Source organism: Giraffa tippelskirchi, chromosome Y (genome assembly GCF_054371585.1).
Source record: "Giraffa tippelskirchi isolate mGirTip1 chromosome Y, T2T-mGirTip1v1.2.pri, whole genome shotgun sequence".
NCBI classification, from domain to species: Eukaryota; Metazoa; Chordata; class Mammalia; order Artiodactyla; family Giraffidae; genus Giraffa; species Giraffa tippelskirchi.
The window spans coordinates 26,354,724-26,426,173 of record NC_137290.1 but is presented as its reverse complement, the minus strand read 5'-3'; the positions used below and the strand labels follow the sequence as shown (position 1 = coordinate 26,426,173).

The 71,450-nt window shown below is 47.3% G+C and overlaps 1 protein-coding gene and 1 long non-coding RNA gene across 2 annotated transcripts; both read left to right on the top strand.

Annotated features, from left to right (window-relative positions):
- The first annotated feature begins 16,101 nt into the window (after nt 1–16,101).
- LOC145537538 (zinc finger imprinted 2-like) lies at nt 16,102–30,191 on the top strand. Its single transcript, XM_081568240.1, has 5 exons — nt 16,102–16,288; nt 18,882–19,100; nt 23,412–23,538; nt 23,733–23,825; nt 25,241–30,191. Exons 3-5 carry the CDS (start codon nt 23,418–23,420, stop codon nt 26,308–26,310), a joined length of 1,284 nt encoding a protein of 427 aa, XP_081424366.1. The 5' UTR covers nt 16,102–16,288; nt 18,882–19,100; nt 23,412–23,417; the 3' UTR covers nt 26,311–30,191.
- Nucleotides 30,192–41,691: 11,500 nt separating this feature from the next.
- Nucleotides 41,692–60,311, top strand: LOC145537811 (uncharacterized). Its single transcript, XR_014076433.1, has 6 exons — nt 41,692–41,770; nt 45,826–45,962; nt 49,955–50,327; nt 52,288–52,473; nt 58,993–59,078; nt 59,323–60,311. It is a non-coding gene; the product is annotated as an uncharacterized LOC145537811 (long non-coding RNA).
- The last annotated feature ends 11,139 nt before the right edge of the window (nt 60,312–71,450 follow it).

Below are 71,450 nucleotides of genomic sequence, written 5' to 3'. Positions count from 1 at the left end.
TGGACAAACGTGAGAGAATGAATGCGGCTGGGTTGCGCCGTCACACAAGGCCCCCGTCCCCGCCCCCAACCCCCAAATACTAAGTCAAGTGGTTAACAGGGTCTCTGACACCCGCACAGGTGTCAGAATGTTCACCGCAATTCCGTTATTCGTGGGGAAGGTCCTGGGCCTCTTCCTCCAGGAAGACCCCCAGCCTGCCAGCATCACTGTCCCTCTTATGAGCTGTCCCTACTGGACCTCAGCGCATGGCCCCTCCCCCAGCGCCCCTCCCCCACTGTGGGGCCAGGCCTTCCTGGGAAAGGCACAGAGGCTCAAGCTTCAGAGACCCAGGGGTGGGGGTCCTGCAGGATCACAGACACACAGTGACTCCCTCCCGCGAGCTGACCCCCTGCTCGGGACTCACAGGGGGACACTCTCAACAACTCCCAGCCACACCCCTGGACCCAGAGCCCCACGTGTGCAAATGAAGACACACTTTGCACTTGTAGATCCTGAAACACACGCAAATGGGCAGTAACACATCGTGAGGTTCAGGAACACTCAGGCACATGCGCGCGCGCTTGCACACACACAGACGTGCAGATACACACAGCTTCAAACACTGGGCACTTCCAGGCACACACACTCAGGACACACATATTTGCACAATTCGATCTGAAAGGACACTCTAGGGGACACCCAGACCACCTCTGTCTGACACCCCAGGCTCCACCCCCAGTCTCACCTGGGGACCCATCCCCCAGAGGCCTCCCCTCTCAGACCACCCCCCCCGAGGTTCACTCCCCTTTAAACTCTCTCCAGATGGTGTATTTAAACCTCAGAATCACTCCTTTGGACTTACAGGCTTGGTGAACAGTGAAACCTACTAGGAAATCAAATCAGACAGATACGCAGAGAGAAACCCTGGCGTATCTCTCTCAGACACCCTCAGAGACACCCAGGCGTGCACACAGACACACACATACCCACACCCACACCGCAGTCACAGACATTCCTGGAAAATCAGAGACACCCCTTCAGCTCGCGAGCCTTTTGGAAACGCTAAGACCCGCTCACAGATCCACACACACAAACGTTCAGGTTCAGGATCGTGGAGCTTGAAAGAGCAGACAATCCGGGCAGATACACACACAGACACACGCATGTACGGACTTGCAGAAACACCTATTTTCAAACAGACACTTTGGACACGGGAACATAAAGACACAGACGCCTTGGCAGACACGTTTGCAAAGCCGGAATCGGCCTCCAGACACAGGATCGCCTAGGGCTGGACCCGGGGGCCGACGCTCGGTCTCCCCCAGAGGTCGCCCCCCCTCAGATGCGCGTCCCCGGCGCGCTCCAGGCACCCCCCGGCCGCAGGCACGGGCGCGGAGACACACGAGGCTCCATAACGCTCCGGCAAGCACGCTTCTCGCCAGCTTGCTCTGGTGCCCCCGAAAGGCTCCGGAGGGGTTCCACGCCCCTCCGCACTCCCCCAGGCCCCCGTCTAGGCTCCCCCGAGTCAGCCTCCTGAGCTGCCTCCGGTCGTTCCGGAAGGAGGCCCCGGCCCTGCCGCCTCCCCAGAGCGCCTCGTCCCCCACGGGAGCCGCGCGGCCCGCAGACCCGCGCTCCTACCTCCTGGCGTCTTCGGGCCGGGCGCCTGCTCCTCCTGCACCTGCCCAGGGAGGAGGCCCAGCCAGGCCCTCACCCACACGGCCCAGTCCTCCTCGCTGCCCTCCAGCCTGCTCTCTTCCCGGCGGCCCGAGGAGCCCTCGGACCACGAATCGCCCGCCTCGCGCCTCAGAAGGGTCTGAGGACTGCGGCCGCCCTCGGGGAGCCGCGGGCTCCTCGGGGGGCTCCTCGGCGCGCGCGCCCGCGCCCCGCCGCCGGAACGCACCCGCACCTCCGGGCGGGCCGCCTCCGCCCTCCCCGCGGCGACCCCGCAAGCGCCAGCCCGCGGCCCGCCGCCCGCCGCCAGCCGCCCTTCGCCCGCCGCCCCGCACTGCGCACTCGCCCGGATGGCGCAGACCCTTCGGAGCCCCGGCAGCGACTCGGCTCTGGGCTGCCCAGAGGCACAGAGTCGGGGCGGGCTGGCCCCGCGCCGCTTCCTGGCGTCCCGCGGGGGCGGTGTGGGCGGTGGGTTCCCTGAAAACCCGCCTGGGGACACCCTGGACAAAAGCACGGAAGGAGCGGCTCCAGACCACCGACCCCGCCCCGGCCCACAGGGACTCAGATCGGGTGGCTACAACAGTGCCCAAAACAGAGAGCAAGTGCTAGTGCTGGCTGTGGTTTTATTGACAGGGTTGGAGGGTTGGAAATGTTGCTCTCATACCTGCTGTGTGAGCCCAGCGTCCCTGGAATACTGTCTCCCTGGCGGGGGTTCCACCTGGGCCCCCCGCCCCCAGCGCCCCTTCCCCTCCCCGACCTCGACCCAGCCCGGGCCCAGGTCTTCCAGGAGGCAGGTGGGGTTGACAGGAAAGAACCAAGAACCGTGTTATACTGCCGAGCCGCGGAGACCCAAGGGCCTGGATGCCTGGGGGTCGGGGGGGTGGCACTGATGTCTGGGCCCTGGGGGCCCGCCCTGCGTCATCTTCAGATACACAGTGACCCCCAAGGCACGCCCACACACTCACTGCTGCTCACAGTGGCCTACTCTCAAACCCCCAAGATGTATTTCTCCTCCGTGGACCAGAATCTCCTCCCCTCTTTTTTTTTTTATGCAGATAATTAGAATGAGGAAGTTTTCTTGGGTATTGACCATGCAGTAGGCACCAACCCAGTGTCTTTACACATGTTGATCCCCTTAATACTCACGACCACGTGGCCAATTCTGTTATTCTGTCTCTTTCTGAGATAAGAGAACAGAGGCACAGAGTTCTTGTCGCTTGCTTCAGGTCACACAGATCATAAGGAGCCAAGCCAGGATTCAAATCCAAGGAGGCTGACTCCAGAGACTGTGCCAACAGGACTTAGCAGTTAAACAACAACAACAAGCCTCTGTATCAGACTCCTTTGGTGGCAAGCAACAGAAACCCTGACTGAGGGCCTTTGCACCGGCTGTTTCCTCCCCCTGCAGTGCCCTTCCCCCGGGGTTTTTCTGTTGTTGATTCAATCAGCATCTTTTCCAGTTCTTCCTTGTATGCAGGTATTGTTGACTTCACCGCTTATGAGATATTTATGACAGTTCTTTGGTGCTGGCTGACTTTAAGATTATCACCAGTTTCCAGCCCTCTGTTACTTAGGAAAGCACCCACTCATTTCTGAGAAGTCAAATGATCACCCGTGAGCTTCAGCACTTCAACAATTTAGAAGATTGTAGAGCGAGTTTTCTCTTTAAGATAATACATGCATTTCACAAGAATCCCAAGTCGTAACAAGGTGTATTCATTAAAACAAACAAACAAAAAGCCTCTCTCTCTCTACCTTCTACTTTTGAAGTTTTAATTTTGCAGATATTTATAATCTATTCATCTTGAGAAATTTCTTTCAAAAGTTTTGCCATCAAAAACCAGACTCCAGGGGTACAAGCACATATCCTTCAGACTGATTAGAGCAAAAGCAGGAGAGTTGGTGAGGCAGTGAAACCCCTGGAACTCTTGTGCATTGTTATGGAAGTGTGAATTGGTGCTGCTCTTTAGAAGAGAAAACTGGTGGCTGGCATAACTGCACATGTGCATGTCCAACCCCAACAACCCCGTTCTTGGGTATATTCCCAGTAGAAATGCATATTAAGCTAACAGAGGGTGTGTAGGAAGATGTTTCATGACACCTCTTACACTGTTGGTGGGAATATAAACTGGTGCCGTCACTCTAGAGAACAGTGTGGAGGTTCCTTACAAACTAAAAATAAAGCTATGGTATGAGCCAGCAATCCCACTCCCAGGCACGTATCTGAAGAAAACTCTCCTTGGAAAAGATCCATGCATCCCTATGTTCAGAGCAGCACTGTTTACAACAGCCAAGACATGCAAGAAACCACAGGGTCCATCAGCAGACGAACGGATGAAGAAGATGTGGTACATATACACAACGGAGTATCACTAAGCCATCAAAAAGAATGAAATGATGCCATTGCAGCAACATGGATAGACCTAGAGATTACCATACTGAGTGAAGTCAGGTAGAGAAAGACAAATACCTTATGATATAACTTATAGATGGAAACTCATACAAATGGACTTAGGAACCAGAAACAGACTCACAGACATAGGAAACACACGTAAAATTACCAAAAGGGAAAGGGGTTGGGGAAGGGATAAATTAGGCCTTTGGGATTAGCAGATACAAACTGCTATATACAAAAATACATAAGGTCCTGCTGCATAGTCCAGGGAGCTCTATCTAATATCCTGTAATGAAAACCAATCTGAAAAATCATACATATTTCTATCCGAATCACTTTGCTGTGCCCCCAAAACTAATACAACATCGTAAATCCACTATACTTCTATACAACAAAAACAAAAATGAATGCATATATATATATATATATATATATATGTGCTGTCGCTTTGGTCGTGTCTGCTCTTTGTGACCCTATGGACTGCAGCCTGCCAGTATATATAGGCTTCCCTCAGGTCTCAGACAACAAAGAATCTGCCTGCAAAACTATAGGTTAACTCACGTATATATCCGTTCCGTTGAGTCCAGTCACACAGTCGTGTCCAACTCTTCGCGACCCCACAGACTGTAGCATGCCAGGCCTCCCAGGCCACCACCAACTCCCAGAGTTGACACAAAGTCACGTCCATCCAGTTGATGATGCCATCCAACCATCTCATCCTCTGTCATCCTGTTCTCCTCCCACTTTCAATCTTTCCCAGCATCAGGGTCTTTTCAAATGAGTCAGTTATTCACATCATGTGGCCAAAGTATGGGAGCTTCAGCTTCAGCATCAGTGTTTCCAATCTATCATATATATATATAAACCTTACATATATACCTGCATATGTATAAAGAATGTTCCTAACTGGTCCATTCATAATAGTCCCAAAGTGCCAGCTACCCAAATGCCCACAGCATTTCTCAGCTTTAGTGCTGAGAATCCATTTGTTTAAGGTCTGATGAGAGTCCGTCCTTAAGGGTAAGGACCATCCTCAACACACAGGCCAGGCGGGGTGTGTTTCGGCAAGTGTGTGCCCATTCCAAAAGAGTGTCACTTGCCACCATCTTGGGGGTTTTGTGAGTAGGCCATTGTGAGCAGCAATGAGTGTGTGGGGGTTTGGGAGAGGGGTGACCACGTGCCTGGGGGTCACTGTGCATTTGGTGATTCTGCAGGGTGGGACCCCAGCCCCCGGCCCTTCCTACCCCCACCCCCGGGCATCCAGGCCCTTGTGTCTCCGCAGCTTGGCAGTATAACATGGTTTTCCCCTGTCAACCCCACGTCCGGCCTCCTGGAAGACCTGGGCCCGGGCGGGGACCAGGTAGGGGAGGGGAGGGGTGAGGGCGGGGGCCCAGGTGGAACCCCCCACCAGGGAGACAGTGATGCCAGGACGTTAGGCTCACAGAGTGGGTGTGAGGCCAGAATTTCCAGTCCTCCAACCCTGATAACAACAAACTTGTTTCAGGCAGTTTTAACCGCTCGATCTGAGCACCCGTGTGGACTGGGGGTGTGCGGGGGTCGTGAGCCGCTCCTTCCTCGCTTTTGTCCTGGTGGTCCCCAGGCACCTTTTAGGAAAAAGGTCCCTTTTCCTAGAAGGTGCCCTTTTCCTAAATAATTGAAGCAGATGTACAATGCATATAAGGGAGGCCAAAAAGATGCTATTTTAGTTAGTCCGAGTTTGCTCAAACTTATGTCCATTGAGTCGGTGATGCCATCCAACCATCTCACCCTCTGCTGTCCCCTTCTCCTCCCGCCCTCAACCTTTCCCAGCATCAGGGTCTTTTCCAGCGAGTCAGTTCTTCGCATCAGGTGACCAAAGTATTGGAGCGTCAGCTTCAGCATCATTCATCAGCTTCCAATGAATATTCCGGGTTTATTTCCTCTAGGATGGACTGGTTTTGTCTCCTTGTGTTCAGGGGCCTCTCAGGAGTCGTCGTCAGCACCATGTATGAAACCTCGGCAAATTGTTTAACCTCTGTGCCTCAGTTTTTCTATCTGTGAAAGGGGGAATGATAAAATGGGTCCTGCCTCTTGGGGTGGTGGGGAGAATTAAGTGTGTCATATGCAAAAGAACTCACTCAGGTAGGTATCTGGCTTTCAAGAACCACTATTTATCTTTTAAAGATTTTTTTAAATGTGGACCATTTTTTAAATTTTTTATTGGATTTGTTTTACAATATTGGTTCTCTTTTATGGTTTTTTTTTTCTTTTTTTCTTTTTTTTTTGGTAACAAGGCATATGGGATTTTATCTCCCCGACCAGGGACTGAACCTGCACCCCTGCATTGGAAGGAGCAGTCTTAAGAAACGGTATTTAAATCCTCATTATCATTCTGCTGATGTAGTATCAGGTTAACCCATGTATGAGCTGGAATGGCTTCCCTAGGTCTCAATATGTGAAAACTTCTTTATTTGCAAAAGCCACAAGGAAAATGTGAGGCCTGTGAGGGAACATCAGCCTGTGAGGCTGAGTTTCTGGATCCCTCCCCTGTCCTGGGGCTACCCATGTGGCCCAGTGGTAAAGCATCTGCCTGCCAGTGCAGGAGATACAGGTTTGATCGCTGGGTCGGGAAGAATCCTGGAGGAGGAAATGGCAACCCACTCCTGTATTCTCACCTGGAGAATCCCCTGGACAGGGGAGCCTGGCGGCTACGGTCCTCGAGGTCTCAAAAAGTCGGAGGCCGCTGAGCATGCCCACACACACACACAGGAAGGAAACTGAAATCAGCCATCCTCGGTAACATGGGCAGGACTGAATTAAAGATTAGTATGGCTAGGCTCCTAAAAAACAAACAAAAAGAAACAGACAGACAAAACCACACACGCATGATTTGTCTTCCCTGGAAGTCTGAAAATCTAATATCTGCAGAGGCTGGGCAAAGACATCCAGTGAAGTATTAGTGAATTAGTGAATCCAGCCGATTGATAGAAGAGGGAGTGATGGGGGCTCTGGAGAAACGGAATCTGTTGCAATGAGGCGGCCGCTCCAAGCTCCTGCCAGCTGGTGGTGGTGGGCCAAGCACTGCCAGATTCTCTGATACTTTTCAAGAGAACCCAAATTCCAGGCTGTTATTTTAAACTTCTTGACTCGGCAGTTAACTCAACTATCAAGGGCTTCTCAGGTGGCGGTGAAGAACCTGCCTGCCAACGCGGGAAGACAAAAGAGACTCGGGTCCATTCCCTGGGTTGGGAAGATCCTAACCAACCAGAGGGAAGAAGAAAGGGAAATGGCACTGTGCATGTCAAATACCCGCCTCCAAGGCTCAATCCTAGCCCAGCCACGTACCACCTGTGTGACGTTAGGCAAGTTGCTTAACCTCTCTGTGCTTTGGCTTCTTTATCTGCAACATGTAGGAATAACAATGTCCCCTCACCCACCATAGAATTGTCATCCTGCTGCTGCTGCTAAGTCGCTCAGTCGTGTCCAACTCACGGACCGCAGCCTACCAGGATCCCCCGTCCCTGGGATTCTCCAGGCAAGAACACTGGAGTGGGTTGCCGTTCCCTTCTCCAATGCCTGAAAGTGAAAAGTGAAAGTGAAGTCGCTCAGTCCTGCCCGACTCTTAGAGACCCTGTGGACTGCAGCCCGCCAGGCTCCTCCGCCCATGGGATTTTCCAGGCAAGAGTACTGGAGTGGGGTGCCATTGCCTTCTCTGAGAATCATCATGAGGATTAAGTAAAGTTAGTACAGGTGTAACTGTGAGAACCGTGCCTGGTACGTAAAACCCTGTGTCTCTACTGCTTTCTCCAAATGGGTGAGTCTGTGTTTCTCAGAACTGTGTGGAACGGCCTCTTCATGGATATAAATAACAATCCTGCTGCAAACACCACGACTGGGGACTTCCCTAGGGGTCCAGTGGTGAAGAATCCGCCTGCCAACGCCGGGGGCCCAGGTTCGATCCCTGGTCTGGGAAGATTCCACATGCTGCAGGGCAGCTGAGCCTGTGCGCCAGCCACGACTGCTGAGCCCGTGTGCTGTAACTACTGAAGCCTGTGGACCCTGGAGCCCGTGCTATGCAACAGAGAAGCCGCCGCCATGAGAACGCCACACATCGCAACCCCAGGATAGCCCCCGTTCGCTGCAGCTCGAGAAGGCCCTTGTGCAGCAACGAAGACCCAGTGCAGCCAAAAGCAAACACATAACTTAAGAAGCATCACAATCTGAAGCCGTGGAGGGGAGCAGACACCCTGGGTTTGAGCCATCGGCCAACGAGAGACATCAGCTCGGCTGCTGAGTGGCATGGGGGTAGGATGAGATTTTAGGAACTGCCTCTCCACGAGCACTGCCCGCAGTATTTCCATCCTGCCGTCTCACAGCTCTGGCTTACATGCCTCCACTCACGGGGATCTCAGCTAGAACAGTGGTTATTCAGACAAGGATGACCATGCTCCCCTAAAAGGGATCTGTGGCGCCATCTGGGGACATTTTTGGGTAGAGACAGGGGATGTTGGTCAACCTCCTGCAGTGCACAGGACCACCCCCACAGCAAAGAGGGATCTGGCTCCCATGCAACAGAATCACCAAGTTGGCCGCTTTGACCCCTCAGTCTTGAATCCCTGATACTGCATCAGCAGAGTGACAACGAGGATTTAAATATCGTTTCCTAAGGTTGGCCATAACCTTCCTTCCAAGGAGTAATCGTCTTTTAATTTCATGGCTGCAGTCACCATCAGCAGTGATTCTGGAGCCCAAAAAAGTAAAGTCTGACACTGTTTCCACTCTTTCCCCATCTATTTCCCATGGAGTGATGGGACCAGATGCCATGATCTTAGTTTTCTGAACGTTGAGCTTTAAGCCAACTTTTTCACTCTCCTCCTTCACCTTCATCAAGAGGCTCTTTAGTTCTTCTTTACTTTCTGCCATAAGGGTGGTGTCATCCGCATATCTGAGGTTATTGATATTTCTCCCGGAAATCTTGATTCCAGCTTGTGTTTCTTCCAGCCCAGCGTTTCTCATGATGTACTCTGCATAGAAGTTAAATAAGCAGGGTGACAATATACAGCCTTGACGTTCTCCTTTTCCTATTCGGAACCAGTCTGTTGTTCCATGTCCAGTTCTAACTGTTGCTTCCTGATCTGCATACAGGTTTCTCAAGAGACAGGTCAGATGGTCTGGTATTCCCATCTCTTTCAGAATTTTCCACAGTTTATTGTGATCCACACAGTCAAAGGCTTTGGCATAGTCCATAAAGCAGAAACAGATGTTTTTTGGTACTCTCTTGCTTTTTTGATGATCCAGCGGATGTTGGCAATTTGCTCTCTGGTTCCTCTGCCTTTTCTAACACCACCTTCAACATCTGGAAGTTCGCGGTTCACGTATTGCTGAAGCCTGGCTTGGATAATTTTGAGCATTACTTTACTAGCATGTGAGATGAGTGCTATTGCGTGGTAGGTTGATCATTCTTTGGCATTGCCTTTCTGTGGGATTGGAACGGAAACTGACCTTTTTCAGTCCTGTGGCCACTGCTGAGGTTTCCAGATTTGCTGGCATATCGAGTGCAGCACTTTTCACAGCATCATCTTTCAGGATTTGAAATAGCTCCACTGGAATTCCATCACCTCCACTAGCTTTGTTCGTCGTGATGCTTTCTAAGGCTCACTTGACTTCACATTCCAGGATGTCTGGCTCTAGGTGAGTGATCACACCATCACGATCATCTGGGCTGTGAAGATCTTTTTTGTAGAGTTCTTCTGTGTATTCTTGCCATCTCCTCTTAATACCTTCTGCTTCTGTTAGGTCCATGCCTTTTCTGTCTTTTTCGAGCCTATCGTTGCATGAAATGTTCCTTTGGTATCTCTAATTTTCTTGAAGAGATCTCTAGTCTTTCCAATCTGTTGTTTTCCTCTATTTCTTTGCACTGATCACTGAGGAAGGCTTTCTTATCTCTCTTTGCTATTCTTTGGAACTCTGCATTCAGATGGTAATATCTTTCCTTTTCTCCTTTGCTTTTCACTTCTCTTCTCTTCCCAGCTATCTGTTAGGCCTCCTCAGACAGCCATTTTGCTTTTTAGCATTTCTTTTGCATGGGGATGGTCTTGATCCCTGTCTCCTGTACAATGTCACAAACCCCTGTCCATAGTTCATCAGGCACTCTGTCTATCAGATCTAGTCCCTTAAATCTATTTGTCACTTCTACTGTATACTCATAAGGGATTCGATCTAGGTCATACCTGAATGGACTAGTGGTTTTCCCTACTTTCTTCAATTTAAGCCTGAATTTGGCAATAAGCAGTTCATGATGTGAGCCACAGTCTGCTCCCGGTCTTGTTTTTGCTGACTGTATAGAGCTTCTCCATCTTTGGCTGCAAAGAATATAATCAATCTGATTTCGGTGTTGACCATCTGGTGACGTCCACGTGTAGAGTCTTCTCCTGTGTTGTTGGAAGAGGGTGTTTGCTATGACCAGTGCGTTCTCTTGGCAAAACTCTATTAGCCTTTGTCCTTCTTCATTCTGTTTTCCAAGGCCAAATTTGCCTGTTACGCCAGGTGTTTCTTGACTTTCTACTTTTGCATTCCAGTCCCCTATAATGAAAAGGACATCGTTTTTGGGTGTTCGTTCTAGAAGGTCTTGTTGGTCTTCATAGAATTGTTCAACTTCACCTTCTTTGGCATTACTGGTCGGGGTATAGACTTGGATTACTTTGATATTGAGTGGTTTGTCTTGGATACGAACAGAGATCATTCTATAGTTTTTGAGACTGCATCCAAGTACTGCCTTTCGGACCCTTTTGTTGACCATGATGGCTATTCCATTTCTTCTAAGGGATTCTTGCCCACACTAGTAGCTATAATGGTCGTCTGAGTTAAATTCACCCGTTCCAGTCCATCTTAGTTCGCTGATTCCTAGAATGTCAACGTTCACTCTTGCCATCTCCTGTTTGACCACTTCCAATATGCCTTGATTCATGGACCTAACATTCCAGGTTCCTATGCAATATTGCTCTTTACAGCATGGGACTTTGCGTCTATCACCAGTCACATCCACAGCTGGGTATCGTTTCTGCTTTGGCTCCATCCTATCATTCATTCTGGAGTTATTTCTCCACTGATCTCCAGTACCATATTGGGCACCTACTGACCTGGGGAGTTCATCTTTCAGTGTCCTATCTTTTTGCCTTTTCATACTGTTCACGGGGTTCTCAAGGCAAGAATACTGAAGTGGTGTGCCATGCCTTTCTCCAGTGGACCACATTCTGTCTTATTGTAGACTGCAATTATTTTCATTGGTGCTGCTTGGCATACACAGCAGGATATCCGAAAAGCACACCTGAGTTCACCTGGAGTCTACTTTGGACCAGTGCTCGGTACCAAGCACGGGCCCTTTGAGCCCCTTTGCCATCACAGCACCCTCAGGTGACTCTGTGAGTTTTCCCTTATATCTGTTGTTCAGTCATTAATTCGTGTCTGACTCTTTGCAACCCCATAGACTGCAGCACGCCAGGCTTCCCTGTCCTTCACTATCTCCCAGAGTTTGCTCAAACTCATGTCTGTTCAGTCGATGATAACATTCAACCCCCTCATCCACTGTCACCTCCTTCTCCTCCTGCAATATCTGGATCTTCTTCTGTTAAGCGTTGGTCCACTGAAGAGAGTGATGGTCTTTTTTTCTAGGCAAAGGACCTAGATGGAAGTTCTAGGTAGGAAGGCCTGGAATTTTGGAGTGAACCAGGTTGGTGTTTTTTTGTTTGGTTTGGTTTTTTTAATGTGGCTTAAAAAACATGGATGGACCTAGACATTGTCATAACGAGTGAAGTAAATCAGACAGAGAAGGAGAAATTTCATATGGCATCCCTCATATGTGGAGCCTAAAATTAAATTATATAAATGAAGTTACAACACAGAAAGACTCTCACAGAACAAACTTATGGTTTGTTCTTATGGATAAACTTACAGATAACCAACAAAGTCCTACTGTATAGCACAGGAAACTTTGCTCAATGTTACGTGGCAGCCTGGATGGGAGGGGAATTTGGGGGAGAATGGATAAATATATACATACGGCTGAGTCCCTTCGCTGTTTACCTGAAACTGTCACAACATTGTTAACTGGCTATACCTCAGTACAAAAGAAAAAGTATTTTTTTTTTTAAGCTGTATAAAGGTATGATGACTGAGTAAAATATTTGCATGGGAGCAAGAACCACAGGGGTAATACCATGTTCAGGGGGATGATTTTCCTTTTTGTCTTAATAATATTTTCTTGCAGCAAATAAAAATCAAGATTCAAATGTGCATAAATTGCTTTTATATGATTACATATTGTGACATCTTAAATATGTATGAATATATAATCCCTTTATCTACTCTTGCTGCTCTGATTTTAACATAAGGAGTTAGAAAACCATTTAAGACAGTGTAATCTCCTACGTATGATCTCTTAAGAGGTGCTGCTAATAAATTGAACCGAAAGTTTTTAACTTTTTATTTTATATTGGAGTATAGCCAATTAACAACGCTGTGATAGTTTCAGGCGGACAGCGAAGGGACTCAGCCACAGATACACATGTATCCGTTCTCCCCCAAACTCCCCTCACATCCAGGCTGCCACTGAACACAGAGCAGAATTCCCTGTGCTTTACAGCAGGTCCTTGTTGGTTCTCCATTTTAAATACAGCCATGTGTACGTGTCTGTCCCACACTCCCTAACCATCCCTTCCCTGCATCCTTCCCCTCAGCAACCATAAGTTGAACATACAGCTCTTTCACACCTGACTTCGTGTCGTGCCCCTGGCAGGCACCCTGGACAAGACACCCACACATAAGAAAATATTCGTGAGTTACCTTCAGCCTAGAAAATAAGAACAATGGAGAAAAACAAGATCCAGAACAACATATGAATTTCCGAGAAGTTGACGTGCACTTAAGGTATGTGTGTGACTTAGAGGTGGGAGTCTCCTGACCTCTGGATATTTCATGTGGATTCTGAGAAAAAATGTCTGCTTCTTTAATTAGACGGAAATGTACACAACAGAGAGCTTTGCATCGAGTCTGACATTTAGTGCATGACTCCCTGGGACATTCCAAGCTGGGCTGTTGACCTACTCTCCCTCTGGACCCCAAGCTGTGTTAACTCCTCACTGACTTCTAATCCAGAATCAGCGATCCCTGTTGGGAACGCCCTTGTTGCTTCCCCCTTATCTCCATTCCTCCCTCAACCACTGTTATTTCTTACTTTTTAGGTTGCTGTGGTTGTTCGTCAGCAAGTCACGTCCACTTCTTTGCTACCCCACGGACTGCAGCATGCCAGGCTTCCCTCTCCTTTGCCATCTCCCAAACTTTGCTCAAACCCATGTCCATTGTGTCGGTGATGCCATCCAACCATCTCATCCTCTGCTGCCTCCTTCTTCTCTTGCCTTCAGTCTTTCCCAGCCTCAGGTCTTTCCCAAGGAGTCCACTCTTCGCATCAGGTGGCCAAAGTATTGGAGCTTCAGCTGCAATGTCAGTCCTCCCAATCAATATTCAGAGTTGATTTCCTTTAGGATTGATTGCTTTGATCGCCTTGCAGTCTAAGGGACTCTCAAGAGTCTTCTAATAAAATTGTAGCCAACATATATAAACCGCCTGTATAGATCTCAGACACCACTTTAATCATTTGACATGTGATGGGGTTCAGGATACCTCACCCCAAACTATGGCACCTGCCATATTGAAGGTGAAGCAGTTTGAGAAAACAGCAGAAGGAAGAGGTTCACTCTCACTTCCCCTTCCCCCTTCTTCCATGAAACAAGCCATAATCCCCTCATGGGAGAGGTACCCTCCCTATAGCAGGAGGAAAGGAGCATTCTTAGCTCCAAAGGGTGAGGCACACTTCCAAGAGGAAGCCTAACACACAGGCCTTGCTAAGTTTCTGCCAGCTTATTACACTCACCGCTTATTCCTTAACCGATCATATTCTTCCACAACTGTCCATACCTCATCAAACCTAATTTGAAATACCCAGGTCTGTTTCTTTAGGCCTTCATTTCCTTAGGAAGGCTCCTGTGTCACTTAAAACATATTAAAATAAGTTGTAAGCTTGTCTCCTGTTAATCTGTCTTTGTTGATTCATTTTCAGACCCACCCAGCGACCCTCAGCACGTGGAAGAAAAGATTTTCCACCTCTACATATTTTAATCCTTACATTTAGTAACTTGCTGTCCTTTTAGTCTAGAAGGGCAGACTGAGGCTCAGAGAGTTTGAATGACCTCCAAATTGCAGGTTTTCAGGTACGATACATAGAAAGGCACTTCTGGGGAATCCCCCACACCACCAGGGGTTTGTGAGCTGCACGTGTATACCTAAAATGTCATCACCAAATCTCAGGTCACAGGTTTTCTCTTAAGTTCTCTTCCTGGAGTTTTCTAGTTTTGGTTTTACATTTGGGTGTCTGATCCATTTTGAGTTAATTTTTGTCACAGGTATAAGGCCAGTGTCAAGAATATTAACCATTATGTCATCATCATCATAATCAACATCACAATGCCTAAAATACTTATTGCACCTTTCACTATACTTTCCCTACATATCTCGAGGCCCTGATAAATGTTCTTTAGTTAAACACAAATGGCTCCTCAACACAGGAAAACATATTCTACCTTGCTCCTGAAAGATTTCTCAACCCTAGTTTTGGAAAAACTGAAAAAGCATCCTATAACACTGAGAATGCAGGTTTGCTCACACAGGCCGGTGGGGGTCTGATATGCAAGCGTCTATGGAAGGCAGCTTAGAAATCTGTCAGAATGACACACACACATGTGCACTGTGGCTCAACAATTCCACTGCAGGGGATTTATCTTCCCGGAAGGTTTACACAGCAGCAGAACTGATGAAGCTCCTAGTTTTGCACAGAATACTGGTAGCAAAGGGCTGACAACAACTCAACCACCCAGTAGTCAGGAATGGGGTAAATAAATCAAGTCACAACAACAGTACAACAGAATTCAAACACCTGTTCAAAAACAGTAGGCAAATTCTCTTTGTACTGATATGAAAAGGTCTCTGAGACAGGAAAAAATGAAGGCATAGAACAATGGGTACAGTCTGCCACCTTTTGTATAAAAAAGGTAGGAAATGAGACTATGAGTATTTTTGCAAACTAAAAATATTTATACTCTATTTGTACAAACATATACTTACATATAATATGAATCTGTGTGTCATCATGATATACGTGTTATAGTTGGTCAGTCGTGTCTGACTCTTTGAGACCCCATGGACTCGACAGTCCATGAAATTCTCCAGGTACGAATACTGGAGTGGATAGCCGTTCCCGTCTCCAGGGGAGCTTTCCTACCCAGGGATCGAACCCAGGTCTGCCTGCATTGCGGGTTGGTTTTTTACCAGCTGAGCCACAAGGGAATCCCAAGAATGAGCCACAAGGGAATCCCAAGAACACTGGAGTGGGTAGCCTATCCCTCCTCAGCGGGACTTCCTGACCCAGGAATCGAACCAGCAGCGTCTCCGGCATTGCAGGCGGATTCTTTACCACCTGACCTTCCAGGGAAGCCTTACATCACTATCAAGGAAGTATGTATATTACTTAAGTACACATTTTAAGCTACAGTATATACCACATTGTGTCACATTATAGGTTGTGTTACACCGTCACACTTCTTATTTAGAAAATACATTTTATATTTTAAAATATTTATGTCTATTACAGATAAATATCTACCCAATTTATAGTATAGCTATTTACAATACGTATCAATGATGACGACATGTATGTGTGTATAACGCACATACGTATATACGCACATATCTCTATTTACATGTACATAAAGACACTGTGGAAGGACACTGAAAACATGTTCACGCTTTCATAATTATTCAATATAATTACTCATACATATTCAACTAATTACACCGGTCACCTGAGTGTTCCGCGGTTTTATAGCATGAGAATTCGGTCGGTGGCACACACAAAGTGAGAAGGCTTTTCACTGCATACTGTTTATTTTGAAACCGTTTTAAACCACGTGCTAACTACTGCCAACACTCGTAAAGCATCTAAAGGAAGTAGTCCTCCGGCCCCTCCCAGCCCTCTCTTAGGCCCCGTGGTCCTCGCGGGCCCGCCCAGCGGAGCCGGCCAGAAGCGGCCTGCGTTTTCTGCACCGGCCGTCCCACAGGGCGCATGCGCAGACCGCTGGTAGCGCCTGCCTGGCGGGTTTGCGCTGCAAGTCCGAGGTGCAGAGGTTCGGTCAGGCGAGGGTGTCCGTCTGCGAGGTGAGCGCGGCGGCCAGGGCCCGGACGCGAGGGAGGGGCCCTGGGGGTGAGGGCCCGGCTCGCGGGCAGGGAGGCGCGGGCGTCCCCTCAGGGACGCCGGGGCAGACGCTCCTCTTCGCGGGGAAGTCGACGGGAAGGGAGGCGCGAAGTAGCGGCCCTGAGGGGAAGGGGTGCGGGAGGCCGCGCGGGCGAAGTCAGCTCTGAGGGGGACGCGGCGGCCTCCCTGTTGTTCACGCCCCGGCTTCCTGCCAATGCTTCCCCGGCCGGAAGGCCTTCCGCCCGCCCTCCTCCTCCCGCGTCGAGCACCTCTTCCTCCCCGCCCCAGGACCCCCACAGACCCTCCCTTTTTAGGGCCTCTCCGCTCTCACCCCCAAGAACGCGCGTTCCTTGGTCCCTGAGGACCCTCCCCGTCCTCCTCTCGGATCCCTGCCCTCCCCTTCGAGGACCCCACGGGCCTTCCCCTTCAGACGCACCTGTTGGCCTCCTCAAGGACTCCCGCCCTAGAAAACCCTCCTTCCCCCTCGAGGACCCCCTCCCTTCCCTTCCCTTCCCGTCCCCCCCTCCGTTTGGAGGATCCCCCCAGTTCACCCCCTCAAAGACCCCCTGCCTTCCCCTCAGAACACCCTCCTTCCTCCATGAGGACCTCCACCCTCCCCTTCGAGGATGCCCCTCAGCCCTCTTCTTCTAGGACCCCACTCTCGCTGTCCCCCACCAGAACCACCCTTCTTCGCCTTTGAAGACCCCCGTTCCTCTCCAGACCCCCTGCCCCCTCCCCCCAGCCTCCCCCACATTCAAACGCCCCTTTTTCCTTAGGACCCCTCCTCTCCCCTCAAGACAGTGCCCTCAGTCTTGGCCCTGCCATTATCCCTCCCCTCTGTCCTGCTCCTGCCTCTCTCCGAGCTCCACTCCCTTTATGGCAGAGGAGCTCCTTCCTTCAGCTCCCCCTGTACCTCCTGTCCCACCTGCCTCCGTGTTTTCCCCCTGGCAGTGGCCCACCTCTCCTCTCCCAGCCCTTTCCTTCCCGCAGCCTTCCTGCCGTCCCCCACTTCTGCCTTGGCCCTGGTCCCTCCTTCCTGCCCCTCTTGCCTCAGACCTCCTCCCTCCATCACACCTCTCCTCTCTATATCCTTTCGCTCAGTCCTGGCCCCCTTCCTCTCCTTAGTTCTGCCTCTCCTTTCTGCTCCTCCTTTGCCTCAGTCCCACCCCTCCTCTCTGGGTGCCTACTCCCTGGACCCCTCTCCTAGCCCAGACTGGTTCTTCCTCTTTACCTTGCCCCCCTCCTCCTCCTCTGGTCCAGCTCTGCATTCTGCCTGGCCTTGCTTTACTCCTTTCCCCATCCCTCAGCACTTCTCTTTTGGTGGCTCCCTTCAGTCCCTGCTTCCTCCTCACACAGCATCTGCTCACCTGCAATCTCTTGGCCTCCACTCCCTTCTCCCAGCACTCATCCCCATTTCTCTGAACTTTCTTCCCTACTCTGAAATCAAGGAACCCACCACCACTCATGTTTTTTAGGGATTCTTTGGCTGTTTTTTCTTTTCAAGTATTTAACATTAGCTGCTTTTATGCCTTCTTTTCCCTCTCTGGGGGAGGAGAAGGGATTGTGACTCTCTGCTCTAGCTTGGGACCTGGCTAGCCTAGAGAAGCAGGCTGCCAGGATTTCACAGTCATTTCTGCTGCTCCTTTCTCAGAATCTTACGCTGCAGCCTGTAGAGATGGAAATTCAGTGGGGGTATCGTACATCCAAAAAAAGGAAGTAATAGCAAATTTTAAATTGATGGTAGGCAGAAAGGTATTAAGAAAAAATTACAGTCTTCTCATATGTTATCCCAGTCTAACTTCTAGCGAAAGAGTTAAAATGTTTAAATAAAGAAATAAGAAAATAAATTTGCATATTTAAGTGATCTCTGCCTTTTTGTTACAGACTTGTTTGATTTCTTTATATGTTTTGCATAGGGGTGCAGTCCTTTGTAGGATGAATGTATTGTAACGATCTTTCCTCGTTTTGTATTAACTCATGTTTAAAAGGATCTTCTTAGGTGGTTCATGAATTCGTTCAGTTCGTTATGGTTTGGGGTTCAAGTCTCTTCCCTTCAGTGCCATTTCTGAGATTTTGGTAGCCCGTGTCTGTGGATGTTCTAGACCTGACATGGTGACTGAGGCAACAACCAGTCTGTAAATGTGCAAATCTGTGTGAATATTCACTTAGGCATTTGTGTGAAATGAGCTAACTTCCTTTGACTCACATAACCTCTACTGTCCAGTTAAACTGTGCAAGCCATTTGTGAGTCTCTCTGTGTAATTTCTGCAGATCCTAAGGTTTCTGACTCTCTTCTTCATCTGATAAAACTCAGCCCACCATCTTCCCCAACAGTGTGCTTTGAAGCAGCCTGCCTTTTAGAGTATCCCCCTCCTTTGAAGGGTCAAGCTGTAAAAATGCTCCACGTGAAAGAGGTTTTGGATATCTCGAGGAATCCCCAGCTCCTTCATCCACGTGATCAAGAAAAAACTCCAGAAACCACCCCCATAAGAAACCCAGAGGCTCCAAGAGTTTCTCATCAAAACTTTAGCTATCTTCAGTCCCTGTCGGTTACAGGACCTCACCAAGCTGTGAGCCAAATCCAGGAGCTCTGCTGGCGATGGCTGCAGCCAAAGAGCCGCACCACGGAGCAGATGATGGAGCAGCTGGTGCTGGAGTAGTTTCTGAACACGTTGCCAGGGGAGGTTCAGACATCAGCGAGGTCAAAGCAGCCCAAGAGCAGCAAGGAAGCAGGTGACCTGGTGGCAGACTTGATCCAAGCATGTGAGGAGGAAGGTGAGAGAAGGGACTTTTTGAATATTTGCTGTATGCCTGGCATGTAAGAGGGAGGTAAGTGAAAACTTGTTCAGTGAATGAATGAATGAATTTTATACTCGCCAGTCTAATCTGCCTAATCCTATGTGACATGAAAGAAACTTGAGATTTGGCTTTTGCTTTTCATCCTATTTTCGGAGAGTATGCCTTCGCTCTGCTTTGTTCCCCACCCCTCCACGTTTCATTTTGAGCCTAAACCTTAGTGTCAACACAAAACAATACACAGTCAAAAAAAAAAAAAAAAAAAAAAAAGAGGGCATGCAGTGTGAGAGATAGGAGGCCTGAAATTTAAATTGTCAAAATTTGACTGGTCTCTTAGAAACTCACAGTTACTCGATTGTAACTAAGGCCATCTCACTGATGATAAAAGAAAGCTATTCACTCCTGATAGGCCTTTGAATGAAATTGATACTAAATCAAAGCTTTGTGTGTGTGTGTGTGTGTGTGTGTGTGTGTGTGTGTGTATATATTTATACATTTATATATACGTATATATAGAGAGACAAGGAGAGAAAGGCAAGGGAACAAGATGGGGATGTGGACCAGTGGGATGGGTTGATTACTTTGAAAAATATAAAGAAGTAAATTTGAAATAAACATGAGGGTCATGCATGGCTGAATGGTGATATATCAAGGATTATGATCAGTCCAGTTTTGTGCACCTGCATTCATTAAAAGGATTTTGAAGATGCTAATAGTAAACATGTTGGACAGTTAAAATGTACTACATTCTAAATATGTTATAATAGTGCTTTACCTCTCTTAGTAGTTCTTGAGATAGGTATTACCCTCCTTCCAGAGATGAGAAGAGAGAGGCACGGGGAGGCTGAATAACTTACCCGTGAACGTGTTAGTCATTCAGTCTTGTCTGACGTTTTGACCCCATGGACTGTAGCCTGCCAGGCTCCTTGCCAGTGGAATTCTCCATGCAAAAAGACCGGAGTGGGTTGTCATTTCTTTCTCCAAGGGATTACGTCTGAGCCACCAGGGAAGCCCAACTTGCCTGTGGTCCACAATTATTAATAGTAATTGGCAGTCAGGATTCAGACTTCCATGGCTGGCTCCAGAGTCTTGTCATCTTATTAATCGTGGCTGTTAACACCACCTCCAGTGGACATAGGGCATGTGGTCCCACAGAATTTTTAAACTTGGTCAAAGACACAGCCTTTGATGGAGCTGAAAGTCAAGAGAAGGGAAAGGGCTTGCTACGGTATGAGAAAGAAATTATAGAATAGGGAAAGGTACTCTTGGAAAGAGACCACAAACAAGGAAGGACTTCAGGTTTCCTGAGGGAAGGTGGTGGTTGTCTTCTAGATCCCTGAGTGAAAAAGATGTAGTAATAAGACTTTTCGTCTTTCTTTCTTTCTTTCTTTTTTTTTTAACTACTGTGTGTTAGTCGCCCAGTGACCATGGCGTCTGGGGCCATCACGTCATGGCAAATAGATGGGGAAAGAGTGGAAACAGTGGCTGACTTCATTTTGGGGGGCTCCCCAATCACTGCAGGTGGTGATTGCAGCCATGAAATTAAAAGACACTTACTCCTTGGAAGGAAGGTTGTGACCAACCTAGACAGCGTATTGAAAAGCAGAGATGTTCCTTTGTCAGCAGAGGTCCATCTAGTCAAGGCTATGGTTTTTCCAGTAGTCATGTGTGGATGTGAGAGTTGACTGTAAAGAAAGCCAAGTGCCGAAGAATGGGTGTTTTTGAACTGTGGTGTTGGAGAAGACTCTTGAGAGTCCCTTGGACGGCAGGGAGATCCATCCAGTCCATCCTAAAGGAGATCAGTCCTGGGTGTTCACTGGGAGGACTGGTGTTGAGGCTGAAACCCCAGTCCTTTGGCCACCTGATGCAAAGAGCTGACACACTGGAAAAGACCCTGTTTCTGGGAAAGATTGAGGGCAGGAGGAGAAGGGGACGACAGAGGATGAGATGGTTGGATGGCATCACCTTCTCCATGGACATGAGTTTGGGTAAACTCCGGGAGCTGGTGATGGACAGGGAGGCCTGGCGTGCTGCAGTTCATGGGGTCGTAAAGAGTCGGACACGACTGAGTGAGTGATCTGAACTGAACTGAACGGAACTGAGTCGCTCAGTTGTGTCTGACTCGTTGCAACCGCAGGGACTGTAGCCCGCCAGTCTCCTATGTCCATGGAATTCTCTAGGCGAGAATACTAGAGTGGGTTGCCATTCCTTCTTCCATGGGATCTTGTTGACTCAGGGATTGAACCCGGGTCTCCTGCATTGCAGGCAGATTCTTTACCCTCTGAGCCACCAGGGGAGCCCCAATATCATCATACATTTATCTCTTCTACCATAAATGAGTGTTTGGGTCTTTCCTAGATTTTGGAGGTTGTAAGACAGTACACATGAGCAGATATACCTAGGAATAGGTATATTTCTGGACCCCAAAGTGGTTTACCAATTTACATTTCCCTGGTGGCTCAGATGACGAAGCATCTGCCTGCAACGCGGGAGACCGGGGTTCAATCCTTGGATCGAGAAGATCCCCTGGAGAAGGAAATGGTGACCCACTCCAGTACTCTTGTCTGGCAAATTCCATGGATGGAGGAGCCTGGTAGGCTGCAGTCGATCGGATCGCAAAGAGTCACACACAACTGAGCAACTTCACTTTTAGCATCTTTTAAGAGGTCTCAAAAGTCCACATTCTAAGGTTTCCTAGGTGGCTCAGTCAGTAAAGAATCTGCCTGCAACGCAGGAGATGGAGGTTCAATCCTTGGTCAGAAAGATCCCCTGGAAAAGAAATGGGAACCCGCTGTCTAGTATTCTTGCCTTGGAAATCCCGTGGAGAAAAGAGCTTGGCTACAGTGGATGGGTCTCAAAATGTTGAGTCAGGCACGACTGAGCAACTACACCACCACCACCAAGAGTTCCCCTTCTCGACACTATTTGGTATTGTCAAACGTCTTAATTTTTGTCAGTTGAATCGGTATAAAGTCATACTTTGTCATTTTGAAATGCATTTTCTTATTATAATAAGATTGGCCATCTCTGCATATTTATGAGCTGTTTGTGTTTTGTGGATGAGTCACTGAGGCTTAACCTATCCACACTCACAGAGCTTGTAAGAGAGAACCAGAACGTAAACCCAGCTGTCTCTTTTTCCTGGGATTGGGGTATACTGCTCAGCTTTTATTTGCATTTTTTTCTCTCTTTATTAAGGAACTTAAAAGGATCTTTCTCCTCCAACACAGATCTCTAGAAGTTCGCAGCAGGAGCTGTCTTAGAAATATTCCCACTTCTCTCAGACTTCAGGACAAAAGAAAGATATACTTATTTTTTTCTCTTTCTTTTTTATGTTTTAAATTATGAAACTATGATAACACATTTACAGGAGGCTTGGAGAGTTCAGAACAAAGTTACATATAGTTCCACTGTGTGGTGGTTGGTGGTTTAGTCGCTAAGTCATGTCGACTTCTTGTGACTGCATGGACTGTAGCCTGCCAGGCTCCTCTGTCCATGGGATTCTCCAGGCAAGAATACTGGAGTGGGTTGCCATTTCCTTCTCCAGGGGTCTTCCCGACCCAGGAATCAAACCCGAGTCCCCTGCATTGCAGGGAGATTCTTTACCAACTGAGCTATGAGGGAGCTATGGGGGAAGTTCTACTATAAATTACCATTATTTTTAAGTAGATAAATTACAATTTTTAGTTGGACTTTCAATATCAAACTCAAAAAATTAATGGAATGAATAAAAGTAGAAGTCTGTAGTAGATCTGAAAAGCAGTATGAACCAATTCAGCATACTTCAGATTTACATAGTTTTCACACAACAAGAGAATCCAAATTCTGTTCAAGCTCCCACAGACTATAAACTAGGAGACCCTGGAACGTATCCAGGGACATAAAGTGCAAAAATTTCATGGCCTGAAGGCATTGAAATCATATACAGTCTGTTCTCTTATGACTGTGGAATTATGTTAGAAGTTAATACCAAAAGATATTGGAAAATAACCCACATATTTTCAAGTGCAGTGTGACGTTTCCCAAGAGAGATCTTTGACTTAGCCATTGAAAGCCTCTCTAAAGTTAGAAGACTGAAAGAAACAAGAGGGTGATTGCAGAGAAGAAAATGTTTTAATGAGAAAGACTTAAAGGAAAGAAACCCTTGTAGGTCCCTGAAACCTTTGCGTTAGAGTCTTTCTGCTTGTCTGAATGTGTGCTTCATGGTCAGTCCCCTCTTATCAGGCACCTTTCCCCCTCTTTGGGATAATTCCAGATTTCAATCATTTAGGAGTATATCTGGTATTTCAGGAATTGATGACTTTCGAGGATGTGGCTGTGGACTTCAGTCCAGAGGAATTACCCTACCTCAGTGCTTCTCAGAGGAAGCTCTACCGGGAGGTGATGCTGGAAAATTACAGGAACCTGGTCTCCCTCGGTAAGCTGTGATGACCAAAATTGTTTCCAGACATTGGCATATGTCCCTAGTGGCAGAATCTTTGGAAACAGGCTTGATTTTTCTTGTGTGTAAATTTGCACTTGCCTGTTATCTCAGAGCCTTTAGAAAGCAGGCTGGGAGTTCCTGAGGGTACAGGACAGAACCCCCAAGTTATCAGTCTCCTTCTTCAACAGGGTACCAGTTCCCTAAACCTGACATTATCTCACAGCTGGAAGAGGAGGAGTCACATGCTAGGGAGGAAGACGGGAGTGCAGTGACATGTCAAGGTGAGCAGTGAGACCGGAATCTTGGGGGAGACAACCCTGCTCAGTGAGCAGGGGCTGGGAGCTGGTCCTCAGAGCCCACTCAGCTTAGGGAGAAGGCCGGTAAGTGCTTTCACCTTAGGGGCTCGTGTGGCCTCGCCACATCATGCTCACTCAGTACTTCTTTTCTCTCCTCTCTGAAGCTCATCTCTTCCTCTCCTGCTCAGCTCCAGGGAGGCCAGTTTCCCTATCCTCTAATGTTCAAGCCCCTGCATTCATTTGTGCCTTTCCCCTGACAGCTAGAAATCAGAGGTCTTTCCTCTGTCACTGAGACAAGCGAAAACCTTGGTGTGATACCACTGCTCTTTCCAGCCCTCAGGGAGTTGACTTTATAAAGCACACATCAGGTTCTTACCACTCCCAAAAGGAAATCCAGACTTCTAGCAAAACGTTTAAATCCGTCCCAGTCTGGCCCAAAAGTCACATCCAGCTTCATCTCTCATAGATACTCCTAGTAGAACCCTGCACTGCCGCTCCCCAGGACTGTGTACTTTCACAGTCAGTGTCTGCTCAGAATAAGCTTGCCGCCCATTTCAGTGCTTGCTGAGCCCTAATGCCTTCCCCTGCCTGATCTTTTTCTGTTCCCAAACGAAATTCCCCAAACTCTCCTTTTGTACATTTATAGCCTGATTAGAGTCTCTATACAGACTTATGAACATGCAGGTGGATAACGCTTTGCTCAGAATCAGCGTTTAATAAATGTTGAATTGAATGGGTAAAACGAGAGATTGGGAGCCAAGAAAAGAGCTGGAATTCTCTTGCTTTATTCTGAGTGAGAAGGTGTTGACCGGGGTACTCCAGTGTTTCCCCAATAGTCCTACAGCATTATGATAATAGGGGTTCTTTACAAAAAAACACAAAAACTGTTGCCTAACAAGATCAGTTCGAGAAATGCTACCTCTTACATTTCCCCTCTTTGAGATCTGAGATGCTGGTTAAGGGATCTGAAGAGTCCTACAAGAGTGAAAGCTGACTTGCATCGTACGGTATCTCCCGGATTGACCTGACAATAGAATCCCTTTATGGCCACAGTTATACTAGTTCCTCCAAACAGCAGTGATGTACCAAGCATGGTCTGGAAGTTGCAGCCAAACCCCCGTCCCCCCCTCTTTCTCTGGTTTCCTTCTCGTTCTCTTGTCGGTGCCTCTGGCATCTTTGTCAATGTTCAGTCCTGCTAGATGGTCTTTTCTGCCTCACCCTCACCTATCCTTGCTTACTGTCTTCTGCATCCTTCTCCCACTCTCTCCTTAGGTTCCCAGACAACTCTCAAACCTCTGTACTAACGCGTCTGTAATGTTTGGTCTCTTTCTTCTGTTTCTACTATAATGATGTTTTTCTCTGAGTGAAAAATAATAGAGGACCTTTTACATTTCTTTTAGGTTGGGAGGACCAATCTGAAACCAAAGATCTAACTCCAGAGCAAAGCCTGCCTGTAGAGAAATCATCCTCGGGGGCAGGAATAGAGGATTTGGAGGCAGGTGACTCCTCGTGTGCCCACACGAGAGAGTCTTGTGCTGATGATCCGCTGGAGTTGCGCCAGGTCAAGCTGGCAGAAGTTTTGAGTCCCACAAAAACGAGGGACCCCAAGACCCTTGCTCAAGAAGGAAGCCACGAGGGTGATCAACTAGAGAAAAGCTCAGAACTTAAGAAACCATCGGAGAGTCTGCTAGGAAAGGGTCCCCAGGAGCACACTACTCTTGGAGTCTGCACCAGGTCCCGGCTGGCCCACAACTCGTTTTTCCTCCGAGAGAACAAACGCCACAGATGTGACTTTTGTGAGAGAGACTTCAGTACCCGACGAGGCCGGGAGAAGCAGCAGCAAATCCACACGGGGAAGAAGCCCTTTGTATGTAAACGGTGTGGGGAGGCCTTCTACCTCATGCCGCACCTCAGCAGGCATCAGAAGACTCACTGGGACGGGAAGTCCTTGACCCAGCGTGCAGATGTCTACGGCCGCGTGAGCGTTCAGAGGCAGGACTGCCATGAGCGTCTCCAGCGCGGCGAAGCTTTCATCCAGGCCGTGCATCGTCTCCAGCATCTCAAAGCCCACGAAGCCGCAAGAGCCCTGCCACGTGAGTTACCCCGAGACAAGATGTATTTGATTCGATATAAGCGGCAGCACGACTACGTTGGAAAAAGAGCCCGTCAGTGTTGCGACTGTGGCAGAAGGTTCCGTCAAAGTTCACACCTCATCCAGCACTACAGGATTCACGCTCAGGAGAGGCCTTACCAGTGCCAGCTGTGTGGGAAGTGTTTCAGCCGACCCTCCTGCCTCGCTCAACATTACCAACTCCATTCTCAAGAGAAGCCCCTGGAGTGCCATTACTGTTGGAACACGTCCAGTCGGAACATTCTCAACCTCTTAGGCTTTCTCCTGGAGAGAGACCCTTGGAGTGCTCTGAATGTAAGAAGGTCTTGCACCCGCCCTCCCACCTTGTTAACAACTTGAAAACGTGTCATGGTGTAGTCAGAAAACAGCAAGCGGTTGCAAGGGGATAGAACAGTCTTTTTGCAGACGGACAGTCAGCACGTGTGTCAGTCACGGAAGCAGAAAACCTTACAGAGTATTTCTGTCACCTGGGAAAGAAGCCGATAGATTTTGTCCTTCTCTGGTGGTGTCCATAGAATAGAGGTCCTCGATTTTGACATCCCGACAAAAAATGTGTGACTGGCAGGTGTGCTCCAGACAGGAACTCTGTTGCCTGAATTTTTACAGAAGTGTTGACATACAATATCTTTACCACATGGGATGCATCAGCAAAGGGCATCGTAAAAAGGTGTGTGAGGTGTACCTCTGGTGATAATCCACAAAGCTGAAGTAATTGGTAGTGTACTTACATAGTAGTTCATAATTCTGAAAACATTGCCATGTGTATTACTTGATCTCTTCAGGAATGCTGCACTGCACCTGTGTTGAGGATATTTATTTCATATGTACAGATAGAGCAAACTTGAAACTCCAGGTTGTCATTTGATTTGACCTGGGTTGTAAGTGATGGGGCAAAAACTGAACCCCGGCTTGGTTTGGTTCGATTGTTTGGTTTTGGAGAGTCCCCGAGATACTTATTTTAAATCTTAATGCTCAACCCAGGTTTGTTTTATTCCTGCGACATTCTCTCTGAAGAAAAGTAACATCTGTACTGAGCGAAGCCACCTTTCTTTTTAGTAATTTCAGTGTTATTTCATGTTAAATCAGATGGGGACACTTGTGGAATTAGGGGGTCAAGGAGATTGTTAAAGTGAAGTTCAGATAGCCGTTTCTCTTACAATTTAGGATTAGATGAATTTTGGGGACACTGATCAGGGAAGTATATTTTTGCTAAACACTTTCTTATAATTGGTCTTGTAGATCGTAAATCTGCTGCTGATCAAGTAGCATTTTTTTGTAGTTTTATATGTGAGTGTTCTGTATTTTTGAAAAAAGAAGGGGTATTTGAAAACTGTTTCTGTTGTTGGGCTCTGGCATCATCAGCACAGCCAGCTTCCCCTCAAGTCCTACTTCTGTGCTGGGCATACTTCACTCAAAAGTATGAGCCATGAATTGCACTAAAAATCTCTTTCATGCCATACTGTTCTAATGTAAAGAACTGACTTGAATGATGGTCAGATGCAAACACACCTGGGAACCAGGTGACCTAGTGTCTCAGAATCTGACTCCTTGCCTGGCAGGGTGGGTTGTGTCTGTCATTATTCACTGCCGTGCTTTTTCTCATCCTGCCGTTTGTGATCTGTGATGTGTGGCCCCAAAGTCATGAAATTAAAAACAAACATGAGTCATTAGGGCCTGCACCAGCCAAATGAGCACTTGATCCACACGAGCGCTCACGACACAGCCCCTCTTCCTTGTTTCCCAAGTTCCTGGTGGAACAGCCCTCACTGACTGGCCCTGTTTCCTCCCGTGGACCACCCTCCCACCCACTGTATATTTGTTTCTGATCCTGCCACCACTGCCTCAAAGGAAGATAACCTCAGTGTGGCTTGTTGATGTTGTTAATTAACCTTCATTTGTTTCTCTTAGTAATTAATAAATATCTCTCAGGAGAAACTTGCAGGAGAGCTTCCAATTTCTCCTCCAACTTTTACCTACTGAATTCTAGAATCTAGCAAGTGGATTTTACCTACAGCCGTTTTTACTCTGTCGTACTGGTGATTTTTTCATTTTTCTCATCCCTTCTACGTTTAGTAATTAGAATTCTGTGAGGAAAAGTTGCTCCCCTAGATTTTTATTCAGTAATTTATTTTTATAGCATGGATTTGTGGCATGGGCTGTAATTCAACGTGACCATTACTTAATTTTAGAATTGTTCCAGCTCTGGCCACTGGGAGTCCTTTCGAGTTGGCTCCTGTGCCTTTTCGACAAGACCCCATCCTTTTTCTGAACGGTTGTAACTGTAACCTCCGTGCAACTCCAGGAAAACCCTGTCATTTCTTCATGATAACTTCTACCTCACCACTGCCTTGTGAAATCTGCTGCTTTCCCCAGGATCATAGCTTTACTCACACCCTTATCAGTCTGCCATCCCATTTCTTCCTTCACCATTTTTGCTAAATCTCCATACTACCTCAATTATTATTTGCTTAACACACTTTCTTTCAATTGTGTCATCTCTGTTCTTTAAACTTCAGTATATCTACCTAAAAAGGAAAATTTTAAATCAACTCAAACAAAGTGTCTTACCCAGACCGTAATCAGATTTTCCTAGTCATTGCCGAGATGTCCTTTTATAGCTGGCTTGTTTGAACCTGGATCCAAATGTGCTCTATTGATTGCATTTGGTTGTCTGACTTCAAGTTTCTCTTAATCTAAAGCAATCTCTTCTCACTTTTTCTTAATGCCTTGTGTGACCCCAAGAATAATGTAGAAATGTATTTCCCCCCTCTCTCCACCCAATCCCTAGTATAGCTAACAGCTTTTATATTCCTTATGTTAAGGTTTAACTGTTTAAATTTAGAAGCACTCGTTTTTTTTATTTATTTTTAATTCTGATAAACACATGACGTAAAATTAACCATCTCAGACATTTTTAAGTGGTCAGTAGTGTTAAGTAGAGCCACATTATTGTGCAGTGGATACTCGGGACTTCTCATCTTGAAAAAGTCAAATTCTGTATCCATGAAACAAGAACTCCCCATTTCCCCCTCCCTCCAGCCATGGCAACCATCATTCTAGCTCTCTCTCTCTCTCTCTTTTTTTTTTTTTTTTTTTAAGCTTTGTGTGATTAAGCAAGTAGTCCTGGAAGAAACTAGGTCAGTTGTCCTGTGGAATGTCCCCGCTTGTAAATGTGTCTGTTTGCTTCCTGTGGCATCCTTAACTTGTCCCTCTCTCCCTGTATTTTCTGTAAATGGAAGTCAGTGCTAAACTCTGGAGAATTTAGTTTGATTCGTCTTCAGCTGCTTTGGCAGGAATACCTCCTAGGTGGTTTTGTGTACTTTATATCACATCCCGGTCAAGTTTTTTGCCCCTGCCAAAGGTCTAGGCTCTTGAAGTCATTCTCCAAGCCACTGCACCATTCACAGGCAGGAGGGTTTCAGAGTTTTCACCATCCGTGGAGTCTTCATGATCCAGCTGCATGTTCCTTCTTCACCACCTCTTCTAGACTTTTCTTTATGTGCCTCCCCCCGTTACTCCATCCTGGTCTTTAGATATTTGGATTAAGAGGTGATGGAGACTCCTCGAGGGGGTCTGCTGTGGGCCATTTGTCGAGGGCCCTGGGCCAAGGCTTCTTAAGAGACCTTAACTCTAGAAAGCCAGGGGCATCAGACTTGACTCTGTTCCGATGCTGCTTTCGTACCACAGATGGCAGCGGTGACAACATGGATAGTTAACTCGGCCGGTCATCCCTGGACTAGTTGGAATTTATGAAATATGCACAAGCCACTGCCTCCATACTTTTCAAGATGAACTCTAGTGGCCTGTGGTGGCAGGTACCTCAGCCTGTTATCTTTCACCTTGCTGCTTTTCTTGCTCCTATTCTAGTGGGCCCCCAAGGATAATGCTATTCTTCGTGGCTTTTCCCAACCAATTCCGGATACATCAGACAGTTTGAGCACTGCTCTTATACTCAGGCTTTTTTTTTTTTTTTAATGTAGAAACACTCATGTTTTAAGCTTTCTTTGATTATGCAAGTAATACCTATCCGTTGAAGACGATTAGAAAATACTATCATCTTTGAGGTTTTGGGTGTTTGTTTTGTTTTGTTTTTTAATATTTGTACTTCCCTGTCTTAGATAATGCTTGCTGCTAAAAGAGGTATGTGCTGTTCAGACATTTTTTTCCTGCGTATAGGTCTATATCGATTTTTAAATAAAATACATACTATTTTAAAGGTGGCGATTTTTCTTCTAATGTATCATGAACATCTTCCCACATTGCTAAATGTATCCCCCAGTTTCACCTTTCAGGACTGCCTGACACTTGGTGGCATAGATGTGGCCTAGTTTATTTCACTAGACTTTAAGGTTTGGAAACTGGGGTTACTGTTCTTTATCTCTTTTTTCATTCCATTGCGAACCTTTTATTTTTTTTTATTTAGTTATAATTAACATACTGTATTATATGAGGATGGGGGGATAGACCAGAAAGGTGGGGGGATAGACCGGAAAAGTGAGGGGATTAAGAAGTACAAACTTCCAGCTATAAAATGAGTCACAGGAATGTAATGTACAAATAGGGAATATAGCCAGTACTATTGTGACAGCTTTGTGGTGGCAGATGGTAACTGGGCTCATTGTGGTGATTGTTGCTGAATGTATAAGAATGCTCACTCCCTGTGTTGTACACCTGAAACTTATCTCGTACATGTGCACCGCTTCCCCGTTACCTCCTGAGTCTTGGAATTTCCATCAGCAACTTGCTCTGATGTCTTTGCATGTGGTTGTGTGCCCCAGGGAGAACTCCCTAGCAATAGACTTTCTGGGCCAAAAGGTATATGCATCTTGAAGGCTTTGGAAGCACCCTTGGCCTTCTCTCCTCAAGGTCAAAAAGACGTGTACACTTGTTTTTTTTTTCTCTTGGGAGCAACTGAACTACTCAACTCTCCGTGAAGAACTACTACACTACTACTACACTACTACACTATTCTCTGTGAAGAATTTGCACTCTTAACCCCGCTTAGGGAATTAAGAGGCCTAATGTCAGGCCTGGAAAGAGCCACAGATGAAGTAGTTTGTTCACACCCTCATTTTACCAGTTGTGTTAGGTTTACTTTCCTCATTAAACAGTAGTAAGCATATTAAAAAAAAAATTTCAGAAGCACAGCAGGCTAATAAACTCCCCCCCCCCCGCCCCGGGTGGTCTCATCAGAGCACACACCCAGGACCATGCTTGTGTTCACTGGCTGAGGAGCCCCTTGCCAGGTCAGGGAGAGCGTGGGCTTTGGAGCCAGGCGGACCTGAAGCCAGAGCCGGCCCTCTCCTCAGAAGCCACTTAACCTCACTTTCTCAGGAAATGCAGTAACAGTGCCTCCCCTTGGAACTCTTGAAAGGCCTGGAGCTCGTCTGTACAACAGTGCCTGGTACATAGTTAGGCACTCGGGGTGTTCTTAAAGTTCTCTTAGTGACAGTTGCTAAACCACAGAATTACAGACCACAGTCATATGTCCGATACAACCACACCTTAGCACATTGGAGTATTCACTGTACTTGAAATAGTTTTTCTGAGTAAACAGTTTTCGTATAATTACAGATTTGGGGTTCTCTTTTTCTCATTAATTTGTAATGACAGTGATATAAAGGTTGGATGAACAGATCATAAAGCATTGCATTTATAGTTGCTTTCTGAAGGTAGATTTCCAAAAAAGTGGTATTACCAGATGAGACAGGAAAAGCATTTCTGTGGTTCTCAAAAGATGGTGCAGAATTTGTTTCCTGAGGGGCAGCACTCACAGCCGCCAGCTACAGGCAGGGCAGGAGGGGGGTGGGCAGGGATGTGTATAGCTAATCAGTCACGCTGGCCCTGAACCTGAAGAATGGCCCGAAACCTTTCTCAGCATAGCACTCCTTATCAGACAGACTGAGCAGTTCATATTTGCAAAGAAATGGCTTTCCCACGCCTGGTATAAAGAAGCCTTTGAACAACATTACCAGCATTGGATATTTATTACTTAAACCAAGAAAACGTTTGCTTGTTTGATAAGCCAAAAAAGTGATTCTTGCTAACTCATGGATTCCCTCCTGCCCGTGTATGCTTTTAAACTTCTCTGTGTATAATCTAGGCCTTTTGCCCGTTTTACTATTGTGTCTGTGCTTTTTTTTCTCTTTTACTGATTTGCACAAACTGGTTTTCCTTTTTTTTAAAAGGATTTTTAAAAGGATTCCTATTGTTCACTTGAGAGCAGTAACTTGACTCATTAAAAACAATTTCAGTTTTATGAAAAGGTAGATCTCTCTCTGCCTTGCTGTCCCCCGCCCCCGACTCCAATACACCATAAACAGCGTTAACATTTTGGTCATTTTGCTTTGGTTTCTCATCTTTTTTCTTTTTTTTTGGCTGCACATACTGCATGCAGGATCTTATTTTCCCAAACAGGGATTGAACCTGAGTCCCCTGTGCTGGGAAGCACAGGGTCTTAACCACTGGACCGCCACAGAAGTCCTCTTGTTTTCTTATAATTGAAAACTAATCGCCAGACTAAGGAGGTGCTTGCCTCTAGGGAGTAGTGGGGAGGAAGTCTGTCTTCCATGGTACCTCTGTTCGGTCTCACCTACTCACACATGTGGCCGTGTTACCTCTTTTAAGATGGTTATAGTTTTCATTTAGCTGTGATCATCCCATGTGTGCATGGCATGTTTTTTCCATGTAACCGTACACCTCACACACTGCTCTGTCCCCGGGCAGTCGTTTTCACCTTGCTCATAGCTGCAGAGTATGCCCAGAGATTTATCTGTGTGGCCCTCCCTCTGTTTGAATGTGTCATTTAGTTCTGGTTTTTCACAATTGTAGAGGATGCTGTGAGGAACATTTTGGTCCTTAAAATATTTTTCTAAACTTAGGAGTCTTTTAAGATTTTGCCAAAGGGGAGTTCCTATATCAGAAGAGGAATCATTGTATTGGAAGGGCTATACTTGTCTAAGTTTCCTGATACAGATCTAAGTTTTCATTCGAAAACATATCGATTTGCACTGCCGCCATTAACTCATGATGGTGCTTTCCACACATTCTTGCTAGCATTATGTACTAAGAGTACTTTTCACCTTTGCTAGTTTAACAAGAGAAAGGACATCTAATTTTAATTTTATTTATTTCGTTTTTAAGGACACTGAATAGTTTCCTCTGAGCTTCTTAGGCAATTATATTTCTCCTCTTTGCATTCATTGTCTGTGTGGCTTTAATATCTTCCAATCAATTTGAGCAGTCTCTTTATATAATAAGGATATTATCTGTCTTCATTTTGGCCATAAACATTTTCCCCCAGTTTGTTTGGATAATTTTTTTCAGAAGGGTTCAATTTTTATATAGCTCAATTCTTCTGCTCTCTTTTCTAAACCTACAAAACCTAACCACCGCTAAACATTAATGTTTTATTCTGCAGTTTTTAGTACTTATAAAATATACTTTAACTGTTACTGAATTTACTTCAAATGTATTATGTGAAAATAAAAATGGTCTCCCATTAACTGCCTCAGCATCAATTTTAATAAGTGACACATCAAGTCGTAATATGTTATTTTATAATACAGTTGCATATCTGTATCATCCAAATTGTTTTGTCACCCTTTACGCATCCTAGATCTGCATTTTTAACTTGTATATAGCCTTATTACTTTACAATATTGTAATAGTTTTTGCCATACATTGACATGAATCAGCCATGAGTTTACGTGTGTTCCCCTTCCTGGACCCCCCACCCACCTCCCTCCCCATCCCATCCCTCTGGGTCATCCCATTGCCCCGGCCCTGAGCCTTTGTCTCATGCATCGAACATGGAATGGTGTTCTGTTTCACATACAATAATATACATGCTTCAATGCTATTCTCCCAGAACGTCCCACCCTCACCTTCTCCCTCAGAGTCCATAAAATTGTTCTTTGCATCTGTGTCTCTTATTCTGTCTCGCATATAGGGTTATCGTTACCATCTTTCAAATTCCATATATATGCATTAGTATACTGTATTGTTTTTCTTTCTGGCTTACTTCACTCTGTATAATGGGCTCCAGTTTCATCCATAACTTGTATATAGCCTTAGATGAGTGTTCTGTCATCGTACCTTTAAAAGTGTATTTATATGTATGTGTACTTATATGAGAAAGATATGATGGTTACTCCTCTGGATAAAAAATTTGTTTACCAACTAAAAACAGCTTTTTGATGATTATTGAAGCAAACTCACAAATCAGGCAGAATTGACATTGTTACATTTATTAGCATCCAGGAATATGATGTTCTTTTATGTATTCAAGCATTCTTATCAACTGGTAAAGCTTTGTGTTTTCAACAAAGCTTTTGTTTTTCGCATCAGTTTTCCTTGGTTATTCCCACATACTGTTGCAGTTGTAGGCTTCGTTGTGTAGCCTTTTTCTCATTGGTTATAATTCCCCCAAACGCCAGCATCCCAGGAATGGGGTTACTATTCCTAGTGTTGCCCCGCTGCATGCAGTCAAGCTAGCCAAACCCTGTGCTTCCAGAGGCAGGTGGGGGCCACAGATTCTTCGAAGGAAAACGCAGAAAAAGCTTAGCATTAAGTATGTGAGCACATGTATAGACACAACTTATAAATACCACCCCCATACCCCGCCCCCAGCCTCAGTGTTGAATCTCCTCTCACTCTGGTTCCAGGGTGGGGACCAGGCCATCTGATTATCAGGTCTCCTCCAGGGGGGACCCTGAAAGAGGGAAGAAGTACAGGACCCACTGGCATGATACCTGGCCCACTTCAGCCTTTCAGACAGAAGACTGGTTTGGATCAGTTGACCATAGGCTTTGTCGTTTGTTTAGTTGGGCTTTGGGGTTTCTTGTGGGGTGGGGCAGGATTGGCCATACCACATGACCTACGGGATCTTAGTTCTCCCTACCAATTGTAGAAGCCAGCCGGTGCTCCAGAGGGTGGCGCCTCACTGGGAAGCACTGTCTCCTGCTTTCTTTTGGTTTCATTCTATTATAGAATGCAAATCAAAAATTAGATTTCCAGTTTTAAGCCACATTAAAAAAAAAAAAAAACCGCCAACCCGGTTCACACCAAAATTCCAGGCCTTCCTACCTGGAACTTCGCCTAGGTCCTTTGCCTAGAAAAAAGGACCATCTGTCTCTTCAGTGGACCATCACTTAATATAAGGAGATCCAGATATTGCAGGAGGAGAAGGAGGTGACAGCGGATGAGGGGGTTGAATGTCATCATCGACTGAACAGACATGAGATTGAGCAAACTCTGGGAGATAGTGAAGGACAGGGAAGCCTGGCGTGCTGCAGTCCATGGGGTCGCAAAGAGTCGGATGCGACTTAACGACTGAACAACAGATTTAAGGGAGAACTCACAGAGTCACCTGAGGGCGCTGTGATGGCGAAGGGGCTCAAAGGGCCCGTGCTTGGTACCGAGCGCTGGTCCAAAGTAGACTCCAGGTGAACTCAGGTGGGCTTTTTGGATATCCTGCTGTGTATGCCAAGCAGCACCAATGAAAATAATAATAGTCTATAATAAGAAGAGAGAAGAGTTGTGTTTACTCATGATAGAAAAAAGTCTTGATTTCTATAAGCCAAACGTGGCCAACCTGAAAGTCATCTTCCCAGATTATTCTGAGAAGCTGCTCCACGTTTTCAGCACGGTTTTATATATTGTCAGAACAAAGGCTGTCAGAAGGCTGAGTGCTGAGGAATTGATAACTTTTGAACTGTGTTGCTGGAGAAGACTCATGAGAATCCCTTGGACTGCAAGAAGATCAAACTAGTCAATCCTAAAGGAAATCGACCCTCAGTATTCATTGGAAGGACTGAAGCTGAAACTCCAATACTTTGGCCACCTGATGTGAACAACCGACTCTCTGGAAAAGACCCTGATGCTGGGAAAGATGGAAAGCGGGAGGAGAAGGGGGCGACAGAGGATGAGATGGTTGGATGGCATCACCAACTCGATGGACGGGAGTTTAGGCAAACTCGGGAAGATGGTGGACAGGGAAGCCTAGTGTGCTGCGGTCCATGATGTCACAGTGAGTCAGATATAACTTAGCCACTGCAAAACAACAGAACAAAAACATTAAACGAGGCAGGGGGGTTATATTTCTTCAGTGTTAAAAGAGAGACCAGCACATACATATCGAGTCAGTGTGGACCTGGCACCTGGGAAGGGAGTCTTCCTATCAAAGAAGAACAAGCCCTAGTGACCCAGAAGTAGGGTCCTTAATCTTTATTTTTAACATGGATATTATTTCTGGTCAAGGTGCCCTTTTCCTGAATAATTGAAGCAGATGTACAATGCATATAAGGGAGGCCAAAAAGATGCTGTTTTAGTTAGTTCGAGTTTGCTCAGACTCATGTCCATTGAGTCGGTGATGCCATCCAACTATCTCATCCTCTGCTGCCCTCAATCTTTCCCAGCATCAGGGTCTTTTCCAGCGAGTCAGTTCTTCGCATCAGGTGACCAAAGTATTGGAGCGTCAGCTTCAGCATCAGTCCTTTCAATGAATATTCAGGATTGATTTCCTTTAGGAGGGTACTCTCAGGAGTCGTCTTCAGCACCAGGTATGAGACCTCGGCAAACTGTTTAACCTCTGTGCCTCATTTTTCTATCTGTGAAAGGGGGAATGATAAAATGGGCCCTGCCTCCTGGGGTGGTTGGGAGAATTAAGTGTGTCATATGCAAAAGCACTCACTCGGGTCGGTATCTGGCTCGCAGGAAGCAATATTTATTCATTTTTAAAGATTTTTTAAATGTGGACCATTTTTATTGCATTTTTTTTGTTTTACCATACTGGTTCTGTTTTATGGGGGGTTTTTGGTCACAAGGCATGTGGGATTTTTATCTCCCGGACCAGGCCTCGAGCCTGCACCCCCTACATTGGAAGGGGAATTCTTAGGAAACAATATTTAAATCTTCGTTGTCACTCTGCTGATGCAGTATCAGGGATTCAAGACTGAGGGGTCAAAGCGGCCAACTTGGTGCTTCTGTTGCATGGGAGCCAGATCCCTCTTTGCTGTGGGGGTGGTCCTGTGCACTGCAGGAGGTTGACCAACATCCCCTGTCTCTACCCAAAAATGTCCCCAGATGGCGCCACAGATCCCTTTTAGGGGAGCATGGTCATCCTTGTCTGAATAACCACTGTTCTAGCTGAGATCCCCGTGAGTGGAGGCATGTAAGCCAGAGCTGTGAGACGGCAGGATGGAAATACTGCGGGCAGTGCTCGTGGAGAGGCAGTTCCTAAAATCTCATCCTACCCCCATGCCACTCAGCAGCCGAGCTGATGTCTCTCGTTGGCCGATGGCTCAAACCCAGGGTGTCTGCTCCCCTCCACGGCTTCAGATTGTGATGCTTCTTAAGTTATGTGTTTGCTTTTGGCTGCACTGGGTCTTCGTTGCTGCACAAGGGCCTTCTCGAGCTGCAGCGAACGGGGGCTATCCTGGGGTTGCGATGTGTGGCGTTCTCATGGCGGCGGCTTCTCTGTTGCATAGCACGGGCTCCAGGGTCCACAGGCTTCAGTAGTTACAGCACACGGGCTCAGCAGTCGTGGCTGGCGCACAGGCTCAGCTGCCCTGCAGCATGTGGAATCTTCCCAGACCAGGGATCGAACCTGGGCCCCCGGCGTTGGCAGGCGGATTCTTCACCACTGGACCCCTAGGGAAGTCCCCAGTCGTGGTGTTTGCAGCAGGATTGTTATTTATATCCATGAAGAGGCCGTTCCACACAGTTCTGAGAAACACAGACTCACCCATTTGGAGAAAGCAGTAGAGACACAGGGTTTTACGTACCAGGCACGGTTCTCACAGTTACACCTGTACTAACTTTACTTAATCCTCATGATGATTCTCAGAGAAGGCAATGGCACCCCACTCCAGTACTCTTGCCTGGAAAATCCCATGGGCGGAGGAGCCTGGCGGGCTGCAGTCCACAGGGTCTCTAAGAGTCGGGCAGGACTGAGCGACTTCACTTTCACTTTTCACTTTCAGGCATTGGAGAAGGGAACGGCAACCCACTCCAGTGTTCTTGCCTGGAGAATCCCAGGGACGGGGGATCCTGGTAGGCTGCGGTCCGTGAGTTGGACACGACTGAGCGACTTAGCAGCAGCAGCAGGATGACAATTCTATGGTGGGTGAGGGGACATTGTTATTCCTACATGTTGCAGATAAAGAAGCCAAAGCACAGAGAGGTTAAGCAACTTGCCTAACGTCACACAGGTGGTACGTGGCTGGGCTAGGATTGAGCCTTGGAGGCGGGTATTTGACATGCACAGTGCCATTTCCCTTTCTTCTTCCCTCTGGTTGGTTAGGATCTTCCCAACCCAGGGAATGGACCCGAGTCTCTTTTGTCTTCCCGCGTTGGCAGGCAGGTTCTTCACCGCCACCTGAGAAGCCCTTGATAGTTGAGTTAACTGCCGAGTCAAGAAGTTTAAATAACAGCCTGGAATTTGGGTTCTCTTGAAAAGTATCAGAGAATCTGGCAGTGCTTGGTCCACCACCACCAGCTGGCAGGAGCTTGGAGCGGCCGCCTCATTGCAACAGATTCCGTTTCTCCAGAGCCCCCATCACTCCCTCTTCTATCAATCGGCTGGATTCACTAATTCACTAATACTTCACTGGATGTCTTTGCCCAGCCTCTGCAGATATTAGATTTTCAGACTTCCAGGGAAGACAAATCATGCGTGTGTGGTTTTGTCTGTCTGTTTCTTTTTGTTTGTTTTTTAGGAGCCTAGCCATACTAATCTTTAATTCAGTCCTGCCCATGTTACCGAGGATGGCTGATTTCAGTTTCCTTCCTGTGTGTGTGTGTGGGCATGCTCAGCGGCCTCCGACTTTTTGAGACCTCGAGGACCGTAGCCGCCAGGCTCCCCTGTCCAGGGGATTCTCCAGGTGAGAATACAGGAGTGGGTTGCCATTTCCTCCTCCAGGATTCTTCCCGACCCAGCGATCAAACCTGTATCTCCTGCACTGGCAGGCAGATGCTTTACCACTGGGCCACATGGGTAGCCCCAGGACAGGGGAGGGATCCAGAAACTCAGCCTCACAGGCTGATGTTCCCTCACAGGCTTCACATTTTCCTTGTGGCTTTTGCAAATAAAGAAGTTTTCACATATTGAGACCTAGGGAAGCCATTCCAGCTCATACATGGGTTAACCTGATACTACATCAGCAGAATGATAATGAGGATTTAAATACCATTTCTTAAGACTGCTCCTTCCAATGCAGGGGTGCAGGTTCAGTCCCTGGTCGGGGAGATAAAATCCCATATGCCTTGTTACCAAACAAAACAAAACAAAACAAAACAAAACAAAACCATAAAAGAGAACCAATATTGTAAAACAAATCCAATAAAAAATTTAAAAAATGGTCCACATTTAAAAAAATCTTTAAAAGATAAATAGTGGTTCTTGAAAGCCAGATACCTACCTGAGTGAGTTCTTTTGCATATGACACACTTAATTCTCCCCACCACCCCAAGAGGCAGGACCCATTTTATCATTTCCCCTTTCACAGATAGAAAAACTGAGGCACAGAGGTTAAACAATTTGCCGAGGTCTCATACATGGTGCTGACGACGACTCCTGAGAGGCCCCTGAACACAAGGAGACAAAACCAGTCCATCCTAAAGGAAATCAACCCTGAATATACATTGGAAGGACTGATGCTGAAGCTGACGCTCCAATACTTTGGTCACCTGATGCGAAGAACTGACTCGCTGGAAAAGACCCTGATGCTGGGAAAGATTGAGGGCGGGAGGAGAAGGAGACAGCAGAGGATGAGATGGTTGGATGGCATCACCGACTCAATGGACATAAGTTTGAGCAAACTCGGACTAACTAAAATAGCGTCTTTTTGGCCTCCCTTACATGCATTGTACATCTGCTTCAATTATTTAGGAAAAGGGCACCTTCTAGGAAAAGGGACCTTTTTCCTGACAGGTGCCTGTGGACCACCAGGACAAAAGCGGGAAGGAGCGGCTCACGACCCCCGCACACCCCCGGTCCACACGGGTGCTCAGTTCGAGTGGTTAAAACTGCCTGAAACAAGTTTGTTGTTATCAGGGTTGGAGGACTGGAAATTCTGGCCTCACACCCACTCTGTGAGCCTAACGTCCTGGCATCACTGTCTCCCTGGTGGGGGGTCCCACCTGGGCCCCCACCCTCGCCCCTCCCCTCCCCTACCTGGTCCCCGCCCGGGCCCAGGTCTTCCAGGAGGCCGGACGTGGGGTTGACAGGAGAAAACCATGTTATAGTGCCAAGCTGCGGAGACACAAGGGCCTGGATGCCCGGGGGTGGGGGTAGGAAGGGCCGGGGGCTCGGGTCCCACCCTGCAGAATCACCAAATGCACAGTGACCCCCAGGCACGTGGTCACCCCTCTCCCAAACCCCCACACACTCATTGCTGCTCACAATGGCCTACTCACAAAACCCCCAAGATGGTGGCAAGTGACACTCTTTTGGAATGGGCACACACTTGCCGAAACACACCCCGCCTGGCCTATGTGTTGAGGATGGTCCTTACCCTTAAGGACGGACGCTCATCAGACCTTAAACAAATGGATTCCCAGCACAAAAGCTGAGAAATGCTGTGGGCATTTGGGTAGCTGGCACTTTGGGACTATTATGAATGGACCAGTTAGGAACATTCTTTATACATATGCAGGTATATATGTAAGGTTTACATACATATATGTGTGTGTATATATATATATATGATTGATTGGAAACACTGATGCTGAAGCTGAAACTCCAATACTTTGGCCACATGATGTGAACAACTGACTCATTTGAAAAGACCCTGATGCTGGGAAATATTGAAAGTGGGAGGAGAACAGGATGACAGAGGTTGAGATGGTTGGATGGCATCATCAACTGGATGGTCGTGACTTTGAGTCAGCTCTGGGAGTTGGTGGTTGACTGGGAGGCCTGGCGTGCTACAGTCTGTGGGGTTGCGAAGAGCTGGACACGACTGAGTGACTGGACTCAACTGAACGGATGTATACATGAGTTAACCTATAGTTTTGCAGGCAGATTCTTCGTGGGACCCCCTGAGCTATGCAGCAGGACCTTATGTATTTTTGTATATAGCAGTTTGTATCGGCGAATCCCAAAGGCCTAATTTATCCCTTCCCCTTCAAACCAGTCAATCCCTAAGGAAATAAGTCCTGGATATTCGTTGGAAGGACTGATGTTGAAGCTGAAGCTTCAATACATTGGCCACATGATGCGAAGAGCCAGCTCACTGGAAAGATGCTGGGAAAGATAAAAGGCAGGAGGAGAAGGGAGTGACAGAGGATGAGATGGTTGGATGGCATCACCGACTTGACGCACATGAGTTTGAGCAAGCTCCAGGAGCTGGTGATGGACAGGGAAGCCTGGCGTTCTGCAGTGCACGGGGTCTCAAAGAGTTGGAGTGAATGAGTGACTTAACTGACTGACTGACTTAGTCTTACGACATGCACAAGGTCATTCTCTGCCTAAATCTGTTTCTCTAAGTAACCAAACACAGAGGCCCCAGACCCTCCCCCCGCCCCTAATAATCAAGTTGCCGCGACCCTTCTGACGCCCGTGCTGGTGTCAGATGCGGTATGAACAACCTGACTCGGCCTTTGGCATGCGGAGGGGGGCGGGGCTTGGGGCTTGTGCGTGACTCCAAGCCGCTGAGCGCTGTTCATTCGCGCGCGCATTTGTGCACCGCATCCCGGAACATCTCCGGAGCCGGCTCTGCTCAGGCGCCAAGGACGCCCGGGGAGTTAGCCCGCCCGCCCGCCCTTCCCAGCGGCCCAGACCGAAGCGGGTCCCGAGGTCAGTCCTGCGGCCGCCGCTCCGCGGGGTCTGAGCCAGCAGGGCGGGGGCTCTGCGCAGGGCGAGGGGCGCGGGAGGGCGCGGGAAGGGGTCCCCGCGGGGAGAGTGGGGGCGCCCCGGGAGGAGGTGCGGGCGCGGGGGCTGCTCCCTGGGAGCCCCGAGACCGCAGGGCGCGAGGCGGGGGCCCTGCAGGAATCCAAGTCTCCCCTAAGAGCAATCTAGTCACTGGGTTCCTTTGAGCCCTTGGGCAACTCCGGGCCCCAGGATTTCTGGGGCCACTGGAAGGAGCGAATCCTGGAGGGGACAGAGGAGTAGGTCCCTCCTCAAAGTGGGGTGTCTGGAGGGCGGAGTGGCGGGGACCCCCTCCAGGACAGGTGGAGGGAGGATGCTGGTTCTGGTCCCCAGGTTTTGGGGGCGGAAGGGGCAGACCCGGGGACTTTGGGATTTGATGGAGGAGGAGGAGGTACGGGGGCTGCTCGCAACCTGGGAAGCCAGCTGGGTGTCAGGGGTCAGGGAGCTAATGGGCCGAGTAGAACACGGGAAGTGATGCCGTGGGGATGTTGTGGGGAGTCTGGGGGGCACTTTGAGGGGTACGGAGCAGGGGGGACCCTCTGGACGTGTTTGCAGGTGCGCTGAGATGCATCAGAGGCTTGCAGATGAGAAGGGGGCGTGGGAAACAGCTTTTGCACCTCCGGTGGTTCTGTGCACCTGCGTGGCTGCGGGTGGGGGCTGGGAGCACGTTTGGGGCGCCCGGTTTTGAGGGGCAGCCCCTGGGGGAGGTGCCGGGGCGAGGCTGAGAATGGGCCTGGGTGTCCGCCAGAGGGAAGTTGTGTTGAGGAGGGTGAGGGGTCATTTCAGTCTGTGGGTCTGCCTTTGTGCCTGTCTGGAAGGTGTGTGTGTGTGTGTGTGTGTGTGTGTGTGTGTGTGTGTGTGTAGGACTGCCTGTGAAGAGTGTGTGTGTGTGTGTGTGTGTGTGTGTGTGTGTGTGTGTGTGTGTAGGACTGCCTGTGAGGAGTGTGCTCAGTTCTGAGAAGCAGGCCTGCCCACCTGAAGGGTGGGGGTTTCTGAATTTCCCTGGACTTGTCTGCAGGTGTGTTTGTGTCATGAAGCCCTGATTTCTGCAGTCTGCATCTGAAAATGTGTGTTCCTAACAATTTTGTGTGTGTGTAACTGGTCGGCTGTTCCGATTGCTACATGAGAGCACTCTCCCACGTTGGTCCTGCGTTTCATGCACTTCCCAGGTCTAAGCCAATCAGGCACTTAGGTGCTCGGCAAGAGCACTGACCATAATTGACTACGTGCTTTGTTCTCTTCCCAGGTCCAAAATCTCCAGTGACTGGGTGGTGGGCAAGACACAGGTCCAGGTGGGCCGTGCATCTTATGTAGCTCTCTGGTCTCAGCCACTCAGTTTGCTGCCTGTGCCAGAGGGCAAAGTCTCAGGTGTGCCATATGTCTCTTCAGGGTAGCTGACCCCAGGCTGTTATGACCCTGGCCTATGTGAACTACCCATGAACCCAGGAATTCCTCATTAGCAACTGTCAACAAGCTTAGAGCTTGTAGATGTTTCTGGGGCCAAGATACCTGCAGCCTATTTCCTTCTGCCTCTGGCAGTCAGTCATACACATTCCTCTCCCTCTACCTGGAGGAAAGGGTCTTAAACGCTAGCCGGCCTCGTCTCCTTTGGTATTTTCTAGCGGACAGTCTTCTCTTCTGTGAGTGTGCCATGGTTCACTCTGTGGCCTTAGAGCCTTCTCGCAGGAAAGGTCCTTTTTACAATTTCTGTCTCTAGTGTTACCAGAGTTTAGGTTTCTTTGTCAGCTTAGCTCTGTCAGATTGTCCTCAGGGCACTAAACCCAGATTCTAACCATAGTGTGTTTGATACGTCCCAGGCCTCTCTCCCAGGCCCCACGTAAGATGGTGGACAGGAGCATCTGAGCCACTTCTTGGCTAGTAATTACATTTACTGTCATAATATGTGTTTCTGTTCTCTTCCCCCCTGGTTCTGTTTCTTCCGCTACTGACACCTATGAGAGAGAGCTTCCTATTTTGTGCAAATTTCTCCTCCTTTATGACTCCCTCTCCAAGATGGGTCTCCATCTCTAAAAACATTTCCTCTCTCTATGTTTCTTATTTTGCCCTACCTCCTTTGTAAGAGACTGGCTTACCTTTCTCCGTTTCTAGGGTCCATCAACATCGTTTTCAAATTGTTTTCTGGTAGGTATTCCATGCACAGTTGATCCTTTAATGGATTTGTGTGGGAGAAAGTGGTTTGTGCCTCCTATTCCTCTAACATTATGAACCCCACTGTGACCCTGGAAATCCGTTTTATTAACTGAAATCTTGTTGTTGTTCAGTCACAAAGCCATGTCTGACTCTTTGTGATCAAGGACTCTCTGTCCCTCACCATCTCCTAGGGTCTTCCTGAGATCATGTCCTTTGAATGGGTGAAGCTATACAACCTTCTCCTCCTCTCTCACCCAAGTCTCCTCCTCATTTCATTGTTTCCTATGAATCAGGGTCTTTTCTAGTGAGTCAGTTCTTTGCTCAGGTGGTCAAATCTTGGGAGCCTCAGCTTCAACGTCAGTGACTCTAATGCACCAGAGTTGATTACCTTTATGTTTGACTGGCTTGATCTCCTTGCAATCCAGTGGACACTCACAAGTCATTTCCAGCAGATCAGTTTGGTGTTCTCGTATCTGTACATGTCTACTGGAAAGACCATAGATGTGACTCTATGCGCCTCCATTGGTCAAGTTATGTCTTCACTTTGTAACATGCTTTCTAAATTTGTGAGAGCTTTTCTTCCAGGGAGCAATCGTCTTCTAATTTTATAGCTGTCATCACCATCTGCAGTGAATTTAGAGCCACAGAAGAGGAAAACTGTCCCTGCTTTTGCCTTTTCCACTTCTATTTCCCATGAGTTGGTGGGACCAGATGGCATGATCTCACTTTTTTAAATACGGAAAATTCAAATGTACTGTTTACCCTATGTTTTCCTATCAACATTGATAATTATTGTTTTCTTGTAACGTGGTTTTCCCTCAGTGTTTAGGCTAAGAAATTATTTTCTAGGAGTATTCTTGATGATAGTTACTCACTATATATAATACTGCTGGTTTTACGTTTTGTGCTGGAGCATGTGTGCCATGTTTCTGTGACAACTGGGTGAAATGCTGACAAAATACACAGCCTATAAAATACCTCTGCATTAACATAATATATTGAGTCTGTTCTTGTTATCCAGTTACATTTTCTCTAATGTGGCAACTACGAAAATACAAAGGAGGGCAAGAAATGAGAGATATGATGTGGAGGGGGTGGCAGGAAGCTGAACCACTGTGGCATGAAGGGGGAGAAATTTGCATCATTGATTTGTATTGAAATATTTGGTACCAGAAGTTTAAAGTGATGAAGAAAAAATTACATACTGAATTATGGAGAAGTGACTTTGATGTATACAACATATAATTTCAATGTTCAGCTAGCCAGAAGAGCCTGATTATGATCTACGGACAGTGCACTGTGCATCTATTTTACCTATTAAGTGGGTAGCTGTTATCCCAAATCCAGCTAGTTGACCAGTGTGCATGTGGTTCAGACATGTTCCTATGTGACTTCAGACTTCATATTTAAAATTGCATCCAATGTGAGGATACCAACAGCTTTCTGAGAGCAATATCTTTAAGTAAATGAGAGTTGCAATTTTATGGGCTCAAGGTGTCCTCAGAAGTATGAACCCCATGTCTTATTACGTACGGAAAGAATTTTGGAAGATGAGCTAGATTAAGGGAGAGCCTTTCAGCAACAGGATCTGAATCATTCAGCCAGAAAGTTATTAAGTAATATTGGCCTTCCCAAAAAGTTCATTTAAGATCTTGGGGAGATATAGATAGATAGATATAGATATAGATATAGATAAAGGTATAGATATGTGTGTGTGTGTGTGTGTGTGTGTGTGTGTGTATGTGTGTATAGCTTTGTCTTGACAAAGCTAAATCTCTCCTAGTTTTGAACTGCGGCCTGAGTCTTAGCAGTTCCCCTTTTGCTGCTCTTAGGGACTGAACCAGCAGTGGCTTCTCTCAAACCTGCCACACCCCAGGCATGTTGGCAGACCCCACAGCGGAACACAGGAATGATTTGAAGGATTTTCGACTCATTGGCGAAGCAGTCAGCGAATTTCTCAGCTGGCGTGGTAAGTGGGTGATGATATGCCCAAAAAAGATAAGAATTAACTACGGGCCCAGGAGAAACATGGCCTAAGGACAAATTGGAGATTGTAGCCATAAAACCTCTTGTACTTTGTGAGTTACATAAAGGGATAGCCAGGTTTAATTATGTGGCTCAGTGGTAAAGAATCCACCTGTCAATGCAGGAGACGCAAATTTGATCCTTGGGTCGGGAAGATCTCCTGAAGAAGGAAATGGCAACCTACCCAGAAGTCTTGCCTGGAGAATTCCATGGACAGAGGAGTCTGGTGGGCTATATAGTCCATGGGGTCACAAAAGAGCTGGACACCCCTTAGTGACAAAACAGACAGCACACAGCTTCTGACAGGAGCCATCTTCTTAGCTCTGTGTCCCCTGGGGTTTTCTTAGTCTGACTCCTTAAAGCAGGGCGAGGGATGGGTTTTGAGCTTTTTTCCTCTGTGTTTGTATCATTGTGAACGGTTCTGGAACCTCAGTTCCTGCAGTTCATTGAAAGAGGATGGAAGATCTCTCAGTGATAAACGGCAGGAAGAGAGAGGAGCCCCTGAGTCAGTCAGGAAGGATGGATCACCACCCCATCCCTTAAATTTATGAATGGCCTCTGAAACATCCAATTCTGCGTGGATTGGGGTTTGAGGGACCACTTCTGATGCTATAGAAAGCAACTGGAGTAGCATTTATTCCATGAAGTTTGTGGAATTGTTGGGTCTCAGATGGCAGTGTTCCTATGAATGATACATTTATACTATTCCTCTGTTTCTGAAGTAGATCGTTTGTTTGGTTGTAGGTTTTTTCACTGTTTCCAGAAAGAATTTCATATATGCTGATAAAATGGAAATCAAGACAGTGAGAAAGATGGAAATATAAGAGTGAGAGATTTGGGGAAAGTTTGTATACAGAAATAAGTATATCAGTCTTCAGAATTAGCAAAGTCTGGCTTCCATTTTGGCCCTGAGCTTCCTGGCAGTCAAAGTGAAAAGGGAAAAACATATGAGTGCTTTAAAAGAGCTCATGATTCCCCCCTAAATAGAAAGCACTCCAGTTGATAAAATGAAGCTGAGATTTTCCTCTCACTGATGTCTGAAGGACGTTTCTCGAGGATCCTCTGAGTGTGGTGGGACTTTTACACAAAGGATGATTCTGAAAGAATAAGTCAGTTAGAGGAACTTCGCAGAGGTTGAAATCCAGAGCCACCTGAGGATGGTTTCGGTCTTGAAGAGTCGAGTTTGTGTCACTCTGCAGTCGAGCATCATTTCAAAGGTGTGCTTTCACTTACGAGTTTATTACGTGGTGGGTGTTTGGAGAGTGCTTGGTGACCTCCAAGTGATCTTCAGTTAGGAGTGCAGCTTATACACAGAATCTGAATCCTCAGATCGAAAGATGGCTTTTCTAGCTAGAGATCCCAGAGCAGACACTAAGGGAGCTCCCTTCAGGACCTTGACTCCACTTACCTGTGTCATATCAGTCATTTCCAGCCTTCTCTTAAAAAGTCATTTTTTAATGTACAAGACTGCGACCTAGGTCTGATATAAGTAGGCTAGTTGGGTGAGGTCGCTTTTGGAGTGTAGACATTTAAGAAATTCACTTCTTTTTTGAGAATACAGGTGATTATATACTCCCAAATTTTTAGGACAAATGGAAATTTCCATGGCCTTTCCTCTCCCTCCCCATCCCCACTCAGTAAACCATCCATATCCTTTAGAAATTAAAATGTTTTGTGTCTAAAAGAAAACCCCCCAAGAGTGTGTCAAGCCTGGAATGTTTTCAGATTGCATAGTCCTCTTTTGATGTTGTTGTTGTTTGTTTGTTTGTTTGTTTCTTCGTTCGGAAAAGAGCTCCAATGGGACTCTTTCAGAGCAGTAACCACTCTACAAAGCCAGCTGTTTGCTTTCATGAGATGAGAGTTAGAAAGGACCTTTTTGTGTTTGCCTTTTGCCCAAGGAGGTATCAGGCTAGCTAATCCACAAGGACAGTATATTTTTTAATCAAATGGCAGTAAAGAGAGGAACTGAAGTTGATTTTGCAGGTTAGAAGCCTTGCCTGAGGGATCTTTACCTTTTAGAAGGGCCAAGCTCAAAGCCACTTCTGCCCCTGCAAGGGGAAGGGGCAGTGGCTGTGACAGATATTCGAAAGGTTGTCCTGGGCAAGGATGGGGGCTCCTCACTCTAGGTAAAGATCTTCTCCCAGCCCCACCTTGGGTTCTGGCCCAGGACTTTGGCTGAATTCTTCCCCAGAGAAGCAAGAGGGCCGGGCAGTTGTGTAACCACCAAGACATCCCCACCCCAAGGCAGAAAAATCAGCCTGTCAGCACTGTTTTCTTTTCACACCCCTTGGTTTTCCCAGAGCCACAGTTAACTGAACATTTCCCCTAGAATAATCAAGAACTTATGTCTTTTCTGGGTGACAGAAATCTAAAAATGACAGGCATGAAGTCATGCAGTGGAAGCATGCTGAGCCCCTACAAAAGGTGTTGTCATTAAGGGCTTCCTTGGTGGCTCAGATAATAAAGAATCTGCGTGCAATCCTGGAGGCCCAGGTTTCTTTCCCTGGGTCGGGAAGAACCCCTGGGGAAGGAAATGGCAACCCACTCCAGTGCTTTTGCCTGGGAAATCCCATGGACAGAGGAGCCTGACGGGATACAGACCATGAGGTTGCAAAAGAGTTGGACCCGACTGAGCAACTTCACTGTCACTACTTATTATTTGATGTCCAGGCACATCGTCTGAGATCAAGGATGCTGACTTGCACCCGTGTTTTTTGTGTGAACCCGAGGGAATCCTCTCTGGGGATGCATGTTCATCTCTCCAGTGCCTGGGGCCCCTGCAGTCGTAACGGACCCCCTTCCCCTTACAGATGAATATTCATGTAGTCACCCCCTGTCCGCTGCTCAGTGCTTCTGCCTCTAACCTGCCTTCTGGCCAGCCCTTCTCACTGCCTGTCCTCCCTCACCAAAATTCTGCCTATTCCTGGGCATGTCTTGGCTAAAACTGTTCTCTTCCAAATTTTCCCTGCTGCCTGTTGAAATCCTGCCCTCCACCCTCATAACCCAGTTCCTCCCAGTAGATGCACCCCAAAAGGCAGCGTTTTTCAAACTCTAGTCACTCGTGGTCATTATTTTTGTCATTCCCAAGACCTGCTCGTACAATTATTGCCATAGTATATTTTTTTATCTGAAGCAGCAGCTCTTAAAAAAAAAATTGAATTCAATTTTGGACTTAAACTTGACTACCACACTGTAGGTAAAACAGTATTTTGTGCTGTGCATAAAAGATGCAAAATGGATAACTGCAGTCAAAACAAAAGCAAGGCTTCTAAATTCTCCATAAATACCATTGTGCTGGGGATGGTTCTGTCCTTGGTGTGGAGTTCCCTTGAGTGGTAGGTGTCAAGGCTGCCAGGACCACACTGAGACTCTTCCAGAAGGAATTAGAAGAGATGAAAGAGAATACTCTTCGTTCTGGGTGATTCATTGTTATTCAGTGCTTTGGCCATTGGGAGACTGTCTGGTTCCTTGGGGTACATGCTCTGTAGGTTTCCTGTCCAAGAGAAGGATTCCTGTTAATGCCCTGAGGGACTTTGGCTAAGTCTTTCTCAAAGTGCTTACTGAACTCTAACTTTGTAAAACAAGGTACTTGCAGTGATTCTGTTCATCCAGTGGGTCATCAACTAGCAGGTTGGCCACTCCAGGCCAGGGGCTGGGTCATGTTGGCCTCAGTCCACCAGAGGGCTTGACAAGTATCTCACATGTGAGCAAACCCACATTTGAGTAACCCAAGGAGCCTGATGTTTGAAGCTAGCACATGCTGTAGTGGTGGCCTAAGCATATAAAGTGTGAATGTGCCCATTCACGGGGAGGCCCTTGGCATGGCAGCCTGGGATGGTCACCTAGAACTCACTGGCCTGGAGACCTTGCAGGTCAGCCTGAGTCCCATCTACTTTCTGTTTTGTTTTTTCATGTGTTGGCTCTCATCCTAGGTAGAGCTCCACCATCCACAACAGCGGGCAGCCGGTCTCCCCCGGAAATGCCGGTCCTCACCTGCTCATCCTCCCAAACTCCCACGGCTGGGGTCACGGCCACCAACAGCACCATCTGCACGGTCACGGCCCAGCCACCACCACCACCGCCACCAGCAGCATGAGAAACCCGGTGAAAAAGCAGAGGCCAGTTTTACCGAAGGAGACTGCCCTGGCCATGCAACAGGTTGTGTGGAACTCATCAAGTAAGTTTCAAACGTCCTCCCAAAAGTGGCACATGCAGAAGATGCGGCGCCAGCAGCAGCAGTGGCAAAGCCAGGAGCAGCAGCCTCAGTCTTCCCAGTGGACAAGATACCAGAACAGACAGGCTGTGAAAGGTACAGAGCCTCCTCACTCTGCACTCCATGCCACCAGCTCCTTTTTTGCCACATGGACAGGAGAAAAATAGTCTTTGTATTATTTGTATAGTTCTCCTTGGTTGCCTGGACGCTGTATCCTGGAGGCTGGACACATTCCATTTGGCATTATTTTTAAAAATTACTTTGCAGCTTGCCTTTGTATTTTTTTTTTCTTTTTTTTTAATTTTATAAACACTACATACATATTTTCTTAGCACGGGGGGAAATGAATGTCTAGACACACAAAATCTCTTGTCTTGATTGACTTTATATTTCATTCTCTACCCTTTCTCAGAGGTATTGTTAACCATAAGATCTTTTTCTAATCCATGTATGTGTACATATATTTGTGTGTGTGTGTGTGTGTGTGTGTGTGTGTATATCTATCTGTCTTCATAAAAGTATTATTTACTTTTCTATTTTTGAAAACATAAAAATGGTACCTTCCTTGCCTTTTTCTCCCCCCACCCATCAGCATGTTTTGGAGGTCCATCCATGTCAATGCATGTGGCTCTCCTTTTTTCTTTTGGACTGCTGGGTAACATTCTACAGTTTATCTAGTAAAGTATTCGCCTACAGATAGACATTTAGGTTACCTCCAGTTTTTACCTGTTGTAATCAGTGCTACAATGAATGCCTTTGTATAACTTTCCTTGTGCATGCCCGTGAACCCCTTGACATTTTTTTTTGAAAGAGTACAGTATGAGAAGTGCATAGTAAAGGATACCTTAATAACTAGGGATTAGTCCCCCCAGTGCAAGAAGAGGAACCATTGCTGAAGAGCAGAATGACAGCTCCCAGCATGAGGCTCCCTCTGGGCTGATGCAAAGCAGAACAAAGTGCTGATCTGATGGGTACTGGTTTGTCCATCTCTCATGAGACCTGGTACAGGTCTTGTTTCATGGGAAAACCTGCATTGAGATCCTTCATTATTGTGCTCCTTGATCAAAACTCTTACATAACTGAGTGCACTGTGGTGAGTAGAACTCTTAAGAGTTACAGCAGGTTGCGAAATGAAAGAATAGGCATATCTTGAACTGGCCCCCAGTGAAACTCTTCAAAGACTGGGATGGAGGAAGACCAAAAGATTGGACACAGAGTATGGGAGTACAGCCGGATTCATCCTGCTGTCTGAAGAGTTGCTAGGGCAGAACCGAGTCTGGGATCTTACAGGTTGGGATGGCCTGTTCCAGGCTCCTGACTTCATAGCCCTAAGTATAATGAGCCTTCAAGAGGAACTTGGGAGCTGGCAAGAAGGAGCTCATTGATGGTATGGTTCCTAATTCCCAGATTGTCTTGTTAAAGATAAACGAAACTGGCCGCTAGTTGAAGTACTTAGGATAGATCTTAATCTGCTATTTACTATTGCAGTAGGATAAAAATGTCCAGCATAAAGTGAAGTCAACTCCAATGTGTACACAGGGGACTGGGGTTTTAAAGGGCAAATTTGAGAATAGGGAGGGGGAATCATGGGAACTCTATAGAGTCAGAAAACGACAATTTTACAGAAGGTGGGGAGGGGGTGTTGGTCCATGTGAAATGTCTGGGTTTGCTAACTCTGATACTTCTTAAAGGTAGGCCTCTGCCCTCCATAGAGACTGGGCATGGGGCCCTATCATTATGTGTTGACTGGAGCAAATAGGCAATTCTATTGGCAGCCTTGAGTTTTCTTAGGCGGGGACTTTAAAGGGGTGGGGGTCATCCTAGGGATGCAGCCTTGAGCTGTTGGAAACTGTGTAAGTCCTTAAAGACCCAGGTGGAGGCCTTGCTGAGAAAGGGCTCCATGGAGCCTTGCTCAAGTATGGCCAATGGGAGAATCTTTGTCCCTTGAAAGCAGAGAAACTCGAACAGTGTGGATTGGGTCCTGCTCCCACCACAGCTTCCAGGTGGGACAGCCCTGCCCAGGCAGTGGGGTGACCAAGAGCCTTTGCTTTTCCAGCTGTCCAGCAGAAAGAGATCAGACGGAACCCAACCACCTCCACCGTCACCCTGGTGACCAGCACCTAGTCATCGCCCCTGGTCACCAGCTCAGTGTCCACGAGCACCCTTGCATCTTCGGTCAGGCCTGCGCATCGCCACCGCTTCAGCTGATGTCGCCGCAGACCTTGCCAAGTACACGAGCAAAGTGAGTGCCGTGGCTGGATAGGAGAGGACCAGCCTTGGATCTTTCCAGGAATTAAACGGGACCAGGAAGTGGTGGATGTATTTTATTGAAGTATAGGTGATGTACTATGTTGTATCAATTTCTACTGTATAAGAAAACGATTCAGTTATATACACGTATACATCTTCATATTCCTTTCCATCATGGTTTATCACGGGATATTGTTTGTAGTTCCCTGTGCTATACAGGAGGACCTTGTTGTTTATTCTATGTATAATAGTTTGCATCTGCTAATCCCAGATTCCCAGTGTGTCCCATCTACCACTCCAGCCCTCCTCTCTACTTCTCTCTTAACTTGCCAAATGCTTTTATGCTCATGTTGAATTTGGGCAAGTAAAGCTTGCAGATCTCCTTGCTGTCAGATGAGAGTGCTCTGGAGTGATGTTCAGGTTCACGTCTGTAGAACCCAGGGAGTGAAAATCACCACCAGAATTGCAGCTCTCTGGGGAGTCCCTTCTGCACTCTGCTGGGGCCTAGAACAGTAATTGACACATACTTGTAGAATGAAAGCAGGTTGCTGTCTAACTTCTCATTGGGCTTCTTATCAGTAACATTTTTTTTTAATACGTACAGTTTTTAAAGGCTTTATTGAATTTGTTGTAATATAGTTTTATTTTCCTTCTTTTAAAATGTTTTGGTTTTTTGACTACGAGGCATGTGGAATCTTTCTCCCTGACTAGGGAATCAAACCCATACCCCCATATTGGAAGGAAAAGTCTCAACCACTGGGCTTCCAGGGACATCATCACACCCATTTTTATAAATGAGTGCACTGAGATCTGGCCAGGTCACACGGCTTGTCCAGGGTCACGTAATCCATGAATGTCTAATTGGCATTTGAATGGTAGCAGCCAGGATCTAGAATATCCTCGTGACCTGGCTTTGAGCTTACTTGTGAATTCACACCAGGCCTGTTGACCACAGCTGTCCTGTGTCCACAAACTGATTGTTCTTACATGTGGCTTTTTAAAGCAACCCCGCTTAAGAGTCATTGTGGCTAAAGAGATAAAATCCAAGCCTTGGGGTTACGTCTTTTATTTAGTATTTCTCTTCCCCCATTTTGAATAAAACAAGAATTTTTATCGAGTTGCTGAGTTTCAGAACAGGAAGGGTTCAACTCGTAGGTATGGTTGCATTCTCAAGGTTTTTATCTTACCTGTTCATCACCTTGAACTAGGATTGGCTTCATATTTTTATTGATAGTGACTTAACAGAAGTAAAATTAAGTCTAAACTCACCAGATCCTGTTCTTCAAGGCTTGAAGCCCAAGTCCATCATCATTCTGTTAAAAACAGTGATTAGCATGAAAGTGTTAAAGAATTAATGCATGCTTCCCTGGTGGCTTGTCAGTAAGAATCCTCCAGCCAATGTAGGAGACATGAGTTCCATCCCAGATTGGGGAAGATCCCACATGCCCTGGAGCAACTAAACCCGTGCACCACAACTCCTGAGCTTGTGCTCTAGAGCCTGGGAACTGCAACTACTGAAACCTGTGACTAGAGCCCATGCTCTACAACAAGGGAAGCCACCACATTGAGAAGCCTGGGATCTGCAACTAGAGAGTATCCCTCATTCACTGTAACTAGATGAAAACTTGTGAAGCAACAAAGACCCAGCACAGCCAAAAATAAATGCATAAATAAAATTATATTAACAAAGGAATTAATGATACCACTTGGAGCCTATCTCCCTAACAAGAGCTGTTGTAGAATTACAAGGGAACTGAAAGAGGGTAATTTTTAAAATTAACTGATTTCAGATGTTTGGTATTGCCCAAATGGCTTAAAAAGAAAAAAAAAAAAAAAAAAAAACTTATCTATCTGGCTGTTCCAGATGTGCAAATTCTTAGTTCACATGTGGGATCTAGTTCTCTGACCAGGAATCAAACCCAGCCCTCTGCATTGGAGGTGCCGATTCTTAGCCCAATGGACCACCAGGGAAGTCCCTCCAGATGGCTTCTTGTTTGCTTGCCATTGGTTGGACTTCTTGTATCGCCCTTCATCGATTTGGTCCAAGTCATCTATTTAGAGATGAGAAAACTGAGGCTGCCACGTAACTCTGGCTAGCGTTCACACCAAGCCAGTGTTCTCCAGTCCTGTAGCCATTTTTATTCCATCTCTTATAGTTCTCCCCTTTACTTGTGGAACAAAATTGAGGAATGAACTTTCTGATAGGCATTGTCATTGCAGTTAAGAAAATGAATACAGCGACACAGTTTTGGAGCTGGTGAACTTGCTCATGTCTGAGGTGACCCAGAGTTGTAGACCCAGATTTCTCTGTTTCGGCAGAAGGGCTGTTCTTATTAATGTTGAGTTCCTTGCTATATTTGGAAGTGAGAATGAAGGTCAGACCACAGACTGATGATTTCTTTGAAATGAAATGTAACTATGGCATTAGTAAAGTATTGACTTTCATCCACTTTCTAAAGTTTTCTCATAGAGCAACTTTGTTTGTATATTTTAAATGGACGTGAGTAGGGAGGCCCCTGCAGTATGACTGACCATAAAGCCCAAAGTGTTTTTGCTGGCAGCCTCCCCCTGTGGTCTCTGCAACAAGGGGGAGAACCAATATTTCAACAGATACTTTATTCATTATCCGCCTATTTTGGGGGTGAATTGGAGGTTACTCTTTTGGGGTTGGTAGCATCTTTATGATTACATGTTCACGAGAATTCCTTCTTTTGTGAAAATAAGAAAACAGGTATTTCTTGTTTTATTTTTTATTTTTATTTTCTCCAGATGTTCAAGCTGGTTTTATTTTTTTTATTTTTTTTTACTTTACGATATTGTAGTAGTTTTATGAACTCCTCACCAGGTACTGAACGACAGTCGCCAGTTTTCTCATTTGATCCTTGTACACACCCTACAAGGGGGCATGTTTTTATCCTTGTTTTATGCATGGGACTCAGAGAGAGTTGTGGAGGATAAGATATAATTGCAGGAACAAATCTCAGGCATCAGGTACAAGGGTGCTCTTTGTCCTATTTTCTTGCTGAATTGGAGCAAACTGCATAGCACAGGGGTGTCTTGGCAGTGACTGGGCCAGATCTGAGACCTGGTTTGGTCTCCTGTCCCCTCCTGTCCCTGCTGTGATGTGGGAGGGCTCAGCAGGTATGTGCCCACTTAGGTCACCACAGAGCATTGACGAGAGTTCCCTGTGCTGAACAGTAGGTTCTCATGAGTTATCTATTGTATACAATGTAGTGTATATGTACACTATGTATGTATGTCAGTCCCAGTGTCCCAGTTTGAATCTCCCCACTCCCCCATCCCCTCCTTTGGTAGCAATAAGTTGGTTTGCTACATCTGTGACTCTGTTTCTGCTTTCCCAGTAAGTTCATCTCTGCCATCTTTTCAGATTCCACATGTAAGCAATGTTGGACAATATTTTTCTCTTTCTGTCTTATTTCACTCTGTTTGACAGTTTCTAGGTTCACCTACATCTCTGCACATGGCACTGTTTCATGGCTTTCTAATGGGTGAGAAGTCCTCCGTTGTATATATGTACATCTTCGATATCCATTCCTCTGTCAATAGATATTTTAGGTTTTGTCTATGTCTGGCTATTGTAAATATTGCTACAGTGAACACTGGGGTGCATGCATCCCTTTGAATTATGTTTTTCTCCAGATACATGCCTAGGAGTAGGATTGCTGGGTGACATGGTAGCTCTATTTTTAGTTTTTTAAGGAACATCCTTAGAGTTCTTCTTAGTGGCTGTACCAATTTACATTCCCATCAACAGTGTAGGAGGGTTCCATTTTCTCCACACTGTTTCCAGCATTGGTGGTTTGAGATTATTTGATGATGGCCATCTGACTGAGGTGAGGTTGACACCTCATGTAGTTTTGATTTGCATTTCTCTAACAATTAGTGATGTTGAGCATCTTTTCATGTGTTTGTTGGCCATCTGTAAGTTTTCCTTGCAGAAAGGTCAATTTAGAACCCCCCTATTTTTGGTTGGAATATTTGTTTGTTTTTGCTTATTTGTTTTTATATATTGAGCCACACAAGCTTAATTCCTTTTGGAGGTTAATTCCTTGATGATTGCTTCATTTTCAAATTTTTATCCCAAGGGGAAGGTTGCCTTTTTGGGTTTTTTTTTTTAATGTTTCATTCGCTGTGTACAGATACATTTTAGATATATGTAAGCTAGAAAAAGTCTCAAGGAAGTTCATAACCCGAATTGTTTCTCTTTTTGTCTTTCAGATGATAGATGCAATAATAGGCATGATGATGGAAATATATAATAATCTAACTATTGGAGGTGCAGAATCTTAGCCAATGGACCACCAGGGATGTCCCCCCAGAGGGCTTCTTATTTGCTTGCCATTGGTTGGACTTCTTGTATCACCCTTCATCGATTTGGTCCAAGTCATCTATTTACAGATGAGAAAACTGAGGCTGCCACGTAACTCTGGCTAGCGTTCACACCAAGCCAGTGTTCTCCAGTCCTGTAGCCATTTTTATTCCATCTCTTATAGTTCTCCCCTTTACTTGTGGAACAAAATTGAGGAATGAACTTTCTGATAGGCATTGTCATTGCAGTTAAGAAAATGAATACAGCGACACAGTTTTGGAGCTGGTGAACTTGCTCATGTCTGAGGTGACCCAGAGTTGTAGACCCAGATTTCTCTGTTTCGGCAGAAGGGCTGTTCTTATTAATGTTGAGTTCCTTGCTATATTTGGAAGTGAGAATGAAGGTCAGACCACAGACTGATGATTTCTTTGAAATGAAATGTAACTATGGCATTAGTAAAGTATTGACTTTCATCCACTTTCTAAAGTTTTCTCATAGAGCAACTTTGTTTGTATATTTTAAATGGACGTGTGTAGGGAGGCCCCTGCAGTATGACTGACCATAAAGCCCAAAGTGTTTTTGCTGGCAGCCTCCCCCTGTGGTCTCTGCAACAAGGGGGAGAACCAATATTTCAACAGATACTTTATTCATTATCCGCCTATTTTGGGGGTGAATTGGAGGTTACTCTTTTGGGGTTGGTAGCATCTTTATGATTATATGTTCATGAGAATTCATTCTTTTGTGAAAATAAGAAAACAGGTATTTCTTTATGAACTCCTCAGCAGGTACTGAACGACAGTCGCCACTTTTTCTCATTTGATCCTTGTACACACCCTACAAGGGGGCATGTTTTTATCCTTGTTTTATGCATGGGACTCAGAGAGAGTTGTGGAGGATAAGATATATTCGCAGGAACAAATCTCGGGCATCGGGTACAAGGGTGCTCTTTGTCCTATTTTCTTGCTGAATTGGAGCAAACTGCATAGCACAGGGGTGTCTTGGTAGTGACTGGGCCAGATCTGAGATGTGGTTTGGTCTCCTGTCCCCTCCTGTCCCTTCTGTGATGTGGGAGGGCTCAAGCAGGTATGTGCCCACTTAGGTCACCACAGAGCATTGATGAGAGTTCCCTGTGCTGAACAGTAGGTTCTCATGAGTTATCTATTGTATGCAATGTAGTGTAGATGTTCACTGTGTACATATGTCAGTCCCAGTGTCCCAGTTTGTATCTCCCCACTCCCCCATCCCCTCCTTTGGCAGCCGTAAATTGGTTTACTACATCTGTGACTCTGTTTCTGCTTTCCCAGTAAGTTCATCTCTGCCATCTTTTCAGATTCCACATGTAAGCAATGTTGGACAATATTTTTCTCTTTCTGTCTTATTTCACTCTGTTTGATAGTTTCTAGGTTCACCTGCATCTCTGCAAATGGCACTATTTCATGCCTTTTTAATGGGGGAGAAGTCCTCTGTTGTATATATGTACATCTTCGGTATCCATTCCTCTGTCAATAGATATTTTAGGTTTTGTCTATGTCTGGCTATTGTAAATATTGCTACAGTGAACACTGGGGTGCATGCATCCCTTTGAATTATGTTTTTCTCCAGATACATGCCTAGGAGTAGGATTGCTGGGTGACATGGTAGCTCTATTTTTAGTTTTTTAGAGTTCTTCTTAGTGGCTGTACCAAATTACATTCCCATCAACAGTGTAGGAGGGTTCCATTTTCTCCACACTGTTTCCAGCGTTGGTGGTTTGAGATTATTTGATGATGGCCATCTGACTGGGGTGAGGTTGATATCTCATGTAGTTTTTATTTGCATTTCTCTAACAATTAGTGATGTTGAGCATCTTTTCATGTGTTTGTTGGCCATCTGTATGTTTTCCCTGCAGAAATGTCAATTTAGATCCCCCATCAATTTTGATTGGAAGATTTGTTCGTTTTTGTTTATTTGTTTTTATATATTGAGCCGCAGAAGCTTAATTCCTTTTGGAGGTTAATTCCTTTTTAAAGATTAATTGCTTGACAGTTGCTTCATTTTCAAATTTTTATCCCAAGGGGAAGGTTGCCTTTTTGTGTTTTTCAATGTTTCATAGCTGTGTACAGATACATTTTAGATATATGTAAGCTAGAAAAAGTCTCAAGGAAGTTCATAACCCGAATTGTTTCTCTTTTTTTCTTTCAGATGATAGATGTAATAAAAGGCATGATGATGGAAATACATAATAATCTAACCATTCTAAGAACACTACTGGAAGCACCATAGCTCAGGTAAGAGATGACACATGTCATTCTTGTTTTTTGTGTGGCTGGTATATGTTTCATGTATTTAAGTTTTTAAGAATTGGAGTAAATTGCTTTACAATGTTGTGTTAGTTTCCCCTGAATAACAGTGTGAACCAGCTCTACGTAAACATGTGTCTCCTCTTTCTTGAACCTCCTTCCCAATCTTCATTCCCTGCTTTCTCAAGTTTTTTTTTTTTTTTTTTTTCTTTTTTTCTGGGCTGCTGTGGAGGAACCCTGAAGAAATTCTCTAGAAACCCCTCTCAGGTTCTGGCTCCAGTCACCAGGCTCAGTGTGCCTTGGTGGTGGTGTTGAGGGTATTTCTTAACTTGGCCAGGAAGCTGGTGCTGTGGAGACACGCCCTGCTCTGTGTGATCACCTCACTTCTAATCAAACAGCTGAAGCCACAGCAGGACCTGTTGACCCACGGGTGAAACCAGAAACCAGTTATTTTGGTCCCATGTCAAATTGGCTCCTCTGTCGTCTCCTGAAGTTGGGACTTCTTTATTCCAGTGATCTTGGTGTTCGAGAGGTAGTATCCCAAGATTTCTCCATTTAGGTGATTACTTAGAGAATAGAGTGGTTAACACATTGAAATGTCCAATTACGAAGTGACCACTTATTTTTTTAAAGCCTCCTTGAATTTTCTTCCTGGGATAATGTCAGTGCAAGCCAGCTGCAAACGTGTCTCTAGGGGAAATGACAAATAGCAGGACTTGTTGAGATCATTGAAAAGTCGTGATGGAGAAGTGAGGGGAACCCCGAGTGGAGCCATTGATGTGAGAGGACAGTCAGAGTGAGGCTGGCACCCAGAAAAAGAGGGGGACTACTCCAGGAAGATGCCTGATGGGCCTTAAACAGGGAACCGTGTGCTTCAGCTGTTTTTTCCTTTTTGGCCACCCTGAGCGGCATATAGGATCCTAGTGCTCTGACCAGGGATTGAACCTGTGTCCTCTGCATTGGGAGCATGGAGTCTTAACCCCTGGACTTCCAGGGAAGTCCCAAGAGCGCTGTGTGCATGTAAAGATTTCAAGGAGTCCTGAGGGTAATCCGTGAATCTCTCTAGGGATTTTTGCTATGTGACCATCTTCATGATTACACTGGGATGTCAAACACAAAGTCCAAATGCTGGTTTTTGAAAAACCTCCTCTCCCTCACCCTGACCTGTCCCCCTGCTTCATTCTTTTTTGTTCATTAAATTGATGTGCAGTTACCAGAAAACTTGTGTCTTGATAGGTGTCAGAACAGTCCAGATTTTAACGAGGTAAAATGCAGCCCTCTTCCACAATTAGATACATCATTTCTGCAGTGATACACTACAGTTGTTCCCACTGTGTTTGATAAATCACGATTTCTCAGCCTTGAAGTTACTGCCATTGGCGCCAGATGTTTTGCTGTGGTGAGGGCTGTCCTGTCCGTCTGGGAGGTTGAGCAGAATTCCCACTCTCTACCCTCTGGACGCCAGAAGCAACCCAGAATGCCTTCAGGCACTGCAGTGTCGTAAACAGAGGAAGTGGGCAAAAGTCATCCCAGTTTATAACCGCGGTGATGTTTAAACACTGTCAGTGGCCTTCTGTCAGTTCAGTTTGGATGTATATTTTCTTCTCTCCAAATGAATTTGGCCCCAAATATACTCCTCCTCCCCTTCACCCCAAATTCCTTATGGTTTCCAGAATGCTTAGGCTTTGGGATTTCAGGTGAATGATTATGGCCCTCACCCAAAACTTCACATCAGTGATGAAATTAAGCTGCTTTTTGGATGTTTCAGTTTTATTTTTTTTTAGGCCAAACTCCTGCTCAAAGCTTTAACATATGGTACGGCAGAAAGTGAAAAGGAACTAAAGAGCCTCCTGACGAAAGTGAAAGAGAAGAGTGAAAAAGGTGACTTGAGGCTCAACATTCAGAAAACCAAAATCACGCCATCCGGGCCCGTCTCTTGATGGCAAATGGATGGGGAGAGTGGAAACAGTGGCTAACTTTCTTTTTCTGGGCTCCAAAATCACTGCAGATGCTGATTGCAGCCATGAAATTAAAAGACGCTTACTCCTTGGAAGGAAAGTTATGATCAAGCTAAACTGCATATTAAAAAGCAGGACATCACTTTGTCGACAAAGGTCCATCTAGTCAAGGCTATGGTTTTTCCTGTGGTCATGTATGGATGTGAGACTTGGTGTAAAAAGAGGGCTGAGTGCAGAAGAACTTATGATTTTGAACTTTAGTGTTGGAGAAGACTCTTGAGAGTCCCTTGGACTGCAAGGAGATCCAACCAGTCCATCCTAAAGCAGATCAGTCCTGGGCGTACATTGGAAGGACTGATGCTGAAGCTGAAAGTCCAATACTTTGGCCACCTGATGCGAAGAGCTGAATCATTTGCAAAGACCCTGGTGCTGGGAAGGATTCAAGGCAGGAGGAGAAGGGGACGACAGAGGATGAGATGGTTGGATGGCATCACCGACTCAACGGACACGGGTTTGGGTGGACTCCTGGAGTTGGTGATGGACAGGAAGGCCTGGCGTGCTGCGGTTCATGGAGTCGCAAAGAGTCGGACACGACTGAGTGACTGAACGGAACTGAAGTCTCTTATGTGTGAACCTTCAAGTTGGGAATTTTGAAAGACATGAATGTTTGCATGTCCAATCCTGTAAGTTAGGTCACATCTCTGGTGTACACTGTCACCCGCACACATCCTCTACAATCATTGTGCTTTGTGTGCTTTACTGTACAGAGTGCAGTATTACAGTATCTTTATTTCAAGCCCAGGATGTCCACAAGCAAGCATAAAAGCAGTGGTGATGTAGCTGGTACTGTACTATATAGCTGATTGTGTCAGTTGGTTGCTTAGGCTAACTTTGTTGGACTTCTACAAAGAAATTGGACTTATGAACGTGTTCTAGGGATGGAACTTGTTCATATGTAGGGCACTCACTGTACTATTTACTTTGAAAATCTGGTCTTCTTTTTCACCTTAAATGGCTTTTACTGGCGCATCCCTTAGAAAAGATGGACCACTTGTATTTGTTTTTTTTAAGCAGAATTTCTCATGAATTTGAATTAACCCACTGGCAAGCAACTGGGGGAGGCCAGCAGAGACCAGGCTTCCCGCCCTTTGACTCAGCACATGACATTTACCTCATCGTGATAGCTGGAGCTTCCGAGCCCTATTGGCAAAAGGCACCCAGATGCACTTTGTAAGCCTTTCTGCTTCCATACAGATCCACAGGCTGAAGACTGAGGTACAAAGGAGAAACCAGAATTAAAAGAGACACGTGTACCCCAGTGTTCATCGAAGCCCTGTTTATAATAGCTGGACACGAGCTATTAGCTAACAGATGTCCATGAGCAGACAAATGGATAAGAAAGCAGTGGTACATATACACAATGAAATATTACTCAGCCATTAAAAAGAATACATTCGAATCAGTTCTAATGAGGTGGATGAAACTGGAGCCTACTATACAGAGTGAAATAAGCCAGAAAGAAAAACACCAATACACCATACTAATGCATATATATGGGATTCATAGAGATGGTAATGATAACTCTACATGCCAGAAAGACAGCAAAAGGGACACAGAGGTATAGAACAGTCTTTTGGACTCTGGGAGAGGGCAAGGGTGGGATGATTTGCGAGAACGGCATTGAAGCATGTATATTATCATATGCGAAACGAATAGACAGTCCTGTTTCAATACATGAGACAGGGTGCTTGGGGTTGGGGCAGTGGGATGACCCAGATCGTTTTTTAGCATACCTGTCTCCAAACACTGCATGGGTCATGCCCTACATGACATAAAAATTCATTTTGTATTCATTCTGCTAAATTGTGTTTCAGTATTGGCACGTCCCATGGACTATTTTCAATGTACTTATACTAAAAGGTAATTCATTGTTTATCTGAAATTTCAATTTAAGTATTTATCATGTATTTTACCTGCGATGCCCCAGTTTGGGGGGGTGTGTTTAACCTCTTGTGCTGTCTGCTTTCCCATCCACAAAATGAGCAGAATGGTGAAACGTGAGGATTAAATAGAATTAAATGCATGTCAAGTGTTGAGAACACAGTCTGGCCCAGACCCATCGCTGTTGGTGGCGGGGGGTGGGTCAAGAGGCCTCCCCGCCACCGTCTCCCACCCACCTTCCCTGGATCACTGTCTCTGACCCTGGGACCCGCCAGCCTGACCTCTGACCTCTGATCTCTCCCCCATCAGTCCAGGGCCTCGTTCTGGGCCAGGTTGTCTGGGGGAGAGAAACCCTGCGGGAGGGAGAAGGCCCCTGGGTCACCGAGCAGCTGAGGCACAGGGACAAGGTGCTGGTCAGTGGGGCATGTGGGATTCAGAACTGGGGCAGCCCTCCAGGACTCTCAGAGCTGGGACGACCCCCCAGGAATGGGGTGACCCCCTGGGGGCCTCTCACGCACTCTGGCTCTCCGTGACGTGCTCCAAGCAACTGGGGCACCTGGGGCGCCCAGAAGTTTATTCAAAAGAACCGAGAGCCGCAGGCGGACACACCGCCCTGCAGCCCCAGAGGGGAAGACACAAGAGCCGTGTGCCCACCGTCCCCTCCGGCTGAGCCTGGCCACCCAGCCCCGGCGCCTCCCCCGGAGGCCGCCCCTCTGACCCAAGCTGCCCTGTGCCCACCGCCCCCGCCCACTGACCCCGGCCCACCCGGGCCTGGCCCCTCCCCCAGAGGCCGCCCCTCAGAGAGGCACCCGGACCCCCCAAACCAGACACGACCCCCCAAAGTCCCTGGAGGTCGACAAGCCCATTTCCGACGGCCGTAGTTAGCAGCACATCATCACAGCCGTCCTCCGAGGACCTCCATATGCCTCCAGAAGTTTCTCTGCCCCTATTTGTCCCAACAGGCTCCCCCCAGAGATAATTTCTCAATCTTCTCTTTGGTCAGGGCTGTGCCTGGACCCGTGATTCCCACCTGACCTCTCCTGTGTCCTGCACCAAGTCCCGCCTCCTCCCCCAAACTAACAAGTCCACAGGTCTGTCCCTTGTGCTCCCTAAAACCTGGGGACCAGGACCCAGCTCCCCCTCCGCTGTCCTGGAGGGGGTCACCGCCATCCCCTCTTGCAGATACCCCAGCCTCCTCTGCCCACTGCAGTCGTGGCTCCTCCCGGTGACCCCAGAAACGCTCAGACCTGGGGGAGGCCAGGAGGCTCAGAAGGTGAGATGGCCCTCAGGGAGGCCTGGTTCCTCAAGGGGCGCCACCGCCCTCCCCATTGGGTCTCAGTGGCCCCCAGGCCGCGCCCCTGCGCCCCACTCCCCAGGAGGCCCCCGCACATCCTCCCCGGGTGCCCCCTATCCCACGCTCCCCGCGGAGACCCCCGCAGCACCATCCTGCCCGAACGTGAAAGGTGGAGACCCTTCAGGACCGTGGCCAAGGAACTGACCTCGAGACTGTCATCGCGACCTGGGTCTTCCACCCTGGGCGTAGGCGGGATGGGGGCCCCGGTGCTTTTGCTTGATGCCCGGACAGGGCTGGCTCTCGGGATGCCCGTGGAGCCTGTGGACAAACGTGAGAGAATGAATGCGGCTGGGTTGCGCAGTCACACAAGGCCCCCGTCCCCGCCCCCAACCCCCAAATACTAAGTCAAGTGGTTAACAGGGTCTCTGACACCCGCACAGGTGTCGGAATGTTCACCGCAATTCCGTTATTCGTGGGGAAGGTCCTGGGCCTCTTCCTCCAGGAAGACCCCCAGCCTGCCAGCATCACTGTCCCTCTTATGAGCTGTCCCTACTGGACCTCAGCGCATGGCCCCTCCCCCAGCGCCCCTCCCCCACTGTGGGGCCAGGCCTTCCTGGGAAAGGCACAGAGGCTCAAGCTTCAGAGACCCAGGGGTGGGGGTCCTGCAGGATCACAGACACACAGTGACTCCCTCCCGCGAGCTGACCCCCTGCTCGGGACTCACAGGGGGACACTCTCAACAACTCCCAGCCACACCCCTGGACCCAGAGCCCCACGTGTGCAAATGAAGACACACTTTGCACTTGTAGATCCTGAAACACACGCAAATGGGCAGTAACACATCGTGAGGTTCAGGAACACTCAGGCACATGCGCGCGCGCATGCACACACACACACAGACGTGCAGATACACACAGCTTCAAACACTGGGCACTTCCAGGCACACACACTCAGGACACACATATTTGCACAATTCGATCTGAAAGGACACTCTAGGGGACACCCAGACCACCTCTGTCTGACACCCCAGGCTCCACCCCCAGTCTCACCTGGGGACCCATCCCCCAGAGGCCTCCCCTCTCAGACCCCCCCCCCGAGGTTCACTCCCCTTTAAACTCTCTCCAGATGGTGTATTTAAACCTCAGAATCACTCCTTTGGACTTACAGGCTTGGTGAACAGTGAAACCTACTAGGAAATCAAATCAGACAGATACGCAGAGAGAAACCCTGGCGTATCTCTCTCAGACACCCTCAGAGACACCCAGGCGTGCACACAGACACACACATACCCACACCCACACCGCAGTCACAGACATTCCTGGAAAATCAGAGACACCCCTTCAGCTCGCGAGCCTTTTGGAAACGCTAAGACCCGCTCACAGATCCACACACACAAACGTTCAGGTTCAGGATCGTGGAGCTTGAAAGAGCAGACAATCCGGGCAGATACACACACAGACACACGCATGTACGGACTTGCAGAAACACCTATTTTCAAACAGACACTTTGGACACGGGAACATAAAGACACAGACGCCTTGGCAGACACGTTTGCAAAGCCGGAATCGGCCTCCAGACACAGGATCGCCTGGGGCTGGACCCGGGGGCCGACGCTCGGTCTCCCCCAGAGGTCGCCCCCCTCAGATGCGCGTCCCCGGCGCGCTCCAGGCACCCGCCGGCCGCAGGCACGGGCGCGGAGACACACGAGGCTCCATAACGCTCCGGCAAGCACGCTTCTCGCCAGCTTGCTCTGGTGCCCCCGAAAGGCTCCGGAGGGGTTCCACGCCCCTCCGCACTCCCCCAGGCCCCCGTCTAGGCTCCCCCGAGTCAGCCTCCTGAGCTGCCTCCGGTCGTTCCGGAAGGAGGCCCCGGCCCTGCCGCCTCCCCAGAGCGCCTCGTCCCCCACGGGAGCCGCGCGGCCCGCAGACCCGCGCTCCTACCTCCTGGCGTCTTCGGGCCGGGCGCCTGCTCCTCCTGCACCTGCCCAGGGAGGAGGCCCAGCCAGGCCCTCACCCACACGGCCCAGTCCTCCTCGCTGCCCTCCAGCCTGCTCTCTTCCCGGCGGCCCGAGGAGCCCTCGGACCACGAATCGCCCGCCTCGCGCCTCAGAAGGGTCTGAGGACTGCGGCCGCCCTCGGGGAGCCGCGGGCTCCTCGGGGGGCTCCTCGGCGCGCGCGCCCGCGCCCCGCCGCCGGAACGCACCCGCACCTCCGGGCGGGCCGCCTCCGCCCTCCCCGCGGCGACCCCGCAAGCGCCAGCCCGCGGCCCGCCGCCCGCCGCCCGCCGCCCTTCGCCCGCCGCCCCGCACTGCGCGCTCGCCCGGATGGCGCAGACCCTTCGGAGCCCCGGCAGCGACTCGGCTCTGGGCTGCCCAGAGGCACAGAGTCGGGGCGGGCTGGCCCCGCGCCGCTTCCTGGCGTCCCGCGGGGGCGGTGTGGGCGGTGGGTTCCCTGAAAACCCGCCTGGGGACACCCTGGACAAAAGCACGGAAGGAGCGGCTCCAGACCACCGACCCCGCCCCGGCCCACAGGGACTCAGATCGGGTGGCTACAACAGTGCCCAAAACAGAGAGCAAGTGCTAGTGCTGGCTGTGGTTTTATTGACAGGGTTGGAGGGTTGGAAATGTTGCTCTCATACCTGCTGTGTGAGCCCAGCGTCCCTGGAATACTGTCTCCCTGGCGGGGGTTCCACCTGGGCCCCCCGCCCCCAGCGCCCCTTCCCCTCCCCGACCTCGACCCAGCCCGGGCCCAGGTCTTCCAGGAGGCAGGTGGGGTTGACAGGAAAGAACCAAGAACCGTGTTATACTGCCGAGCCGCGGAGACCCAAGGGCCTGGATGCCTGGGGGTCGGGGGGGTGGCACTGATGTCTGGGCCCTGGGGGCCCGCCCTGCGTCATCTTCAGATACACAGTGACCCCCAAGGCACGCCCACACACTCACTGCTGCTCACAGTGGCCTACTCTCAAACCCCCAAGATGTATTTCTCCTCCGTGGACCAGAATCTCCTCCCCTCTTTTTTTTTTTTATGCAGATAATTAGAATGAGGAAGTTTTCTTGGGTATTGACCATGCAGTAGGCACCAACCCAGTGTCTTTACACATGTTGATCCCCTTAATACTCACGACCACGTGGCCAATTCTGTTATTCTGTCTCTTTCTGAGATAAGAGAACAGAGGCACAGAGTTCTTGTCGCTTGCTTCAGGTCACACAGATCATAAGGAGCCAAGCCAGGATTCAAATCCAAGGAGGCTGACTCCAGAGACTGTGCCAACAGGACTTAGCAGTTAAACAACAACAACAAGCCTCTGTATCAGACTCCTTTGGTGGCAAGCAACAGAAACCCTGACTGAGGGCCTTTGCACCGGCTGTTTCCTCCCCCTGCAGTGCCCTTCCCCCGGGGTTTTTCTGTTGTTGATTCAATCAGCATCTTTTCCAGTTCTTCCTTGTATGCAGGTATTGTTGACTTCACCGCTTATGAGATATTTATGACAGTTCTTTGGTGCTGGCTGACTTTAAGATTATCACCAGTTTCCAGCCCTCTGTTACTTAGGAAAGCACCCACTCATTTCTGAGAAGTCAAATGATCACCCGTGAGCTTCAGCACTTCAACAATTTAGAAGATTGTAGAGCGAGTTTTCTCTTTAAGATAATACATGCATTTCACAAGAATCCCAAGTCGTAACAAGGTGTATTCATTAAAACAAACAAACAAAAAGCCTCTCTCTCTCTACCTTCTACTTTTGAAGTTTTAATTTTGCAGATATTTATAATCTATTCATCTTGAGAAATTTCTTTCAAAAGTTTTGCCATCAAAAACCAGACTCCAGGGGTACAAGCACATATCCTTCAGACTGATTAGAGCAAAAGCAGGAGAGTTGGTGAGGCGGTGAAACCCCTGGAACTCTTGTGCATTGTTATGGAAGTGTGAATTGGTGCTGCTCTTTAGAAGAGAAAACTGGTGGCTGGCATAACTGCACATGTGCATGTCCAACCCCAACAACCCCGTTCTTGGGTATATTCCCAGTAGAAATGCATATTAAGCTAACAGAGGGTGTGTAGGAAGATGTTTCATGACACCTCTTACACTGTTGGTGGGAATATAAACTGGTGCCGTCACTCTAGAGAACAGTGTGGAGGTTCCTTACAAACTAAAAATAAAGCTATGGTATGAGCCAGCAATCCCACTCCCAGGCACGTATCTGAAGAAAACTCTCCTTGGAAAAGATCCATGCATCCCTATGTTCAGAGCAGCACTGTTTACAACAGCCAAGACATGCAAGAAACCACAGAGTCCATCAGCAGACGAACGGATGAAGAAGATGTGGTACATATACACAACGGAGTATCACTAAGCCATCAAAAAGAATGAAATGATGCCATTTGCAGCAACATGGATAGACCTAGAGATTACCATACTGAGTGAAGTCAGGTAGAGAAAGACAAATACCTTATGATATAACTTATAGATGGAAACTCATACAAATGGACTTAGGAACCAGAAACAGACTCACAGACATAGGAAACACACGTAAAATTACCAAAAGGGAAAGGGGTTGGGGAAGGGATAAATTAGGCCTTTGGGATTAGCAGATACAAACTGCTATATACAAAAATACATAAGGTCCTGCTGCATAGTCCAGGGAGCTCTATCTAATATCCTGTAATGAAAACCAATCTGAAAAATCATACATATTTCTATCCGAATCACTTTGCTGTGCCCCCAAAACTAATACAACATCGTAAATCCACTATACTTCTATACAACAAAAACAAAAATGAACGCATATATATATATATATGTGCTGTCGCTTTGGTCGTGTCTGCTCTTTGTGACCCTATGGACTGCAGCCTGCCAGTATATATAGGCTTCCCTCAGGTCTCAGACAACAAAGAATCTGCCTGCAAAACTATAGGTTAACTCACGTATATATCCGTTCCGTTGAGTCCAGTCACACAGTCGTGTCCAACTCTTCGCGACCCCACAGACTGTAGCATGCCAGGCCTCCCAGGCCACCACCAACTCCCAGAGTTGACACAAAGTCACGTCCATCCAGTTGATGATGCCATCCAACCATCTCATCCTCTGTCATCCTGTTCTCCTCCCACTTTCAATCTTTCCCAGCATCAGGGTCTTTTCAAATGAGTCAGTTATTCACATCATGTGGCCAAAGTATGGGAGCTTCAGCTTCAGCATCAGTGTTTCCAATCTATCATATATATATATAAACCTTACATATATACCTGCATATGTATAAAGAATGTTCCTAACTGGTCCATTCATAATAGTCCCAAAGTGCCAGCTACCCAAATGCCCACAGCATTTCTCAGCTTTAGTGCTGAGAATCCATTTGTTTAAGGTCTGATGAGAGTCCGTCCTTAAGGGTAAGGACCATCCTCAACACACAGGCCAGGCGGGGTGTGTTTCGGCAAGTGTGTGCCCATTCCAAAAGAGTGTCACTTGCCACCATCTTGGGGGTTTTGTGAGTAGGCCATTGTGAGCAGCAATGAGTGTGTGGGGGTTTGGGAGAGGGGTGACCACGTGCCTGGGGGTCACTGTGCATTTGGTGATTCTGCAGGGTGGGACCCCAGCCCCCGGCCCTTCCTACCCCCACCCCCGGGCATCCAGGCCCTTGTGTCTCCGCAGCTTGGCAGTATAACATGGTTTTCCCCTGTCAACCCCACGTCCGGCCTCCTGGAAGACCTGGGCCCGGGCGGGGACCAGGTAGGGGAGGGGAGGGGTGAGGGCGGGGGCCCAGGTGGAACCCCCCACCAGGGAGACAGTGATGCCAGGACGTTAGGCTCACAGAGTGGGTGTGAGGCCAGAATTTCCAGTCCTCCAACCCTGATAACAACAAACTTGTTTCAGGCAGTTTTAACCGCTCGATCTGAGCACCCGTGTGGACTGGGGGTGTGCGGGGGTCGTGAGCCGCTCCTTCCTCGCTTTTGTCCTGGTGGTCCCCAGGCACCTTTTAGGAAAAAGGTCCCTTTTCCTAGAAGGTGCCCTTTTCCTAAATAATTGAAGCAGATGTACAATGCATATAAGGGAGGCCAAAAAGATGCTATTTTAGTTAGTCCGAGTTTGCTCAAACTTATGTCCATTGAGTCGGTGATGCCATCCAACCATCTCACCCTCTGCTGTCCCCTTCTCCTCCCGCCCTCAACCTTTCCCAGCATCAGGGTCTTTTCCAGCGAGTCAGTTCTTCGCATCAGGTGACCAAAGTATTGGAGCGTCAGCTTCAGCATCATTCATCAGCTTCCAATGAATATTCCGGGTTTATTTCCTCTAGGATGGACTGGTTTTGTCTCCTTGTGTTCAGGGGCCTCTCAGGAGTCGTCGTCAGCACCATGTATGAAACCTCGGCAAATTGTTTAACCTCTGTGCCTCAGTTTTTCTATCTGTGAAAGGGGGAATGATAAAATGGGTCCTGCCTCTTGGGGTGGTGGGGAGAATTAAGTGTGTCATATGCAAAAGAACTCACTCAGGTAGGTATCTGGCTTTCAAGAACCACTATTTATCTTTTAAAGATTTTTTTAAATGTGGACCATTTTTTAAATTTTTTATTGGATTTGTTTTACAATATTGGTTCTCTTTTATGGTTTTTTTTTTCTTTTTTTCTTTTTTTTTTGGTAACAAGGCATATGGGATTTTATCTCCCCGACCAGGGACTGAACCTGCACCCCTGCATTGGAAGGAGCAGTCTTAAGAAACGGTATTTAAATCCTCATTATCATTCTGCTGATGTAGTATCAGGTTAACCCATGTATGAGCTGGAATGGCTTCCCTAGGTCTCAATATGTGAAAACTTCTTTATTTGCAAAAGCCACAAGGAAAATGTGAGGCCTGTGAGGGAACATCAGCCTGTGAGGCTGAGTTTCTGGATCCCTCCCCTGTCCTGGGGCTACCCATGTGGCCCAGTGGTAAAGCATCTGCCTGCCAGTGCAGGAGATACAGGTTTGATCGCTGGGTCGGGAAGAATCCTGGAGGAGGAAATGGCAACCCACTCCTGTATTCTCACCTGGAGAATCCCCTGGACAGGGGAGCCTGGCGGCTACGGTCCTCGAGGTCTCAAAAAGTCGGAGGCCGCTGAGCATGCCCACACACACACACAGGAAGGAAACTGAAATCAGCCATCCTCGGTAACATGGGCAGGACTGAATTAAAGATTAGT

Excerpts from the sequence above, each read along its gene's own strand:
- LOC145537538 (XM_081568240.1), top strand. The coding sequence starts at position 23,418 with ATGACTTTCGAGGATGTGGCTGTGGACTTCAGTCCAGAGGAATTACCC. Across the intron at positions 23,539-23,732 it reads CAGGAACCTGGTCTCCCTCG|GGTACCAGTTCCCTAAACCT; the intron begins GTAAGCTGTGAT and ends CTTCTTCAACAG. Across the intron at positions 23,826-25,240 it reads GAGTGCAGTGACATGTCAAG|GTTGGGAGGACCAATCTGAA; the intron begins GTGAGCAGTGAG and ends CATTTCTTTTAG.